Genomic DNA, 70160 nt, shown 5'->3' with positions numbered 1-70160 from the left:
CCACAATAACACAGATATCTGATAATCCTACACCAACACAACCCAAAGAAGGGAAACACACAAACACTACCACCAAAACATAACCGGAGTTAACAACCACTGGTCATAAATATCGCTTATTAACAATGGACTCAGTTCACCTATAAAAAGACAAAGGTTAAGAGAATAGATATGAAAATAAGATCCAGCATTCTGCTGTTCACAAGAAACATGCCTCAACCTCAAAGGCAAACATTACCTCAGAGTAAAGTGTTGAGAAAAGGTTTACCAATCAAATGGACCTAAGAAACAAGTGGATGTGGCTATCCTAATATCTAACAAAGTTGATTTCAAATAAAATCAATCAGAAGAGATGGAGAAGGACACTTTATACTCATAACAGGAACAATTCATCAAGATGAAGTCACAGTCCTGAATATCTATGCCCCTAATATAAGAGAACCCACATATGTAAAAGAAACATTACTAAAACTTAAATCTCACATCAAACCCCACACATTAATAGTAGGAGATTTCAACACTCCTCTCTTACCAATGGATAGGTCAACCAGATGGAAACTTAACAGACAAAAAAGTGAACTAACAGATGTAATAAATCAAATGGACTTAGAAATGGATCTATTGAACATTCCACCCAAACACAAAAGAATATACTTTCTTCTCAGCACCTCATGGAACCTTCTCTAAAACTGACCACCTACTCAGTAACAAAGCAAACCTCCACAGATACAAAACAAAATTGGAGTAACCAATTGGTGTCTTATCAGATCACCATGGATTAAATTTAGAATTTAACAAAAATACTACCCCCACAAAGCATACAAACTCATGGAAACTGAAGCCAACTACTGAACCACCCCTGAGTCAAGAAAGAAATAAAGAAGGAAATTAAAGATTTCCCTGAATTCAACAAAAATGAAGGCACAACATATTTAAACCTAAAGGACACTATGAAAGCAGTGCTAAGAGGAAAGTTCATAGCACTAAGTGCCCACATAAAGAAAACAGAAAAAGCTCACATCAGTGACTTAACAGCTCTAGAACAAAAAGAGGCAGATTCACCCAGGAGAAGTAGAAGACAAGAAATAATCAAATTGATGGCTGAAATCAACAAAATAGAAACAATTAAAACAATTCAAAGAATCAATGGAACAAAGAGCTGGTTCTTTGAGAAAATCAGTATGATTGACAAATCCTTATCCAAACTAATTGAAGACAGAGAGAGAACATCCAAATTAACAAAATCAGAAATGAAAAGGGGGGCATACAAACACTGAGGAAATTCAGAGAATCATTAGGTCTTATTACAAAAACCTGTACTCCACAAAATTGGAAAATGTAAGAAAAAAATAGACCATTTTTTAGATAGATACCCTATACTAAAAGTAAATCAAGACCAGGTGACCAAATTAAATAGATTTATAAGATGCAAGGAAATAGAAGTTGTCATCAAAAACCTCCCAACCAAAAAAGAAAAGCCCAGGGGCAAATGGTTTTCATGAAGAATTCTACCAAAGCTTCCAGAAAGAGCTAATACCTATATACCGTGAAGTGTTCCACTTAATAGAAACAGAAGGGACATTGCCAAACTCTTTTTATGAGGCTACAGTTACCCTGATACCAAAACCACACAAAGACGCAACCAGGAAAGAAAATTACAGGCCAATCTCACTCATGAACATGAATGCAAAAATGCTCAATAAATTACTGGCAGAACAAATCCATGAACACATCAAAAAGTCATCCATCATGATCAAGTAGGCTGTATCCCAGAGATGCAGAGCTTGTTCAACATATGAAAATCTATCAATGTAACCCATCTTATAAATAAACTGAAAGAAAAAAACATATGATAGCTTCATTGGATGCTTCAAAAGCATTTAACAAAGTTCAACACCCCTTTATGATAAAGGTTTTGGAGAGATGAGGGATACAAGTATCATATCTAAATACAATAAAAGCAATATACAGCAAGCCGACAGCTAACATCAAATTAAATGGAGAGAAACTCAAAGGGATTCCAATAAAATCAGGAACAAGACAAGGCTGTCCACTCTTTCCATATCTCTTCAACATAATTCTTGAAGTTTTAGCAATAGCAATAAGACAACAAAATGAGATCAAGTGAATTCAAATTGGAATGGAAGAAGTCAAACTTTCCTTATTTGCAGATGATATGATAGTATATATAAGTGACCCCAGAAAATCTACCAGAGAACTCCTACAGCTGATAAATAACTTTAGTGATGTGACAGGATACAAGATTAACTCAAAAAAAAATCAATAGCCCTCCTATACACAAAAGATAAAGAAGCTGGGAGGGAAATCAGAGAAATATCACCTTTCACAATAGCCACAAGTAACATAAAATATCTTGGAGTAACACTAACCCAGGAAGTGAAAGACCTATTCGACAAGAAATTTAAGTCTTTGAAGAAATAAATGAAAGAAGATACCATAAAATGGAGAGATCGCCCATGCTCTTGGATAGGAAGGATCAACATAGTAAAAATGACAGTCCTACCAAAAGCAATCTATAGATTCAATGTAATCCCCATTAAAATCCCAACACAATTCTTCAGAGACCTTGAAAGAACAATAATCAACTTCATATGGAAAAAAGCAACAAAAAAAAAAAACAGAATAGCCAAAACAATCCTATACAATAAAGGAACTTCCGGAGGCATTACCATCCCTGACATCAAGCTCTATTACAAAGCTACAGTAATGAAAACAGCTTGATATTGGCATAAAAACATAGAGGTTGGCCAATGGAATCGAATTGAAGACCTGAATATTAATCCACACACCTATGAACACCTGATTTTTTACAAAGAAGCTAAAATTATACAATGAAAAAAAGAAGGAATCTTCAACAAATGGTGCTGGCATAACTGGATGTCAACATGTAGAAGCATAAAAATAGATTCATATCTATCCCCAAGCACAAAACTCAAGTGCAAATGAATTAAAGACCTCAATATAAATCCGACCACACTGAACCTGATAGAAGAGAAAGTGGGAAGTAGCCTTCAATGCTTGGACACAGGAGATCACTTCTTAAATATAACCCCAGTAGCATAGACACTAAGAGCAAAAATAAATAAATGGGACCTCCTGAAACGGAGAAGCTTCTATAAAGCAAAGGACATAGTCAATAAGACAAAAAGGCAGCCTACTGAATGGGAAAAGATCTTCACCAACCCCACGTCAGACAAAGGTCCGATCTCCAAAATATACAAAGAACTCAAGAAACTAGGCACTAAAACTCTAATTAACCCAATTAAAAAATGGGGTACTGAACTTAACAGAGAATTCACAACAGATGAACTTCGAATGGCCAGAAGACACTTAAGGTCATGCTCAACCTCCCTAGCGATCAGGGAAATGCAAATCAAAACCACTTTGAGATACCATCTTACACCTGTCAGAATAGCTAAAGTCAAAAACACCAACGATAGCCTATGCTGGAGAGGATGTGGGGTGAGGGGAACACTCATCCATTGTTGGTGGGAATGCAAACTCGTGCAGCCACTGTGGAAATCAGTGTGGCGGTTTCTCAGGAAACTGGGAGTCAACCTCCCTCAGGACCCAGCAATACCACTCTTGGGAATATACCCTAAAGATTCCCTAACATACTACAAAAGCATTTGTTCAACTATGTTCATAGCTGCACTATTTGTAATAGCCAGATCATGGAAACAACCTAGGTGCCCCTCAATAGAAGAATGGTTAAAAAAGGTGTGGAACATATATACATTAGAGTTTTACTCGGCGGTAAAAAACAATGACATCTTGAATTTTGCATGCAAATGGATGGAAATAGAAAACGCTTTACTGAGTGAGGTAAGCCAGACCCAAAAAGAGGAACACGGTATGTATTCACTCATAAGTGGATTCTAACCATAATTAAAGGTCTTTGAGCCTATTATTCGTGATCCTAGAGAAGCTAAATAAGAAGATGAACCTGATGAAGATTATATAGCTACCCGCCAGGAGGTAGGAAATAGACAAGAGTCCCAGGTAACCTCGGGTGCATGGGGGGGTGGGAGGGTCGATGGAGGGGGAGAGGGCTAGAGAGAAGGGAGTAGGGGAGGAACGGGGAAAGCTTGGTGGCCGGGGAAGGGGGGGGAGTGAGGTAGGATGAATATGGGATCAGGGAACAATATATTTCAACTAAGGGAGCCATTTTAGGGTTTACAGGAGACTTGATTATATATGGGATCCCAGGTCCAAGGAGAAATCCCCCAGATTGCTCTCTGGACAGAGGAGAGGGTGCCTGAATCGGCCGTGGCCCATGACCATACTGATGTATATTTTGCTTATCACCATAGATCCTTCCTCTGGCGAAGGACGGCTATGCAGTCGGAGGCCCACATTGGAGGACCGGATTGAGCCCCCCGAGGTCCGGAGGGGGAGCGGAAGGAGGAGGAACATGAAAAACGAAATCAGTACTGCGAGGGATGCTATCACCCACTGATACAAGGGAACGGATCTGATGAGAGTTTACCAGGGCCAGCCGGACTGGGACTGAACGAGGACGTGATCTAGACAGATTCTCGGAATTTGGCCGGATTCTCTGACTGTGGCTGGCCCGGGGTCTTTCTGAAAAGCCATTGTCTATGACACTGGGACCTGTTTCCTCTGCATATGCTGGATTTTGGGGATCCAGTCTGTTTGGATGCTAGCCTTCCTGGACCTGGAGGGAGGGGGAGGGAGCTGGAGCTTCCCACAGGGCAGGAAACCCTGACTGCCCTGGGGGACGGAGGGGAAGGAGGGGGGGAGTGGGGGGAGTGGGAGGGTGTTGGGAGGGGGGGCGGAATTGGAAACTTTTATAATTTAATAAAATTTACTATAAAAAAAAAAAAAAAAAAAAAAAAAACTTCAAGTGCTCCTCAGTCTTAATTTCCCCGATCCCATCATCACACATGGCCATTCAACCACCTGATAACGCTGAGCGCCATCACCCCAGGTCAGAAACCAATCATTTCTACCTATGGTCTTGTCAGGCGCTCCATCCTCTCCCTGCCTCTTAGCATCCTCATGTGAATGTGACAGTGAAGTTTGGTGGGGAAGGGGGAAAGAATATTACTCTAGATCTGTCTGGGCACTTTAAAGAGCTCCCAAGCCCAGTGATGTGAGTTGGATGAACAGGTGATTCCTGACCTATTGCTCTGTTAAGAATAAGACTCTTAACAGAGTGTAAGCTGTCTCCTCCACATCTTCTCCCTCTGCACAGAAATCCCCACGCAAGTGCTCTTGGAATTGTGCTTGCCTCTGCTTCTGTCACATTGTGAGGTACATTCCTAGCTTCTCATCATGGAGGGGAACCACCACCTGTACAGTGTTGCCCACACTATGACCACATAAACCCTCAGATCAGCCTGGAACACTTCCCTGACTTGTGCTAACCCAGGAGGGATACAACCTGAATTTCTTGCTCACTGGCCAGTTGCAATATGAAGAAACTTGGAGGGGTTGGATACCAATTTTGACACTGAACAACTTGGACAAACACTCGTTACTATTGTGTTACCTGAAACCCCACACATCTAAGAAAGAATTATTTCTGACAGAGTGTGGCTATATGGGTGACTTCCTCACCTTTACAATTATAAAAACAATGAACATTTATTGGGTAAAATGTACCAATTCCTCTATTACCTTTAGTTTAAAATAACAATTCACTGGAGGAAGAATTTTCAGCACTGTGTTATAGGAAAACAGCTAAGGCTTGGAACAGGAAATTTGTTTTTGATTACAGGGCATGGACGAAGTGGAGGTTTAGATGGTGTCACATCAGAGTCTGCCTTCAATTACCTTCTCTGCTTCTCGCACACAGGTCCTGAAGTGGGGAGGTGAAGAAGGCAAAGTCTATCTAGTTGGGCTTATTGAACTCAGCACAGGTCAGAGCCCTCCTAGGACAGAGCGGATGACTAGCCACACACCAGGTCTCCTAATGAGATTTCTCCTCCTGTCAGACTTCGGGAAGACAAAGGCTGTACCTAATTGCACAAGGAAGAAATTGATGGCGATTTCAGAAATTTTGGGTATTCTGGAACTTAATAAACTTTAAAAATCTCTGTGTCACCTCTCTCTCCTCTTTCAAATACAGTTCCCATGGCATGGCATTTGACACCATTAAGCTGAAATGTTTTTCATTTTTATTACACCAATACCCTCTGTCTTCACTGAAAGTGTCCTGCCAAGTATCATGGTTCAGGAAAGAAATCCTAGTAATAAAGAGGTGAAGACAGCAGGATTGTAAATTCCAGGAGAAAGCATTCTACATGGCAATTCCGTGTATTGAACAAAAAGACACAACCATTGATGGTGACTTGTAGGTATTATCCCGGAGCTTAAAAAGCTGGGGGTTGGAACTTTTCATTTCTTTTTGTTTGTTTGTTTTCTTTGTTTATTTTTTGTAATTTTCCAAGATAGGATCTCACTAGGGAGGTCAGGCTGTCCTGGATCACACTTATAGCCCAGGTTGTCCTAAACTCACAGAGATCCACTTGCCTCTCCCAATTGCTGGAGTAAGGCATGCACCACCATGCTAGACCGAGGATCAGGATTTTAAGGACAGATTCAGCTACATAGCTGCTCAAGGGCAGATGAGGTTACAGCAGACCCTGTGTCTCACAAACCAAAGAGGAAAATTTCCATGACTCTGCCCCTCAGCACTTCAAATTGTCTCTCCGTGATGGACAAAAGTTCCTTTCAACCCTGGCCAGCACTGCTCATTCTCAGATGCAGTTCGCAACTTGAGATCTTTGAGTTCAGGACATTGTATTGTTTGTTCCCAATGTCTGTGGATAATGTGACTCAAAACAAAGAATAAGTTATTCTTTCATGGATAATGGGAGGAAGGAAAATTACTTAAAGGAATGAAGGGAATAAGACAGAGAGTGGGAGCAGGCAGTGAGGGAAAACTTTAGGATAACTTGGGAATGGATACACATAGGACTTACATATGGGTGGTCTGGCTTCTCCTAATCTCCATCTCCACATTGCCTGGTCCCCACCCACAAGCCAATGACCATCTTACCACTTCTGCCTCCAATAAAGTGTCAATGAGTTGCAATGTCTTGTTCTTATGGGAAAGAGACTAACCAGGAAGTCCTCATGGTAATTGAGTGTGAAAGTCCAGCTTCTCAGCAGCACAGTCTCCAGAAAATAAAGTTTCTGTGAGTTGAAAATGGCCTGTGTTGCTTGCCTTCTCCACAGAGAGGAGAACAGCTCCTGGCGATGTTGCCTATAAGTCCTGAGACACCAGTGCAGCTCCGTCATCTTGTACTCTTCCCAGTGGAATGAACTGGTTGGTTTTCATGGTTCTGCCTCCTATTTTGGCCCCTAGAGATATGGGAAAGGGCCATTTCTATTCCCATTAGAGATTCCCTGAATTCTGTAAACAAGAACATTTGCAAGGAAGAGATTCTTGGGGACACACTACAAGGAAGAGACTCTTGGGGACACACTACGAGGAAGAGACTCTTGGGGACACACTACAAGGAAGAGACTCTTGGGGACACACTACAAGGAAATGATGCACATGTGCATGAGTAGTGACCCTTTTGCTTTAACAGACTAACTGAAGAATATGAGCAACTCAGAGCAAAGGAAGTGAAACAGTCAAGAACTGAAATTCTCATTATTGCCAAAACCCTGAACACAACTTCCAGTGAGACAATAACTGAGTCAGATCTCTGTTCCTTCCTAAGCCATGTGTGCAGTATCTATGCCAGTACTGCACGAGGGGCTATTTAACTGTCAACCATGTTCCATTGTCATTGGAGGTCAGTAGAGCCATGCTGTGAGATCAAAACAGGAACTATATACCTCACTAGTTAAGGTTTCTGTTTGCAGTTAAGACAGTTAGGAGTAAGCTCCTGTTCATCCTATCTCAGCAGATTTCAGCTTGGATCACAGACACCATCTAGAAATCAACTGTGGACTACAAAGAGCTCCAAGGTGCTGTGAGTTCTGGACTTCTGAAAGCTGATGTGAACTGGTCCAGCTGATGGGATTGCTCCCTGTCTCTTTAGCTGGGTCACCTAAGCAGTTGCTTCTGAAGAAATTCCAGTGCCTGAATCCCTCCAGGCATTTTGCTATATTCCTGCTTTTCTGGGCCGTGATACTGATGTCCTGTTTATAACAGTGAATAGTTACAGAAGAGAATATTTGACCCTTTGTCTTCAACAAGCTGAATTATAAGGTCAAAATTGTATGTCCCTGATGGAGGGGACAAAATGTCTGCCTATAGTTTCAATTGGCATATAGAAAGATACATGATAAAACCAAATATAGCCAGATTTATCAATAGACAGATTTATTTTCTGAAGTAGTTCTACAAAATGATGGGGCATTCAACCTACTCTATATAGATAGAAAAAGGAGGTATTTGTGGAACTAAAATAAAAGTTTTTATATAAATATACTCATGAATCATTAGAGGTAATTTGGCTATATTCAAAATTGTTGCAGAAAAATGGGACCAAGATGAAAAATTACTAGTTCCCATTCTCTTGGTTACTCTGATTTCAGCTATCACAGGACTCTTCTGTTTCTGCTAATTACTATTAGTTCTTCCATTCTTAATACCTTAATTAGACACATAAATTCCAGTCTCAGTGTTAAGTGCATGGTTACTAGATCCCAATATAACCAAAACCACACTACAGAATCAAAAATTTCACACAGGATACAATGGAAGGGGGTGCGAAATCAAAACAGAAACAATGCATCTTGCAAGTTAATGTTTCTGTTTGCAGGTAAAACAGTTAAGAACATGTTCCTGAAATATACCCAAGAGATGCCCAATCATACTACAAAAGCATTTGTTCAACTATGTTCATAGCAGCACTATTTGTAATAGCCATAACTTGGAGACAACCTAGGTTCCCCTCAACAGAAGAATGGATAAAGAAGGTGTGGAACATATACAATTTAGAGTTCTACTCAGCAGTAAAAAAAAAAAAATGACATCTTGAATTTTGCATTCAAATGGATGGAAATAGAAAACACTTTACTGAGTGAGATAACCCAGACCCAAAAAGAGGAATATGGTATGTACTCACTCATAAGTGGATTCTAGCCATAAACAAAGGACATTGAGCCTATAGTTCATGATCCTAGAGAAGCTAAATAAGAAGGTGAACTCAAAGAAATACATATAGTTATCTTCCTGGATATTGGAAGTAGACAAGATCAGCGAGAAAAAGTTGGGAGCAGGGGGGTTGGGGTGGATTGGGAAGAAAGGGAGATGGGGAGAGAGAAGGGAAAATGGGGGATTGAGGGAGCTTGGAGGAATGGAATAATTGAGATGGAGGAAAGGTGGGTATGGGAGCAGGGAAGAATATATCTTAACTAAGGGAGCCATTTTAGGGTTAACTAGAGTCTTGGCTCTAGAGGGTTTCCCAGGTGTCCACAGGGATGTCCCCAGCTTGTTTCTTGGGCGCAGAGGAGAGGGTGCTTGAACTGGCCTTCTCCCATAGATACACTGATGACTATCTTGCATATCACCATAGAACCTTCATCTGTCAAGGGATGGAGATAGAGACAGAGACCCACATTGGAGCACTTGACTGAACTCCCAAAGCCCAGATGAAGAGCAGAAGGAGAAAGAACATAAGAAAGGAAGGCAGGACTGCGAGGGGTGCATCTACCCACGGAGACATTTTATCTCTCCTATAATAGAAACTTAAGGGCTGCTCTCTAAAATCCTGAATTAGGGAGACACAGACAAACTGGGTAGTCCTGGGTGTACCCTAAAATAAAGCCTGTATTACATTGACAATCTTAGATTCAGTATTACTCTTCACAATTCCAAGGTTTAGCAGAACCCTGCCAGTAGAGTAAGGGAACTCACCCAGGGACTATTTGGCTATTGGGTGCATAGTAAGTCCTGGTTTTCAGATATGCTGACCTCTCAAACATTCTCTCTTATACTCACTATGGTCTGACATAAGATCTCTCTTCTCTTAATTGCCAACAGTAACCTCTTCCCATCTGGTGTTGCTGGGAGAATTACGTGAGATTATACTGAGCACCTGGTGAAGAGATGGCCAACACTCCATGACCATAAATACTCATTCTACCTTCTGCCTGAGTCCTGGTTTCCTAAACATTCCAAAGTTGAAAATTTGACTCAGAGGTATTCTCTGGCCCTCCACAGACCACCAGAGCCATTGATATGTTTTTAGCAATACCATGAGCTTGTCCTGAAACGTAGTCAATATTAGAAGTTATTTAAAACTACAGTTAAAGACATTCTGCTGAGATCAAAGACAGTGTTCTGAAAGTGCATCTCAGATACATTACACCTGACTAGACAGTACGTGTGAGGCATATAATTTGATTCATAGCATTGAAAATTACCCCCCAAAATAAAGACAATGAATGCTTAAATCTCTTCAAATCCTGATTATGTGACCACACTATATTGTAGTCTGTGGCCTAAAGGTTTCATTTGGTGAAAGACCATAGAACAATATGTAAGCTCAGACCCTCTTTGGTGACATTTCATGACTATCATGACATTGAATGGCGTATTTATACCACAATTATTTAAATGAGATAGTTGATGCCTCAGCCCCTGGCCTGGCCACTGCAGTGCTGTTGCTAAGCATCAATTGCACACAACAGACCTAACTCTTCTCATTCAGGTAACTGACCCATTTGACAGCTCAGAAGAGACAGTACAGTCCAGAAAAACATTCACCTTCCCTTGGACAGATCTTGAAAATGAGGTTCAGAGACATGAAGTGACCTGCCTGAGGACAGATTAAAACATTAGCCACCCTGTCCTTTAGTGACAGAAGAGCTGACCAGATCCTGTCAATCATGATCCCACCTGCCTATATCATAGATAAACAATGATCATAGAGAGAGAAGGGATTTGGCAAAGGTCATACAGCTGTCGATGGTACAGCCAGCACCAGAACTTCACCATGCCTCTTGGGTGGAGGCTGGCTCTGCCATGTATGTCACATGCTTAATCATCTAAGCTCATAGCTGCACCTCAACTCTAACCAAGTTCTCTGCTGATGCTGAGAGCTGCTCCTGCTCCTGCAGGTCAAGGGACCATCCCAGAGGTCAGCAAGAGGTAGATGAGAAACCTCCACAATTTCCCTTTGATCCAGGTGGGCTCCTAGGACTCAATGAGAATATGGTGAGATCTGAATCGGGGGGGGGGGGGGCAAGCAGCTTTCCTAGTCCTAACAAACAAGGGACTCCCTAATTGGCCTCCAGCTGACAAGGCCTCATTGAGTTGACATAGGGGGATTGACTTTTTTAGTTAAGATGTGTACTTCAGAAAGTTGTCTGGGTTAATGTCTGGAGAAGGCAGCTGAGGGAATAGCAAAAGGTTGTATGATTTCAAAACACTGAGGGCTATGAAATGGGCCCTTGGGGCATCACACTGAAAGTCAGAGCTTATGAATCAGTTTCACATGTTTTCTCACCAAGTACTCACAGCAGACCAGCGACAAAAGGGTCCCTATTTCACAGACATGAAGGTTGATGATGGCACTGAACCTTTGTCATAGGTTGAGAGAGCCTGTCACAGCCTGAGAGAGTCAGTGATGCTGGTACAGGGTATTTTGCTGTTCTCTGTGGAAGAAAAGGCCTTTGAGGTCAACATCCATAATCCATTTTGGGGGACTATGGGCATAGTTTTCTAGGCTACTTCCTGCTAATTGGGGATACTGATTATCTTATGGGAACCTAAAGAAAATTTAGGATCAAATCCTGACTGGAATATTCTGTGAGGTTTGATCATCTCAGGCAGCAGTCGTGAGGCTGTTCTGGGTGTTCTTGATCTCAGAGGAAACTCCAACAGAGGTCCTCTGAAGTGTTGGATCATCTGGGACATTTGCTCCTTTTGGAGATTTTTCAGAGGGGTCTTCCTTGATCAAACCTGAGTTTTCTTAACCCAGAATGAATCCACAGCCCATCATTTCCTGTGGAAACAAAAGCAAAACCTCTTCTTCAAAGTAACATATCTTTTGACTTATATTTTAAAGTCAAGGCATTTTCAAAATATATTCATTGGATTAATCCAGTGGCATTTATAAACAAATGTCTTTTAGCAGCTGTTGCTCCTTCCTCAGCAGTCAAACAATTCAAAGACAATACAATAACACACAGTATCCAGATTCTCTGTGTATTTTCCATCTTTACATGGCTTTATTGTAAACCCTATTTCTTTTATTTTATTTTTAATTTTTGGTCTTTTGAGTCAGGGGTTTCTCTGTGTATCTTGGGCTGTCCTGGAACTCTCTGTAGACCAAGCTGTTCTTGAACTCACACAGATCTACCTGCTTCTGACTCCCATGTGCTGGGATTAAACGTGTGTGACACCACACCCAACTACTCTCTTTCTTTTTTAAAAAAGAACTTTATCCTTTTTCTTTTCTCTCCCAAGCCTACATATATTTTTGAACACATTGTAAACCATTTAGAAGGCTTTTTTGTCTGAATCTGTCTTTACTGTATATCTATCTTTGTCTGACCACATGAGTCTTTAATTTGCTAAGCCATATGGCTCAGATTAAAGCTTGGCTTTGACAACTGGATCCACCCCATTCCTTAGCTTTATGGCAGAGGTACTGGTGGGAACAATGTTTATTGTTACAACTCTATGGAGTTTCAAGGTCCCTTCCACCACCAAGAATCACCATCTAAGTGTTTGGTGGCAGAGTCTCTTAAAAGAACTGCAAGTTTTTGCAGCTGAAGCAGAGTCAAAAAGCCTCTCTTAAATGAGACGTGCTTACCTCTAGCAAACAGAGCCAACCTCAGAAAATGATGCTACCAAGAAGCTGTGCTTAACTTTTTATGTCTTTTTATGTCTAGAATTCCTTCCCAAACTCTCTCAGGTTTTAAGTGGGTTTAAACCTGAACCCACTTGTCCATGTTATCCATGTTGTCCATGTTGGCGCCATTTTGTTGACAGAAGTTTCTGTCCTGCCCAATCATACAGCTGTTCAGTCCTGAAGAAACACACAGAAGCCTACATTAATTATAAACTGATTGACCTATTAGTTCATGCTTATTATTAATTAATTCTTACATCTTACATTAACCCATAATTCTTGTTTGTTTAAGCCACGTGGCTTGGTACCTTTTATCAGTGAGGCAGTCTTTTTGCTTCCTTTTCATCTGGGTGACAACTGCAGACTGAGCCTTTCCTCTTCCCAGAATTCTCCTATTCTGGTCACCCCACCTATACTTCCTGCCTAGATACTGGCCAATCAGAGTTTTATTAAACCAATACAAATGACAAAACTTAAAGAGTACAAGACCATTGTCCCATAGCAAATAACAGTACAGAGCAGATCAAGAACAGTTCTCAGAGGCACAGTAGGCCACTGCAAGGAAAGGACCAAGAGGCACATACATTTAATACCAGCACTAGCACAGCAGAGGGAGGAAAATCTCCATGAATTCAAGTTCAGCCTGGACTCAAAGGGAGCTCCAGGACAACCGGGTTGTTACATGGAGAAATCCTGAATCAAAACTCAAAAAGGGGGGAAATATTTATCTGTAAGAGATAGATATGTGGGCAGGTAGGGAGGGAGGAAGAGGGAGAGAGAGAGGAGACAGAGACAGAGAGATGGAGGAGTGAGTTCACATGGTTACTTGTAGGCATGTGGCTCAGGTATCAGAAAACTATGTTCTAAAGATATCAGGGGCTGTCTCTGACTCTGTTACCTACTTTGGGAACCCTTTCTGCCTCCAGCCCCAGTAGAAAAGGAGGTGCCTAGTCTTACTGCAACCTGATATACCATGGCTGGCTGATACACATGGGAGGCCTGCCCTTTTCTGAAGAAAAATGAGCAGGAATGGATTGTGGGCTGGAAGTTGTGGGGAAGGACTGGGAGCAGAAGAGGGGGTGAGGAAACTGTAATTGGGATAAAAAAAATTAATTGCCTAAGTAATAAAAATTAAAATTTATAAAATAGTAATGAGTATTAACTATGAATGGAGGGTACACATTATCCAAAAATATGTGGCCACAGAATAAAACTAGAGGGACTGGGGCCTCAGTAGAGAAAAAATAGTTCAGAAACTAATTAGTCAGGTAAGAGCTACTTTGAAGCTGATAGGAAATCTACAGCCACGACCATCAGAGAGTAGAAAAGGAGCTAACAATCAGCAGTCAAGGGTGGAAAGTATCCTTTAGATGCTACCTGTAATTTGGAGTAGAAGTTGGGAGATTCTGATGAGAAATCAGCTCCCTTCAATTGCAGCATTGTATCATTTGACAGAAGAGCTCATCATTTTTCCCCACAGACCACACTGAATTTTTGTGTGAAGTTAGTTCTTTGAACTATACTGATTCTGTTCAACAGTCTATCAGCTTACTTCCGTCCTGACAACACATGAAGTGCTACTTAGCATATAGTATCTCAGTCTTCTGTTGTCTTTAGAGTCATGCTATCCATTTGGCAAATTTTGTGTTGGTTTATAGATATGCTGCTGTTTTCTGGGAACTACACCAGATTACATAATGCACATGGCTTCCTGCCTTCTAAGTAGAGGCACCGACATATCAGACCATGGTTATAGAAAATGTATTACTTCTTTATATACAAAAACTCCTGATCTTAGGTTGAACCATACTAATTTTTGACCAATAGAATGTGTGGACAGAGAATCAGGTCACTATTGAGAAGCTGAGTGATTGTAAGTTTGTCCACTGTTCCTTTCTTTTTGTTCAAGGATGGCATGTTGGATATAAGTTCCTCCTTCGTGATGGATGTGAGAGGACAGAAGGTCACTCCCAACCTACAGCTACAAACTTCACCAACAAATGACTATTTGCAGCTAAAACCCAGTAAAATTATTGAAGTGCTTGGAATTGTACCTTAGTGTAGGGTGTCATACAAGACACGGACTTTGGCTTCATAGTGGTTTGTTCCAATTACCAAGTACTATGTTGGTTCAAAAGCACATGTCAATTACATCAAGATACTGTCCCTTTCTTGAACAGTGAATCTCTGGCCCCAAGCTTCAGAGAAGTGGGTGACACTATGATAAACAAATAGGTGATGGAGATCCCAGCTTTCTGCCTGGAACCCATACCCTCCCCTCTCCTTTTTTCGGGGCTTAAATTCCTCCATCTCAGCCGGGGTGGGCACCGCGGGCCAGGTTTGGCGGTGAGTGCAAAGGGGCTGGAGTCCCTTTGTTCCAAAAGCCGGCCTGCAGCAAGCCAAGACTGCAGGCAGGGGCACCTCTGACCAGCGAGGGGCTCTGTTCCTGTGGAGGGGTAAGTGTATTGTTCCTGACCGCCACACAAGGCCGGTTAGGGAACACACAATACTCCCGCCACCCTTATCTCCCTGACTACTCCAAAGGGGCAGCTTCCCCAGCTAATCCCTCTCTCCTGCAACGCCATCCCAGCTTTCTGCCTGGAACCCATACCCTCCCCTCTCCTTTTTTCGGGGCTTAAATTCCTCCATCTCAGCCGGGGTGGGCACCGCGGGCCAGGTTAGGCGGTGAGTGCAAAGGGGCTGGAGTCCCTTTGTTCCAAAAGCCGGCCTGCAGCAAGCCAAGACTGCAGGCAGGGGCACCTCTGACCAGCGAGGGGCTCTGTTCCTGTGGAGGGGTAAGTGTATTGTTCCTGACCGCCACACAAGGCCGGTTAGGGAACACACAATACTCCCGCCACCCTTATCTCCCTGGCTACTCCAAAGGGGCAGCTTCCCCAGCTAATCCCTCTCTCCGGCAACGCCATCCCAGCTTTCTGCCTGGAACCCATACCCTCCCCTCTCCTTTTTTCGGGGCTTAAATTCCTCCATCTCAGCCGGGGTGGGCACCGCGGGCCAGGTTAGGCGGTGAGTGCAAAGGGGCTGGAGTCCCTTTGTTCCAAAAGCCGGCCTGCAGCAAGCCAAGACTGCAGGCAGGGGCACCTCTGACCAGCGAAGGGCTCTGTTCCTGTGGAGGGGTAAGTGTATTGTTCCTGACCGCCACACAAGGCCGGTTAGGGAACACACAATACTCCCGCCACCCTTATCTCCCTGACTACTCCAAAGGGGCAGCTTCCCCAGCTAATCCCTCTCTCCTGCAACGCCATCCCAGCTTTCTGCCTGGAACCCATACCCTCCCCTCTCCTTTTTTCGGGGCTTAAATTCCTCCATCTCAGCCGGGGTGGGCACCGCGGGCCAGGTTTGGCGGTGAGTGCAAAGGGGCTGGAGTCCCTTTGTTCCAAAAGCCGGCCTGCAGCAAGCCAAGACTGCAGGCAGGGGCACCTCTGACCAGCGAGGGGCTCTGTTCCTGTGGAGGGGTAAGTGTATTGTTCCTGACCGCCACACAAGGCCGGTTAGGGAACACACAATACTCCCGCCACCCTTATCTCCCTGACTACTCCAAAGGGGCAGCTTCCCCAGCTAATCCCTCTCTCCTGCAACGCCATCCCAGCTTTCTGCCTGGAACCCATACCCTCCCCTCTCCTTTTTTCGGGGCTTAAATTCCTCCATCTCAGCCGGGGTGGGCACCGCGGGCCAGGTTAGGCGGTGAGTGCAAAGGGGCTGGAGTCCCTTTGTTCCAAAAGCCGGCCTGCAGCAAGCCAAGACTGCAGGCAGGGGCACCTCTGACCAGCGAGGGGCTCTGTTCCTGTGGAGGGGTAAGTGTATTGTTCCTGACCGCCACACAAGGCCGGTTAGGGAACACACAATACTCCCGCCACCCTTATCTCCCTGGCTACTCCAAAGGGGCAGCTTCCCCAGCTAATCCCTCTCTCCGGCAACGCCATCCCAGCTTTCTGCCTGGAACCCATACCCTCCCCTCTCCTTTTTTCGGGGCTTAAATTCCTCCATCTCAGCCGGGGTGGGCACCGCGGGCCAGGTTAGGCGGTGAGTGCAAAGGGGCTGGAGTCCCTTTGTTCCAAAAGCCGGCCTGCAGCAAGCCAAGACTGCAGGCAGGGGCACCTCTGACCAGCGAAGGGCTCTGTTCCTGTGGAGGGGTAAGTGTATTGTTCCTGACCGCCACACAAGGCCGGTTAGGGAACACACAATACTCCCGCCACCCTTATCTCCCTGACTACTCCAAAGGGGCAGCTTCCCCAGCTAATCCCTCTCTCCTGCAACGCCATCCCAGCTTTCTGCCTGGAACCCATACCCTCCCCTCTCCTTTTTTCGGGGCTTAAATTCCTCCATCTCAGCCGGGGTGGGCACCGCGGGCCAGGTTTGGCGGTGAGTGCAAAGGGGCTGGAGTCCCTTTGTTCCAAAAGCCGGCCTGCAGCAAGCCAAGACTGCAGGCAGGGGCACCTCTGACCAGCGAGGGGCTCTGTTCCTGTGGAGGGGTAAGTGTATTGTTCCTGACCGCCACACAAGGCCGGTTAGGGAACACACAATACTCCCGCCACCCTTATCTCCCTGACTACTCCAAAGGGGCAGCTTCCCCAGCTAATCCCTCTCTCCTGCAACGCCATCCCAGCTTTCTGCCTGGAACCCATACCCTCCCCTCTCCTTTTTTCGGGGCTTAAATTCCTCCATCTCAGCCGGGGTGGGCACCGCGGGACGTACAGGCGGTGAGTGCAAAGGGACGGAAATCCCTTTGTTCTAAAGCCTGCCTGCAGCAACCTAAGGCTGCAGGCAAAGTGATTCCTGGATAGCAAGGGGCATTAATCCAGTAGCAAAAGACCCAGCGGAGGGAAGAGCCATTGGAGAGCATCTGAAGGAAGAGATGGGCAGGCGCCAAGGCAAGAATTCCTCCAACAATCTGAAAAACAACACGAAAACACCAGATCCCAGCGATCTTATGACAGAAGGACTTGAACACCCTATACCGGAAGAAGTGGAAAACAGTGTCATTATAAAAGCAATAGAGTCTCTTAAACAGGGTATGAATAACTCACTTAAAGAAATAGAAGAGAAATATAACAAAAAGATGGAAGAAATGAGTAAAGAAATGGAAGACAAATATAACAAAAAGTTTGAAGAAATAAGTAAATTCGTAAATGATACCCTGGGAAACCAAGAAAAAATAATCAAACAGGTAATGGAATCAGTTCAAGAATTGAAAACTGAAATGGAGGCAGTGAAGAAAACACAAACCGAGGACCGGCTGGATATGGAAAATCTAGGTAAACAAACAGAGACTTCAGGAACAAGCATAACCAATAGAATACAAGAGATAGAAGAACGAATCTCAGATTATGAAGACACCATAGAGAAAATAAATGCCCTGACCAAAGAAAACAGCAAATCCAACAAATTCTCATCACAAAACATTCAGGAAATATGGGACATAATAAAAAAACCAAATCTAAGAATAATAGGAGTAGAAGAAGGAGAAGAATTGCAGTCCAAAGGTCCAGAAAATATATTCAACAAAATTATAGAAGAAAACTTTCCCATCCTAAAGAGTGATATTCCTATGAAGGTGCAAGAAGCATACAGAACACCGAATAGACTGGATCAGAAAAAAACATCCCCTCGCCATATAATAATCAAAACACAAAGCATTCAGATTAAAGAAAGGATATTAAGAGCTGCAAAGGAAAAAGGTCAAGTAACCTATAAAGGTAAACCTATCAGACTTACACCAGACTTCTCTATAGAAACCATGAAAGCCAGAAGGTCCTGGATAGAGGTACTGCAGAAACTAAGGGACCATGGATGCAAGCCCAGATTAATATACCCAGCCAAGCTTTCATTCACTATCAACGGAGAAAACAAAATATTCCAGGATAAAAACAAATTTAAACAATACGTAACTACTAATCCAGCCTTACAGAGAATATTAGAAGGAAAATTACATCCCAAGGAATCCAACATTGCCAACACTGACTACAATAACTCAGACATCTAGCGACCCTTCACTAGCACAACCCAAAGAAGGAAAACACATACACTCTACTACCTAAAAAAAAAAAAAAAAATGACTCGAGTCAACAACCACTGGTCATTAATATCTCTTAATATCAATGGACTCAATTCACCTATAAAGAGGCACAGACTTAGAGATTGGATACGAAAACAGGATCCAACATTCTGCTGTTTACAAGAAACACACCTCAACCACAAAGACAGACACCTACTCAGAGTAAAGGGTTGGGAAAAGGTTTTCCAAGCAAATGGACCTAAGAAACAAGCGGGTGTGGCCATTCTAATATCTAACAAAATCGACTTCAAACTAAAATCAATCAGAAGAGATGGAGATGGACATTTCATACTCATAACAGGAACAACTCATCAGGAAGAAGTCTCAATCCTGAATATCTATGCCCCTAATATAAAGGCACCCACTTATATAAAACAAACTCTTCTAGAACTCAAGGCAGTCATCAAACCACACACACTAATAGTAGGAGACTTCAACACTCCTCTCTCACCAATGGACAGGTCAATCACACAGAAACCAAACAGAGAATTAAGAGATTTATTGGAGGTATTGAATCAAATGGACTTAACAGACATCTATAGAACACTCCACCCAAATAGGAAAGAATATACCTTCTTCTCTGCAGTTCATGGAACCTTCTCGAAGATTGACCACATACTCGGTAACAAAGCAAACTTCCACAGATACAAAAAAATATTAGTAACCACATGTGTCTTGTCAGATCACCATGGATTAAAATTAGAATTCAACAACAATGCTAACCCCAGGAAGTCAACAAACTCATGGAAGTTGAACAGTCAACTACTAAATCACCCCTGGGTCAAGGATGAAATTAAGAAAGAAATTAAAGACTTCCTTGAATTTAATGAAAACAAAGACACAACATACTCAAACCTATGGGACACTATGAAAGCAGTGCTAAGAGGAAAGTTCATAGCAATAGGTGCCCAAATAAAGAAAACGGAGAAAACACACATTGGAGACCTAACAGCACACTTGGAAGCTCTAGAAAAAAGAGAAGCTGATTCACCCAGGAGGAGTAGAAGACTGGAAATAATCAAACTGAGGGCTGAAATCAACAAAATAGAAACAGAGAAAACAATCCAAAGAATCAATGAATCAAAAAGCTGGTTCTTGGAGAAAATCAACAAGATTGACAAACCCCTATCCAAACTAATCAAACGGCAGAGAGAGAACGTGCAAATTAATAGGATCAGAAATGAAAAGGGGGACATAACCACAGACACAGAGGAAATTCAGAGAATCATTAGATCTTACTACGAAAGTTTATATGCCACAAAGTTGGAAAATGTAAAAGAAATGGACATTTTTTTAGATAAGTACCATATACCAAAGTTGATCCAAGAACAGGTGAACAATCTAAATAGACCTGTTAGTCGCGAAGAATTAGAAGCTGTTATCAAAAATCTCCCTACCAAAAAAAGCCCAGGACCAGATGGTTTCAATGCAGAATTCTACCAGAACTTCCAGGAAGAGCTAATACCTATACTCCTTGACGTATTCCACAATATAGAAACAGAAGAGTCATTGCCTAACTCCTTTTATGAAGCTACAGTTACTCTAATACAAAAACCACACAAAGACACAACCAAGAAAGAGAATTACAGGCCAATCTCACTCATGAACATTGACGCGAAAATTCTCAATAAAATACTGGCAAACCGTATCCAAGAGCACATTAGAAAAATTATCCATTATGATCAAGTCGGCTTCATTCCAGAGATGCAGGGCTGGTTCAACATTCGCAAATCTATCAATGTAATCCATCATATAAATAAACTGAAAGAAAAAAAACCATATGATCATCTCACTAGATGCTGAAAAAGCATTTGACAAAATTCAACACCCATTTATGATAAAGGTGTTGGAGAGACTGGGGATACAAGGATCATACCTAAATATAATAAAAGCAATATACAGCAAGCCGACAGCTAACATCAAACTGAATGGAGAGAAACTCAAAGCCTTTCCACTAAAATCAGGAACGCGACAAGGCTGTCCACTCTCTCCATACCTCTTCAATATAGTGCTTGAAGTTCTAGCAATAGCAATAAGACAACATAAGGAGATCAAGGGGATTCAAATTGGAAAGGATGAAGTCAAACTTTCGTTATTTGCTGACGATATGATAGTTTACATAAGTGACCCCAAAAACTCTATCAAAGAACTCCTACAGCTGATAAACACCTTTAGTAACGTGGCAGGATACAAGATCAACTCCAAAAAATCAGTGGCCTTCCTATACACAAAGGATAAAGAAGCAGAGAGGGAAATCAGAGAAACATCACCTTTCATGATAGCCACAAATAGCATAAAATATCTTGGGGTTACTCTAACCAAGGAAGTGAAAGACCTATTTGACAAAAACTTTAAGTCTTTGAAGAAAGAAATTGAGGAGGATACCAGAAAATGGAAAGACCTCCCCTGCTCTTGGATTGGGAGAATCAACATAGTAAAAATGGCAATTCTACCAAAAGCAATCTATAGATTCAATGCAATCCCCATCAAAATCCCATCAAACTTCTTCACAGACCTTGAGAGAACAATAATCAAGTTTATATGGCAAAACAAAAAACCCAGGATAGCCAAAACAATCTTATACAATAAAGGAACTTCAGGAGGCATTACCATCCCTGACTTCAAACTCTATTATAGAGCTACAGTATTGAAAACAGCTTGGTATTGGCATAAGAACAGAGAAATCGACCTTTGGAATCGAATAGAAGACCCGGATATTAACCCACAAACCTATGAGCACCTAATTTTTGACAAGGGAGCTAAAGGTATACAATGGAAGAAGGAAAGCATCTTTAACAAATGGTGCTGGCATAACTGGATGTCAACCTGTAAAAAAATGAAAGTAGATCCATATCTATCACCATGCACAAAAATCAAGTCCAAATGGATTAAAGACATCAACATTAATCCGTCCACTCTGAACCTGATAGAAGAGAAAGTGGGAAGTAGTCTACAAGATATAGGCACAGGAGTCCTCTTCCTAAGTAGGACCCCAGCAGCACAGACAATAAGAGAAACAATGAATAAATGGGATCTACTGAAACTGAGAAGCTTCTGTAAAGCAAAGGACACTGTCAGTAAGACAAAAAGGCTGCCTTCTGACTGGGAGAAGATCTTCACCAACCCCTCATCAGACAAAGGTCTGATCTCCAGAATATACAAAGAACTCAAGAAACTAGGCACTAAAACTCTAATTAACCCAATTAAAAAATGGGGTACTGATCTGAACAGAGAATTCACAACAGATGAACTTCGAATGGCCAGAAGACACTTAAGGTCATGCTCAACCTCCTTAGCGATCAGGGAAATGCAAATCAAAACCACTTTGAGATACCATCTTACACCTGTCAGAATAGCTAAAGTTAAAAACACCAATGATAGCCTATGCTGGAGGGGATGTGGAATGAGGGGAACACTCATCCATTGTTGGTGGGAATGCAAACTTGTGCAGCCACTTTGGAAATCAGTGTGGCGGTTTCTCAGGAAACTGGGAGTCAACCTCCCTCAGGACCCAGCAATTCCTCTCTTGGGAATATACCCTAGAGATGCCCAAACATACTACAAAAGCGTTTGTTCAACTATGTTCATAGCAGCACTATTTGTAATAGCCAGAACCTGGAAACAGCCTAGGTGCCCCTCAATAGAAGAATGGTTAAAAAAGGTGTGGAACATATACACATTAGAGTTTTACTCAGCGGTAAAAAATAATGACATCTTGAATTTTGCATGCAAATGGATGGACATAGAAAACGCTTTACTGAGTGAGGTAAGCCAGACCCAAAAAGAGGAACACGGTATGTATTCACTCATAAGTGGATTCTAACCATAATTAAAGGTCTTTGAGCCTATTATTCGTGATCCTAGAGAAGCTAAATAAGAAGACGAACCTGATGAAGATTATTTACCTATCCGCCAGGAGGTAGGAAATAGTCAAGAGTCCCAGGTAACCTTGGGTGCACGGGGGGGGGGTGGTGGGAGGGTTGTTGGAAGGGGAGAGGGTTAGAGAGAAGGGAGTAGGGGAGGAATGGAGAAAGCTCGGTTGACCGGGATGGGGGGAAGGGAGGAAGGATGAATGTGGGATCAGGGAAGAATATATTTCAACTAAGGGAGTCATATTAGAGTTTACAGGAAACTTGATTATATATGGGATCCCAGGTCCAAGGAGAGATCCCCAGATTGTTCTCTGGACAGAGGAGGGGGTGCCTGAACCAGCCTTGGCCCGTGACCATACTGATGAATATTTTGCTTATCACCATAGATCCCTCACCTGGCGTTGGATGACGATACAGATGGAGGCCCGCGTTGGAGCACCGAACTGAGCCCCCCAAGTTCCAAATGAGGAGCAAAAGGAGGAAGAAAATGACGAAGGACTGCGAGGGATACTATCACCCACTGATACAAGGGGTCGGATCTAATGAGAGTTTACCAAGGCCAGATGGACCGTGACTGAAAGAGCATGTGATCCAACCAGATTCTCTGAATGTGGTTGGATTTTCTGAATGTGGCTGGCCTGCAGTCTTTCCGAGAAGCCATTGACAATGACACTGGGACTGGTTTCCTCTGCATATACTGGATTTTTGGGATCCAGTCTGTTTGGATGCTCACCTTCCTGGACCTGGAGTGAGGGGGGAGGAACTTGGACTTCCCACAGGGCAGGAGACCCTGACTTCCCTTGGGGACAAAGAGGGAGGAGGAGAGGGAGGGGGGAGTGGGAGGGCGTTGGGAGGAGGGGCGTAAATGGAAACTTTTTATAATTTAATAAAATTACTAAAAGAAAAAAAAAGAAAAAAAAACAAATAGGTGATGGAATGATGAGAAAAAGAAGAATACGTCATGAAGAGATGGGAGTTAAAGAGAAGGGAGTCTGTTCATGTGCTGTGGAGAGAGGTGGAACTGGAGACACGTTAGCAGAAAGGAACGGACTGACAAGAAGAGCCTGTGCAGCTACCTGAGGCCATGATGCTGTTTGGCCCTGGCTGATGCCAAGGGTCATGTCTGGGTCTGAGGTCCAACAGCAAACAAGTTCTGATGTCTGAGGCCCACATTACCAGAAAGGATCATGCAGATGTCTGTTCTAGGCTGCCACCTAAAGTCATGTTGATATTTAGTGCCATGTTGATCTTGTCCCACCTTTACAGGCTACAGGAGAGTTGGTACTGCCCCTTGCCAGCCACCACATTTGGGAGAGCTGCCAGTATTAGACATTGAATACTCTAACTCAGTTTGTCTTGAATTCTGACTCAGCAATCTCCTCTATTCTGTCCCTTCACCTTGAGAAATGCCTTCTTTATGTCTTTGTTCCTCAGACAGTAAATCAAAAGGGTTGAGCAAGGTCATAAGGGCATTGTAAAAGAGAGATCTGCTTGTCTTGCTCAGGGGAGTAGTTGGAATTGGGCTTCATGCAGATATAAGTGAATGGAACATAGAAGAAAGTGACCACAGTCAGATGGGAAGCACATGTTAATTAAGAAAGCCTTGCAGTGTCCCTGCGTAGACTTGATATTCAGAATAGCCACGGCAATATGAATGAAGGAGGCCACGATGAGGAAAATGGAAGTAACGATCAGAAAAGAACTCAAGACCTGGTCCACCATCTCAGTGAGGTGGGTATTCATACAAGCCAGGCTATACACTGAAGGGCTTTCACAAAAGTAGTGGTTAACCCTTTAAGTCCCACAATATGGCAGATTCATGGTAAAGAAAGTATGTATTAGGGAAAGGAAGAAACCACAGATCCAAGTTCCAACTGCAAATGATATGCAGTCCCCAGTTGAGGATGACAGTATAACTAAGTGGGTGGCAAATGGCCACATATCTGTCATAAGCCATGACAACAAACAAGGCACACTCAATAGTAGCCAGGGCACCAAATACATACATCTGCAACCAGCAGTCAGCAAAGGAGACAGCCTGATATTTAGCAAGAAGATGAGCCAACATCTGGGCCATGGTGGTGCTGACATAGCCCATATCCAACTTGGCGAGTATACAGAGGAAAAAGTACATGGGAGTGTGCAGCTGTGTGTCCAGGCAGATCAGCAGGATGATGAGCCCTTTGCCGATGATTAAGCTCAGGTAGATGAGAAGAAACACAATGAAGAGGATGCTGTTGGTCATGGGGTCACTGAAGAAGCCAAGCAGAATAAACTCAGAAACCCAACTTTGGTTCTACCCTGGGATCATCCACATGGTGGGACCTGAACAAGAATCACATTCTTGTATTTATCACTTCATAATTTCCAGCTATAAAAGCAGACAGAGAAGATGCAGGAGAAATGGCTCAGAGATTAAGAGCACTAACTGCTTTTCCAGGAACCAGAGAGCTCATAGATGTCTGTGACTCTAGTTCCAGATGATCTGACGCCCTCTTCTCACTCCACAGGCCTGGATTAAACATTATGCACAGACATTACGATAGGCAAAAACCCATGTACATAAAATAAAAGACATTCAGATAGGCAAAAAACCCATGTACATAAAATAAATAAGACTTTTAATTTAAAAAGAAAGACATGTGTGTGGATTCCTAGCGCACTGTTCAGGTTCTGTGCACACTTCTCAAGCTACTGAACCTCCCAATGTCTTCGTCTCTTCATCTATTAAATGAGGCTGATGACACTCATGTCTCAGAATTATGATAGCTATCTAAAGCATCTCATGGTACTTCTGATATACCATATAACGTATGACTTAGAATATGCAGTCCTTCACTCTCATTCCAGCTCTGGGAAGGCAGAGACAGGGGCTCCCCACAGTAAGAAGGCTAGCTACACCAACTGAAATGAAGAGCACTGGGGTCAATGGAGAGACAGTGACTCAATGAATAAGGTGAGAGCAATTGAGGAAGAAAGCCATGTCAGTCTCTGAACACACACACACACACACACACACACACACACACACACACACCAAAGACATATGCAAAATAGATAGTAAATAAGTAGAGGAAGACAGAACAAATGTCAGTTAGACGCAGGCCCTGACACATGTAGCCCTATGAGAATTGATAGAAGGTCATGTGTGCAACACACTGGAGACACTGTAGCCTTCCCAGCGAATATTATGGACAGACCGTGTTGATATGGGAGCAGGAAAGTCATTCCTTTTTTTTGTACCCCTACCTCCCTCTGCACACCAACAATCCTTTTCACATGTACTATAGGTTTGAGTGGTAAACCTAAAGCAACCAGGTTTTGAACTCAGATCTGATAGACTACATCTATCATTTTAGGGAAGGCAGAGGTAAGATTGTAAGAGGATGGTCACTTGTTTTTCCTAGCTGCCCAAGAACTGTAATTCTTACTTGATATCTGTTTTGTTATATGTAATTTCACTATGTTAAAATCAAAACCTTCCTTTTTATTTAAACAGAATAGGGGAAATGGTGTGGGAAGTCCTTCTGAATATGTGTTACTTTCACTGGTTAATAAATGAAGAAGCTGGGTTGACCTGTGGAAGGGTAAAATAGAGCTAGGTGGGGAAGACTAAGCTGAATGCTGAAAGAAAGAAGGCAGAGTCAGGAGATGCCATTCAGCTGCCAGAGGGGAAAGACTGAGCTGCTAGCTGGAACCTTGCCAATAGGGAAGGATCCTCACGAGCCTCGGGGTAAAATATAAAATAATGGAAATGGGTTAATTATAAATGAAAGCACTAGCTAGCAATACACTTAAGTGATTGGCCAAGCAGTGATTTAAATAATATAGTTTCTGTGTGATTATTTTGGGGCCCAGCAGCTGGGAACAAGCAAGTGGCCACTCCTACAACAAGGATGGCTGTAACTAAGACCCCAAGCAATAGAGGTGAGGGTGGGTACTCAAACTGTCCTTGCCCTGTGGTCAGACTGATAAATATCTTAACTATCACCATAGAACCTTCATCCAGCAACTGAGAGAAACAGAGGCAGAGAACCACAGTGAAACACTGGGCCGAGCTCCCAAAGTCCAGTTAAAGAGTGGGAGAAATGAGAATATGAACAAAGATGTCAAGACCAACCATGATGAGGACACCCACTGAAACAGTTTACCTGAGGCAACAGGAGCTCACCAACTCCAACCAGACAGGTAAGTAACCAGCATAGTTCAAACTAGTGGGAGACAGTTGTATGGCTGGAGCAGACTGTGGGGTCACTGGCAGTGGCACCAGGATTTATACCTACTGCTTGTACTGACATTTTGGGAACCTGTTCTCTTGAATGGATACCTTGCTCATCCTAGATATAGTAGGGAGCGCCTTGTACCTTCCCCAAAGCAATGTGCCTTAACCTCTCTGAGGAATGGACTGGGGTGGGGTGGAGGAGTAAGTGGAGAAAATGGGAGAAGGAGAGGGTGTAGGAAATGGGCTTGGTATTTAAAATGGAAAAAAAAAGATAGTATGTTTTCTTTTTGAAAAGAAAAGGTGTAAAAAAGAAGAAAGGGGAGGAGGCAGAAGAAGAGAAGGAGGAAGAAAAGAAAACTCAAAGATTCTTACAAAGAATTATTTTTTAAAGACTCTTACGAGGAAGCAGACTGCTCAACAGAACATCACATGATATATAAAAGTGTAAACACCCACACCTGCTCCTCTCATCCCTGAGGCTCCCACCACCTCTCACCCGACAGAACGACTACTATAAACCTAAATGCTCTGTTCATGAAGACTTCAGACTCAGCACACAGCTGTCTCCTTAGTCTCCTGTCTCTCCATGCACAAATCTCCATGCAAGCATTCCAGGAATCCTGCATGCCTCTGCCTCTCTCATACATTAAGGTGAGTACGTAGTCCTTCATTATGAGGGGAGAAAACTACAAGCACCATGTCACCCACACAGTAGGACACAGTAGGATTCAGCTAAGCCAGGAACTTTTCTCTGTCCTTTGCCTATCACACCCCAACCCTAAACCAGGTAGGCTATATCCTGAATTCTTTGCTCCTTAGACAGTTACAATCTGAAGAATCCTAAAAGATTCTTCCTTCCTCCCTTGTTAACTGAGTTCCACACAGCTGAAAAAGAATTACCTACAATAGAGTACAGCTGAATGGGTGATTTCCCAATCTCCTTTGCAATAAAAATGGCATGTGATATTTAAAGGGTAATGGATCTCATTCCAGGTATTGTTTATTAATTTCAGCTGAAGGAAAGATATTTGATTGTGTTTCCAAGCTGAAAAACTAAGGCATAAATAAAGCAAACAATTTGTTTCAGATTGCAAGCTAGAAGTGGGAGTTTATGTGGTCAGACCTCAAAAGCTGGCTCTCAGTCATGTTCTCTGCTTCTGGCACACAGGCTCTGAAGTGGGGAGATGAAGCAGGTGAAGTCTTCACATTGTCCATCTAGTTGACCTTGTTGAACTCAGCACAGGCCAGAGCCCTCCTACCTAGGACTTATTTGGAAGGCTAGGCACAGATCAGCTCTACTAATGAGATTTCCCCTCCAGTCTGAATGTGGGAGGCCCAGGCAAATGTACTGAAAGGCATAAGGAACTCATGGAAGGGGATTTGGAAAATTATAAGCATTCTGAAATTTAGTGATAATCCTGCATCCACCTCCTTCAGCAAATCCTACTGGCATGTGCCACCACAACCAAGAGACATCTCAGTGATTAAGAACACTGCCTGCTCCTCCAAGGGTCCTGAGTTCAATTCCCAGCAACCACATGGTGGTTCACAACTATTTATAATATCTGGTGCCCTCTTGAGGAAGAGACCTGGTCAGTCATCCTCATCACCTTAGAAAATGAAACCCAACCTGGACAAGTTTAACAGAACCATCATATATGAGCAGCCCAAGCTTTCTTCAGCATCGTCAGGGTACAAATTTCATTTCAGTTTTCTGGAATTTAGTACATTTTTGTGAAAAATTTAGTTCAGGGGGAGCGGAAGGAGGAGGAACATGAAAGACGAAATCAGTACTGCGAGGGATGCTATCACCCACTGATACAAGGGAACGGATCTGATGAGAATTTACCAGGGCCAGTCGGACTGGGACTGAACGAGGACATGATCTAGCCAGATTCTCGGAATTTGGCCGGATTCTCTGACTGTGGCTGGCCCGGGGTCTTTCTGAAAAGCCATTGACTATGACACTGGGACCTGTTTCCTCTGCATATGCTGGATTTTGGGGATCCAGTCTGTTTGGACGCTCGCCTTCCTGGACCTGGAGGGAGGGGGAGGGAGCTGGAGCTTCCCACAGGGCAGGAAACCCTGACTGCCCTGGGGGACGGAGGGGAAGGAGGGGGGAAGTGGGGGGAGTGGGAGGGTGTTGGGAGGGGGGGCAGAAATGGAAAAAATTATTAATTTAAAGAAAAAAAAAAGAAAAAAAAAAAGAAAAATTTAGTTCATTTTGTGTCGGTATGTGAGGGGGGTTGTATGAAAGAGAGAGACAGAGATACAGACACAGACAGAAATAGAGAGAAAGAAGCAGAGCTAGAGACAGAAAAATAATTTACTTAACCTAAGTCTTACATGACTTGTCTGCCTAGCAATCTGTGTCTCCTTTAATAGTGTCATACTAAGCCTGGTGGACCAGATCAACAATCCCAGCATTATGGGGTTAAAGACAACCAGATTATGAGTTTAGGGAGAACATGAGCTACTTGGAAAATCTCAGTCTCAAAAAAAAAAAAATACATATCCAGCACCTTGATGTTAAATGACAGAATTTGAAGTACAACTTGAGCTACAAAGTAAATGGGAAGCCAGGCTAGGCTAAGGTGAGATGCACCTCAAAAAGCAAAACAACAAAATGCCATAAAGGCACACCCAGACTTATCTCTGTATGGTGAAAGGCTCTCTCTATTTTCATGGATATGAATTCAGCCTCAATTAAGATCTTTGAGTTCAGAACCATGTTGAATTGTTTGTTTCTAATACCGAGCAAGAATGTGTCATGAAACAAATTGGAAGTAAATATTTATTAAATACATAAAGAAAGGAAGAAGGATGAAGGCGATGGAATAAAGGTAGAAGCTGGAACATAAGAGCAGGCAATGAGGGACAGGGCCACAGGTCTACTGTAACTCATTGCTCTTAGGTATATGATAAAACCTGGATTCCAGGCATGCAAACCTCTCAAGCACTCACTCTTAAGTTCACTGTGGTCCTGCCTCGGGTGTGTTCTGTAAACTGACAACAGGAACTTCTTCCCATCTGTGATTGCTTAGAGTATTAAGTGTTCATGCTGAGCACCTGGTACAAGAACTGGCCAGCATTTCACAACTGTGAACGCCCATCTGTGCCTTCTGTTGAGCGTTGGCTTCCTAATACTCCAAAATGAGGATTGAACTAAGAGGTCTTTCCAGATCTGCCATAGGCAATAGAGTCATTGATATGATTTTAGAAATACCATGAGCTGGTCTTAAAACACAGTCAATATTAAAAGTTAATTAAAACTACAATTATACCTGATGGTGGAGCCTCATACTTTTACTCCCAAAAATGGCAAGGCAGAGGCAGAAGCCAGGGCAGATATCTGTGAATTTGAGGCAAGCCTAGTCTACAGAGCTAGTTCCAGGATAAACAGAGTGATACAAAGAAACCCTGTCTTGACTTTGTTGACTCTCCATGGGAGAACTTACCCTCTCTGAGGAGTGGATGTGGGTGGTGTAGGGGGAAGGTAGCAAAAGAGGGTGGAGGGAAAGGAGGGGTAATGGGATTGTTATGTAAAATTTTATAAGATTGCTTTTATAAAGAAAGAATAATAATAAAAAGAGATCCCGTCTCAAAAAAAAAAGCAAAACAAAATTTAAAAAAAAACAATTTGCTTGAACCACTTCTTAAAACTTTCTTCTGTTCTCAGGGACTGCTAGAGTTAACTCTGTGCACACTGGGTTTCTATGGTATGCATCTGCCTCGTACCAGCTCTGCAAACCTGTATGCTAAATAGCAATTAGTTAATGATGGGCAATGAAGTGTTGCAATGCTTTCTGATACTCTACCAGAAGACTTTCTATTATTAAGATGCTAAAACGTCCTAAAATGCCATACAGATTTCAGGTGCCTCTATCATAACTTTTTTTTTCTTTTTCTTTTTTCAGAGGAGGTGATTTTTGAGGCAGGGTTTCTCTGAAGCCTTGGAACCTGTCCTGGAACTTGCTCTATAGACTAGGTTGGCCTTGAACTCACAGAGATCTACCTGCATCTGCCTTCTGAGTGCTCAGCTCCCTATCACAGTCTTAGCTCCCACTTTTTAGATATGTCAAATTAATCCCAAGCTCAATGGAACAGATTCAGAAGAGGGAAAACAAACTTGACCAAAGAAGAAGGCTGGAGGGTTCGTGATTTCACATTTCAATGACTACCTCAAAGCCATCTCAACAAGAAGAGAACAACTTCAGCATGAGACAGCATGGAATTTAATAGAATGGGAATGACACTTCGGACATGTAAGTATTCACATGAGATAGTTATTGACAGCCATGTTGATTAAACCATTTAAGAGTTTTAAATCCTTTTTATTGATGGACAGACCAAGAGTGGGCTTGAGCCTCTGAAGTATCTCATGATGCCCAAATTCAGGGATACAACTTTGAAAAGCAAAACCCACAATCATACATCAGAGTTAGACAATGGTTAGAGCAACTGGAAGTGCTCACTCCTGGCAAAGCATAGTAGTTATTTTACACATAACTTGACAATGATTTTGGTTAACACATTAGGAGTAGAGTCAAGGCCATTAAGATCTCAAAGGTATTAGCAAGGCAGATGTGACTGTTGCAGGCAGGAACTATCTAAGCAAGTACATGGACTCAGAATAGGATAGTGTTCCATTAGTCATTTCAACATTAGCACTAAAATGTATTCTCAACCAATAGTAGTCAAGGACATAAATATCATCCAAAGAGAAAAGTACTGTTTTCCAAAGATAATAACGAGACAATGGACATCTATACACAAAGGAATATAATTGGACCCTTGCCACATGCCATACACAAACTAATACAAAATTGTTCAAAATACAAATGAATAATTTAAAAACTAGGAGAAATTTTTGTAACCTCACAACAGGAAATGATTTATCCAAGAAAATGAGATAAAAGTGAATGAGTTGGATTTTAACCAAAATAAAAATGCTAATAATACAAATGGCATCATCCAGAAACTGAAACTTCAGCAAGATGTTATGTCACATGCCTATAGTCACAGTACTTGGGAGGTAGTCAGGTACCATGCCAGTGCAGCCTGGATGCCGAGACTGGCGGGGAGTGCCAGGATTGAGACACGGAGACCTCTTTTCAGGTGGAAGAACAGCAACCTTTATTTTGTCTCAGCTAAAGCCTTTTATACCTCTACTGCTTCTGTGGAAAACCACCAGCCAGAAAGAACACAAACATCCTTGTCAATTACAGACCACAAGGAAATTCCACTGTTGGTCTGAGGGAGTGAGGGCAGCTAGATCACAACAATTCCCCCCCCCCGTTTTATTTTATAATATAAACAGTGCCTGTCTTGTTACTTTGGGTTGAATGCCTTGCCTGTCATGGGGAATAGCCCTCCAATATTGCCTATCTTAGGTGGCATCCTGTTCCCAAAGTATTGCCCATCCGTGGCTAGCCAGATACATAGCCCTAACCAAGTATCCCCAGAAATGACAGTGCCAACAAGGCAGACCAGCACTGCAACCATCTAGCATGCACTAACTGGGTGGTAAAATTAACAAAGCAGTATTCCAAACCCCTCTCATATGACGGTTGAGTTCCATAACAGTAGCAGAAGCATGCAATACAGTGCCATGAGTAATACACATAATATGATAAAAGCTAGAACATGTTAGCTATTGAAAAGTACAAAGATAATCCACTTGCTCCTGAACCAAAGTCACTTGTTGGTTCAAAGTAAATATTCCCAATTGAATATGTCCATTAAGATCATTTTAAATGTCCAAAGCATTGCTGACTCTTTCAGCCAGCTGATTGACAGTCTCAGCCCTCTGCACAGTCTGGGAAAGAACACTTCTGGCAGCAGTATCTGCGGTGGCAGAGACAGCAATAATGGCAATCACAACTGTGGTGATTTCAAGGTCTCTCTTCTGCCGATCTTCTGTGGTCCAGCACTTGTTGCCATATTTGCTGATACTCCTGACACCACCATAGTATCCTCCAGGCAGGACACCAACTGGGCCAGGGCAACATGTCTTTCACCGCAGCCACCTATCAAAGCTCTGCTCCAGCTGCCTTCTGGCCCCAGATGCACTCTCTCTGGGTCCAACCTGCTGCATGGAGTGGAGCAGAACTCAGGGAAGCAGGCTTGCTGCCTCTGCTCCATAACCATTGAAGGGGCCCCACTTTAACAATCTTTTAGGGAATTTGGGCATCATCAACTTATCTGGCTACTTCCTGCAGGGGTGCTGCATTCTTGAGGGTATTTTACATCAACATTTTAGAGGGTCTCGGTGAATCAAATCACATAAATTTACAATGAATCCACATGTTCTCATCCTCTGTGGAGACAAAAGCAGAACCTCTTTTCCAAAGTATCAAATCCTTAGGCCTGTATTTTAAAGTCAAAATACCTTTCTTACCAGTTCCCAGAATCAAATGACTTTCTCCCATCCAGAACACAAAAGACAGCACAATCAACACAATAACATACATCTGCACACATTCTATCTTTTGGATGCCCTCGATTTACTCTCCTGCCTCCTCTTTGATACTACGATACTGGTCAGTCTTCCAGAGGGCATCCCTCAGAGCATCTCTGGGGATGAAGAAACACATACTCCTTTTAATCTGACTTGACTTGTTCCCAGTCTGGAACATTTAAACCCCCTCCCATAATAAACTAGGGGCTAACTTGAACTATTGTTTGTACAAAATCTTCTGCTGTCTTCCTTGTTACTTCCGTGCCTTATTGCTTTAAGAGTTTCAGTTACTTTTTGAAGCCTTCAATTCACCCTCCCACCTCTTCTTTATACTTGCTAGTCTTTTGGATGGTGTCCCTCAGAGTATGTCTGGGGATGAAAAAAAAAAGAACACATTACCTTCCCCAACATGCTCCTCAGGAGACGGAGCAACCCCATTCATGTATCCCCACTTTCCAGATCTCTGTGGAACCTCCACTTGCCACACAGTGCAGCCTGGATGGCTAGACTGGTGGGGGGGTGCCAGGATTGAGACAAGGAGGCTTATTTTCAGGTGGAAGAACAGCAACCGTTATTTTGTCTCAGCTAAAGCCTTTTATACCTCTTCTGCTTCTGTGAAACCCACCGGCCAGAAAGAACACAAACATCCTTGTCAATTACAGACCACAAGGAAATTCCGCTATCGGTCTGGGAACAGCTAAATCACAACAGTCAGGAAGATCAGAAGTTCAAGATAGTTTTGGGGTTCATTAAACATTCCAAGCCAGCATGAAATATGTAAAACCTTCACTTAAAAGAAACCCTCAAATAAACAACATAAGAAGACCAATTTTAATTACTTAGGCAATTAATTATTTCCAGCCCAATTACAGTTCCCTCACCCCCAGTCCTTCCCCACAACTCCCAATCTTTCCCAAGCCCACAATCCATTCCTGCTGAAAGTACTGGATACAGGAATCCTCCTTCAGGATGGATCTGGGGGTAACTACACAAGGTCACCTCCAATCTACAATTAACAAATGTGAGCAATAGCACGTCTTTATACTTATAACCACAACCACAAAGATTATTGAGACATTTTCAGTTAAAGTGTATTGTAATCTGTTCATTAAGACTGTCATCTCTGTTGCAAGAATATTTCCCCTGGTTATTAAGAAGTTACGTTGATCAAATACTCAATGTTGTTTACATACCACAAAGACACTGTCTTTATCTTAAACATTGAACAATTATCCAATGTTCACCTAAGATTCAACAGTCCACTTACCATATCCATCATCTTGAGAAATGCTCTTTTGATATCTTTGTTCCTCAGGCTGTAGACTATTGGGTTGAGCAAGATGGTAAAGACATTATAAAAGAGCGAGATCTGTTTGTCATGCTCAGGGGAGTAGCTGGAGTTGGGCCTTAAGTAGATGTACGTGGCTGGACCATAAAAGAGTGTGACCACAGTCAAGTGGGAGGCACAGGTAGAGAAAGCCTTGCAGCGGCCCTGGGTGGATTTGATCTTGAGAATAGCCATGGCAATATAAATATAAGAGACCACAATGAGGGAGATTGGGACAAGAATTATGAAGACACTCATGACTAAATCCACTATTTCAATAAGATGAGTGTCCATGCAGGCCAAACTACGTACTGAGGGTCCTTCACAAAAGTAATGGTTGACCATGTTAGGGCCACAGTATGGAAGCCTCATGGTTAAGAAGGTGTGTATCAGAGAGAAGAAGAAACCACAGACCCAGGTTCCAGATGCCAACCGTATGCACAAGTCCCAGGTGAGGATGACAGTATAATTCAGTGGGTGGCAAATTGCCACATACCGGTCATAAGCCATGACCACAAAGAGGATACACTCTGTAAGTGCCAATGCACCAAACATATACATCTGAAGCCAACATCCAGCAAAGGAGATGGTCTGGGATTTAGCAAGAAGATGCACCAACATCTGGGGAATAGTGGTGGTAACATAGCCCATATCCAACAGGGCAAGATTACAGAGGAAGAAGTACATGGGTGTGTGCAGATGAGTGTCCAGGCAGATCAGCAGGATGATGAGCCCATTGCCCAGAACTGAGCTCAGATAGATGAGAAGGAACACAATGAAGAGGGTGCTGTTTGTCATAGGGTCCCTGGAGAAGCCAAGCAGGATAAACTCAGAAATCCAGCTTTGGTTCTGCCTTGGAATCATCCAAACCACTGGGCCTGTAAGAGAATCACATTTAACAACATGTTACTAGATAGATGGTGGACCAGCAAGATGGCATCTATAGAGGTAGGAAGGCTGGAGTATTGATTCTGAGCACACTGCTCAGTTTCTGTGCACTCTTTCCAAGTTTCCCAAGTTATGTGACCTCTTGATGCCTCAGTCTCTTCATCTATAAAATGAGACTGATGAGACTCATGTCTTGGCATTATTGTGAATATCTAAAGTAGTTCACAAAGCTTCTAGAAACACCAAGTAACACATTAGATGCTGTATGAGCATTTACTCTCTCATACCAGGGATCCCCATAGTGAGAAGCTACTGACACCAATTAAAATGATGAAGACTGGGTTCAACTGAGAGACCCTGCCTTGATGAATAAGATGGAGCGAAACTGAGGAAAAAATCCATACCAGTCTCTGACCCCCGAACACACACAGACATGCATGCACACAGATAAATGCAAAAGAGAGATAGTAAACAAATGGGTGAAGGTAACAGAACACAGCAGACACAGACCCATGCACACATTGCCTTCTGACTGATGACATAGGTTCACACTACAATGCACCTGGGACTTGATAGCCTTTCCAAGAAATGCAGATGAGCTGCTATTCATGTGATAAATCTTTGTCTTTTTACTCCTACTTACTGCTGCACTCACACAAACTCAATTCAAAGCATACCATAAATTTAACTACCAAGTGTAAAACAACCAGATTTTTTTAAGTCAAACCATGTAATTATTTTTATCCTTTTTGGGGATAAAAAAAATTCTTTAAAAAGTTATGGAAAAGTACTTACCATAGAGAGAAGAATGGCATAAGAGAATGAATTAAAAAGATGTATATCATGAATTAAAAAATTAAACTTGTACATAACATAAAAGCAGCCCTACCAACAGAATAATGAAAAGAAGTTAGAGCATTTCACAAAGGAGTCTATCTAAATGAGCACTGCCTAAGCATGAAAGCACTCAGCACTATTACTCACAATGTCAATGCCCACTCCTCCTATCCTAATCTCTGTAGCTCCCACCACCGCCTGCCTGCTGGGGAATTGTTGATAACACTGTGAATCCCAAGTTTGTGTTTGAGTTAATTACATAAAATTAATGCTGGGTCAAGAGATTGAGTCGTCAACTACTTGATGGAAAGTAATCATAGAGCATCAGAGGGTATCTGGAAGAAACGGAGAGATGCACAGAAGGTAGTAGCGAGGGATTTAGAGTGGTGAAGGTTTTTTGTTTGGCAGAGCAGAAGAATGCTCCTTACAGAGAATCAAGTAAGGAGAGAAGTTAGTAAACTAGGTGCTACTCAACCTCTCTGAGTGATCAGGCTTTCAGCCCAGTCTTTGAATCCTGAGTCTTATTTATAAATAGAACCATAGAGATTTAAAGCTAACTTTAGGGACAACAGCAGAGCCAGTGACTGCAAGAAGAGAATTCCCACCAGGCTGTGGCATGAGTGTCCAGGCCTCTGCCACAGATATGCAGGAAAGTAACTGTGGAATCACAGTTGCTAGCTAAAATAGCAGTAGGTTAAAGTGCAATCACTGTGCCAAGGATAAAACAATGCTTTCGCCCAATGTGGGTCACAACCACGTAGATACAGAAGTCAAGACCGCCAGATCTGCCACAGTTGCTGCCTGGCATTCTCTACAGGAGCATTCACAGCAGGTGGCAGCTGCTTGCTGGAACTCTGAAAACAGGTTCCAGCTTGGAAATCACAGAAAGGGCTTGAATTCACCACAGACACCATGGAAAAACTGAGAAGTCAAAAGATTTGGTGAGATTCCTGAGAAGTCTTTTAGGAGGGGAAGCATCACACTGCAGGGTGATAGAACCCACAATGCATAGTTCAAATATGGGTCGTTTGAAAATTTTAAATGATGGGATAAATGACTTTTCTGAGATTGACTTAATGTTGATGGTAGTTACTATCAGTTTAGTAATTACTATTTGATCCTTTAAAAGTGGTTTGATAAGTATATCAAATATAATTTGACTGATAGTATACAAGCCTTAGAAAGACTTATCATTGATAAGATATGAGCTTTAGAAAGACTTATTTACTGCTGATGAGATCTAAACCTTAGAAAGGATCATCACTGAAAATAAAAAAATTTCATTGATAACATAAAAGCTTTAGAAAGACCTACTAATGAAAATAAGAAAAATACTCAGACTCAGCAGAGAAATTTATAACAGAACCTAATGCCCCATTATATTATGAAACTGAAAAGGAGCAGCCTCAAATTGTTAAAAAACCAACCATAATTTATCCATTTACTATACAAGAATGAATATCAGATGATAGGCAGACACAGGGCTATGCAGACGCTAATTGGAATCCAGTAGAGATGCTATATTTGAAGAGATGAAAGGAAACAGTCATTTCATATGGTACACATCCATCTTTAGTGAAGCACATGTTAAATTCATGAGCAACAAGGAACATAACTATTCCACAAGACTGGAAATATTTAGTTACAGAAATATTAGAAGGGGCTTCAGTTACAATGGAATATATGGTGGAGAGAGGAAACTAGGATCATTAAACAATAAAGCAGGGCTAGAGGTAATGAGATTTAACAAGACCAGTTTGAAGACAGATTTTTGTATCACTTGGCAATGACCCAAAGAAATTATAAAGAAATGTTCTACTTGTTCTTTGCATAAAAAGATTCCATTACCTGAAGAAAGTAGCCAAAAAGATACTCAAAGAAATGAACTTGTTGAATGGATGTGTTTCATTATGCAGAGGTTGAAAATTAAAATGCAGGCATCATACAGTAGATGCATAACCAGGATTTCAATGAACTACTTTAAATTCTGAAAAGGCTGATTCTATAAGTATGCATTTATTTGAAGTCATGGCCATTATGTGAATACTTATAATGATATTTTATTTACATTTTAATAAATAATGCTTGCCTAAATATCAGAAGGACAAATCTAATTCACTAGAGGTCAGGCATTGTTGACAAATGCCTTTAATCCCAGGATTTGGAAGACAGAGACAGATGAATTTCTATGAGTACAAGGTCACCCTGGCCTACATAAGATCAATGCAGAAACAAATCCAGGTGGTGGTAGCTCACACCTTTAATCCCAGTACTCGGGAGTCATGCCTTTAATCCCAGCACTAGAAAGAATTTAAAAAGAAAGGAGAGATGCTTAGACTGTATAGTCTACAGTCATCACGCCTTGGTACATATATGACTTCTCTAGTGCCTGGGCTGCTTTGATTTTCTGGTTTTCGGATTGAACTCCAATATCTATCTCTGGGTTTTTATTATTCATGCTACATTTGGTGCCCAATGTTTGGGGTACAAATTCTCCAAAAAATTGTTTGTCTGGGGCTTTTCAGTCACCAACACAGGCCGTGGCTGCACATGGGGCTCCAGTCCCACGCTGCTAGGCGCTCTCTCTCTCTCTCTCTCTCTCTCTCTCTCTCTCTCTCTCTCTCTCTCTCTGTCTCTTTCTCTCTTTCCCTTTCCCTCTCTCCATCTCAAGGGTAACAGGCTCTTGTTAAAGCTCCTCCTCTCTCCACCATGAACTTCAGACTTTCCCTGAACCTCTGTCTCAGACTGCTGTCAAACTAGGTAGCTGCCTTGAAATCCAGGATTTTACTGTTCTATGCAGCATAATTCAGCCTCACATTTACATCAACATTGTTGGTAGGTTTGACATATGATCGAGAATTTTTCAAGGGAGTAATCAGTTAAAAGGGAGTTTTTCCCATGTTTAAAAAAAAAACATTGTAATGGTGGGCCTTGGGTGTCTATATGACAGTTTGAAAATTGAGTGATTTAAAGAGAGGATAACTAATTTAGATATGATTCGTGTAATGTTACCTATAAATATTGTCAGCATAGTACTGTTAGTCATATCACTAAAAAGCATTGATTAATCTGTGTGCTAAGATACAGACCTTAGACAAATCTAGTAAAATAGATCACCAAGAGATTCAAGCTCAACAAAACAATTTAATGAACAGATAATTTCATCCTTGCATTATAAGAATAGAGAGGAACAGCCTAAGGTTTTCAGACAATCAAGCTTAATAAGTAAGTAAGTAACCTTACAGGAATTGCCAAGAAGGTCAGTTCCAGCTAACTAAACTTCTGTGCCATTGTTAGATTTAAAGAGATTGAAGGAAGTGATAGTCTCACATAGCATACATTCACATTTTGTGACTCCAATATTAAACTCATGGTCATTTTGTAATAAAATTATCCCCAATGACTAGAAAGACTTGGTTAATGCAGTTTTAGAAAGTGGGCCCCAATTACAATGGAGTACCTGATTCAGAGAAGAGGCTAAGATTATTGAACAGACTAAAGCTAGAAGAAGGGAAATCTCCCAAGATCAAATACTTGAAAGAGACTATGCTACTATAGAAAGGCAGGTTGTATATGAAGACCACACCTTAGATTTATGCCATGCAGTGGTTTTGAATGCTTGGGACAGAATTGGAGAAATAGGATAGAAAATTGAGTCATTTACTAAATTTTGCAGGGGCCAAAAGAAGCCTTTACAGATTTCTTACAAAGACTGACTTCAGTGGTAAATAGAAAGATAACAAGTTCAGAAGCTAGAGAAATAATAAACAAATCTCTGGATTTTGAGAATGCCAGTTCTCTATGCAAAAGAATAATTAGGCTGTTAAAGGCAAGGTCAGCACCTTTGGAGGAATGGATCTGAGATATAATTAATATAGAATATCGTGAACATGATGATACATGGATAGGAGAAGTGGTTTCCAGAGGTTTGAGGAAAAATCAAAATGTCAAATGTTATAATTGTGAGAAGCAAGGTCAATTTAAAAGGTATTGTAGACAGGGGCATTCCTAGAAACAATGTTTTTTCCTAAGAATAATCCATTGAGAATGCACCACACTTCTGGATTATGTGGAAGGTATGGAAAAACCAGGCATTGTACTAATGAATGTAGGTCCACAAGGAATATTCATGATTATCCTTCACCATTGGGAAACTCTGTGAGGGGACTCTCACAGGCTCCTATGCCAAATTTGTCCCTTATGCCAAATCTGGTTCAGTCGTTTCCTGCCATCAGAGAGGAAAATCCTTCCCAGAGCAATTAAAGAACCTAATGCCTACTAGTAAGAAACAATACTGCTCTGGATAATAGAACAGCTAAAGAAGAGACAACAAAAATACAGGAGAAACTGGAAAGCAAGTATCTTTGCAAACATCTACAAAGGCACAAAGACCAAAACTGAAAATATGAATAAATAATGTTGTCATTGAAGATATGGTAGACATAACTGCAGATGTAACAATAACTTCATCAGAATCTTGATTCCAATTGGCCTCTCCAGTATGTAAATATTCACTTTTTAGGGATCAGAATTTTATCTCAGGGAAATCAGAGCATGAAATGGATTGAATGTATAGGGCTAGAAGGATAGAGAGGAATATTAAAACCAAATTTGGCTAACATAGCAATGAAGTTTTGGGAATACGATTTGTTACAACTGCTCAGATTAAAGTCCCCAATCTGAGAAGCAAGCCATAAATTAACGTATGTTTCTGGGGAAAATATAAGAAGATTTTATAAAGAACAGTCACTGAAAATTTAGGTTGGAGAAAAACAGGGCACAATAGCTGTTGATAGTTAAAAGGCACCAACAGACCTAACTTTAAAATGGTTTGAAGACAAATCTGTATGGGTTGCTCAATGGTATTTAACAATAGGGAAACTTCAGGCTTTAACACTGCTGGCACACAAGCAAGTAGATGCTCAGCATAGTGAAGAATCAATCGGCCCTCGGAATTTGTTTGTATTTATTGATAATTAGAAATCTGGAAAATGAAGAAAGGTCACAGATTTAAGAGCTGTTAATCAAGTGATTCAGTCAATGGCCTCTCTACAATTTGGAATTCCTTTGCCTTCTCTATTGACTGAGGATGGCCTCTTATAGTTATTGATTTAAAAGATTGTTTTTTCACTACACCTTTATAAGAAAATGGCAGAGTAAAAGTTGCCTTCATGGTGCCTACTTATGAAAATTCTCAGTCTGGTAAAATATATCAATGGAAAATTATCCCACAGAGAATGTTAAATTGCCTTATACCGGGCCAATATTTTGTAAGTCAGCCATTGGAAATGATACAAAAGCAATTTCCTGAATCTATACCTGACCATTGCATGGATGATATTTTAGTATTTGACTCAAACTAGATACTTTAGAAAGAATATTTAAAGAAGTTTAAAAAAATTGCCTTATTGGAGATTACAAACTGCTCCTGAAAAAAGACAAAGAGGAAATTCTATTAATTATTGAGTTAGGCTTGATGTGGGATCCCCTCTGTATGCTGTGATTAACATTGGTTAATAAAGAACTGCTTTGAGTCTATGGCAGGACAGCACAAAACTAGGCAGGGAAAGCTAGGCTGTATGCTGGGAGAAAAAAAAATGGAGTCAGAAAGAAGCCATGCAACCCCACTGGAGACAGACGCCAGAATTTTACCCAGTAAGCCACTGCCACATGGTGATACACAGATTAATGGAGATGGGTTAAATTTGTATGTAAGAGTTAGCCAATAAAAATCTACTGCTAGTGGGCCAAACCGTTGCTTAAATAATATAGTTTCTGTGTGATTATTTCAGGTCTGAGCTGTCAAGCATCCAGGAACCAACAAGCAGCCTCCTTCCAACATAAGCTATAAAAGAGGTTTATAAAAAAATTTAACCTCAAAATGTGCAAATTTGAAGGGATTGATTGCAGACTCTTGGTGACTTCCAAAGATTCCTAGAAAACATTCCCCAGTTATGGTCCACTCCTGTAATTAAACCTGATGAACCAATTAATTTAAACAAAACCTTAGATGATGACAAGCAGTTAAATAATCTCAGGGAATTATCAGCAGAATCTGAGAGATAACTTACTTTGATTGGAGAAAAATTACAGAACACATGTGCATTATGTGGATCCTAATCTTAACTGCATCCCGGTGATATTACTCACCACACATTCCCCTAGAGAACTTTTAATGCAGAGGTATGATATTATCTTTGAATAGATATTTTTACCGCATGAACTGGGCAAAAAAATAAAAGTTATGTAGAAAATGTTTCTGAGTTAATTATAAAAGGAAAGTTGAGGCTTCTCCAATTAGTAGAAATAGACCCAGCAGAAATTAAAATACCTCTTAACAATGATGAAATTGACAAATTATTGGAAAAGGGTGAACCCTGGCAAAGAGTTTATAGTAATTTTTTGGGAAAGATTAACAGGAACTATCCCCAAAAAGAGAATTTGATTTATAAAAAGAACTAACTGGAATCTCGCTGGCATTGTATGGGACACACCAATAATTGGACCCCTGCTACATCCACGGCTGTCACGCCAGTGTAGCAGAAACGCTGACTGGACGGGCTGTTGCCGTAGGATTGGGGCTCGCGCTTCACAGAGCTATGTCCCTGGTTGTCCCTTGGCAATCAGTTGTGGTCATAATGCCACCTGAGTCGCCATTTGTACTGACTCGACCTTGCTGTCCTTGGCGCCATATGTGTGTCTTTTTCCTTGTCTTTGTGATCCTTGCATATTGCTAACAGATCAGACTATTCTAGGCAGTTACAAATACAAACAAAACTGCTGGGGACATTTTGAGCTCTGCCCCACCATTCATTAAAGCCTTAAAAGAAGTAGCCAGTTCTGGGAATTAGCAGGGTCATCATTAGGATAATTCCTTGATGATGTGGAACAAAAGGAGTTAATTTTACTAGGAAAAACCTTAAAAGCCTTCTGCAGGAAAAACAGTATTAGGCATTTGCCTGGGAAGTATGTGCAGTTGCAAACAGAAGGCCTATGAAACCTTTCTTATGGGCAGAAAAAGATCTAATCTAAGCTGACAACATCTGAGCCTGAGAATTGTGAAGGGAGGAGAGTTGAGGTCAGTGATATGGAGTGAGTTTCAGAGAGGTTCGAGACTATGTCTTTGAAATTTCCTAGCAGAAAGTTTTCCCAGGGAGATAGTAGCCTTCTTCTTTCCCACCCAGGAGCACAAGGTCACTTAGCTCAAACCAGCCAGCCACCTGGTACAAACTGATAAAGATAGTCTAGCTCAAGGGCAATGGTTTCTCTAAAGGCAAGAAAAAAGAGCTTATTTTACAAAATATGAGAAAGCAGAAGTCCTTGTACCCAAGTCAAAGCATCTTCAAAGATTCTTTTTGTAAACTGTTTTATGCTGTTCTTTTCTGTTCTATGATTTGATGATGTAAACCTTTGCCAAGTTCTTTGATTGTAAAAAAATATATAATCTTGCACTGAAAAAAGTAAAATTGCAGCAGCATTTTTCAGTCACATTGAGGGTGTCTGTCTGTCATTCATCGCCGGATTTCTGAATTCTCCTGAGCCTTCGCCCTGATTCTCCCACGATCTGAGTGGCTCACCTGAGCCGGTCCATGGCAGACCCCTACATTTTATACTGATGCAAATAAATAAGGAAAGTCAGGTTGCAAATCCAAAAATTTAAGTAAAGTGGAATAAACCCTTATGATTCCATCTAAAAGTAATAATTATATGCTATTCTCTTGGTACTAGGGCATATTAAAGAAGTTCTCAACATAGTTACTGATTTGCACTGTGTAAAAGGAGTTGTTTTGCATATTGAAACTGCTGAATTTACACCAGATGATACAGAATTAATTTATTATATATTTAGGTACAAGATATAATCAGGACTAGGCATCATCCCATATTTATAGCACATATCTGACCCCATATAGAGCTTCCAGGTCCTATAGCACAAGGTAATAGAGAAATTGATCAATTATTGATTGAAAATGTGCTGAAGGCCTCAGAATTTCATTTAAAAAAATGTCATGTCAATAGCAAAGGTTTAAAAAAAAGGACTTTTTATCACATGGAACAAGCCAAGGAAATTGTAAGATTCCTACTTGTTCTTTGCAAAAGCAAACACCACTGTCTGAAGAAAATAACCCAAAGAGTACTCAAAGGAATAAAATCTTGCAGATGGATGTGTACCATTTTGTAGAATTTGGAAAATTAAAATGTGCACACAATATCATTAATACTTACTCAGGTTTTCAATGGGCAACTGCTTTGAGTTCAGAAAAGGCTGATTCAGTAATTACACATTTGCTAGAAGTTATGACCATCATGGGTATATATGCACAAATAAAGACAGACAGTGCTCCAGCATATGTCTCTAGGAAAATGAAACTTTTCTCTTATTATAATATAAATTATATTTCAGGTATACCACACAATCCTATAGGACAGGTAGTTAGAGAAAGATCAATCAAACTCTAAAGGATATGTTAAATAAACAGAAAGGGATAAAAATACCCCCAGAAATAGATTTCATGATGCTTTATTACCTTTGAATTTTCGAAATGCTAATGAGAAAGGAACAACAGCTGCAGAGAAACATTATCTAGTAGAAAAAACTACGGAATTAAATCATCTGCTATACTTTAAAGATGTACTGAACTCAAAACAGAAACCAGGACATGTATTATGATTGGGAAAATGTTTTTCTTTGTTTCCACAGGAGAAGAAAAGCTAAGAATATCATCAAAATAGATAAACACTTGATTTGAACAAGAAACATCTCTTAATTTTTAAATTTTAACTGAAACATAAGCTGTTATAAATATGAGCATATGTTAAAAATAAACAAACTTCAAAATTAAAAAAAGAAAGTGAATTAAGTACAAAATTTGGACTCACCAGGATAGGCTAGGTAGTAGTTTCACTGAATTTACCCAAAGAAATGGACTAGACAATATGAATGTAAGCCTTACTTGATAATTGTATATAGTTTTATTGTGCTAGAGATAAAACATTTCCTTTTGAATTAGACAATGGGTGCAGGGGATGTTGTGAAATATTTAGTTATACTGTGAATCTAAATTGTGCATTTGAGTTAAACAAAAATAACTCTGGGTCAAGAGACTGAGTTAGCAACAGTTGGCAAAAAAAGTAATCATAGAGCATCAGAAGGAATCTGGAAGAGATAGAAAGACACATGAGAAGAAGTAGAGAGGGATTTAGAGTGGTGAGGTTTTTGTTTGTTTGTTTGGCAAAGGTAGGATGCTTTCTTTCAGAGATCAATGAGAGAGGGTGAGCTTGATGCTATGTAACCTCTCTATGCAGCAAGTTTTCACCCCAGCCTTTGAATCTCGAGTCTTATTTATAAATAAAACAGCAGCAGCAGCAGAACCAGTACCTGAAGGAACAGTATTCCCACCAGGGTGTGACCTGAGCAGCTGAGCTGCTGCCAGAGAACCAAACTAATATAATACAACACACACCTACCAAAATGACTACAATAAAATATGCTTACTGATGATGAGAGCAGCTGGAATCAGTGGGAGAAAGATGCACATTCCCTGCAACTGAACACAGAGTGCATTATCCAGCAAGTCTGTTATGAACAGGATCTCCACACACATACTTATGCATGTCTATGAAATGACCCACAAAGGATACACAACAGGGATTGAAAACCACTAATAAACACGGCCTATTGAAATGGTCAAAGAGGAAAGCGCCAATCGCCAATACAAAGGAGAACACAGAGATTTGTCCCTGGGTCAGGGCAGAAATATCAAAGAGACATAAAGTGCTCCTCAGTCTTCATTTCCCCGATCCCATCATCTCACATGGCCATTCAGCCACCTGATAATGCTGAGCGTCATCACCCCAGGTCAGAAACCAATCATTTCTACCTACAGTCTTGTCAGGCGCTCCCTCCTCTCCCTGCCTCTTAGCATCCTCATGTGACTGCTACAGCGAGGTTTGGAAGGGAAGGGGAAAGAATATTACTCTGGATCTGTCTGGGCCTTTAAAGAGCTCCCAAGCCCAGTGATGTGAGTTACATAAACAGGTGATTCCTGACCTATTGCTCTGTTAAGAATAAGACTCTTAACAGAGTGTAAGCTGTCTCCTCCACATCTTCTCCCTCTGCACAGAGATCCCCATGCAAGTGCTTTTGCAATCATGATTGTCTCTGCTTCTGTCACATCGTGAGATACATTCCTAGCTTCTCATCATGGAGGGGAGCCACCACCTGTACTGTGTTGCCCACACTGTGACCACATAAACCCTCAGATCAGCCTGGAACACTTCCCTGACTTGTGCTAACCCAGGAGGGATACAACCTGAATTTCTTGCTCACTGGCCAGTTGCAATATGAAGAAACTTGGAGGGGTTGGATACCAATTTTGACACTGAACAACTTGGACAAACACTCGTTACTATTGTGTTACCTGAAACCCCACACATCTAAGAAAGAATTATCTCTGACAGAGTGCGGCTATATGGGTGACTTCCTCACCTTTACAATTATAAAAACAATGAACATTTATTGGGTAAATTGTACCAATTCCTCTATTACCTTTAGTTTAAAATAACAATTCTCTGAAGGAAGAATTTTCAGCACTGTGTTATAGGAAAACAGCTAAGGCTTGAAACAGGAAGTTTGTTTCAGATTACAGGGCATGGAAGAAGTGGAGGTTTAGATGGTGTCACCTCAGAGTCTGCCTTCAATTACCTTCTCTGCTTCTCGCACACAGGTCCTGAAGTGGGGAGGGGAAGAAGGCAAAGTCTATCTAGTAGGGCGAATTGAGACTCAGCACAGGTCAGAGCCCTCCTAGGACAGAGCGGATGACTAGCCACACACCAGGTCTCCTAATGAGATTTCTCCTCCTGTCTGAACGTGGGAAGCCACAGGCTGCACTTAAATGCACAAGAAAGCAATTGGTGGAGATTTCAGAAATTTTGGGTTTTCGGGAACTTAATAAACTTTAAAGATTCCTGCTTCACCTCTCTCCCTCCTCTTTGAAATACAGTTCCCAAGGCATGGCATTTGACACTGTTAAAGTGATTAAAGTCTTTTATGGTTTATCACACCAATACCCTCTGTCTTCACTGACAGTGTTCTTCCAAGTATCATGGTTCAGGTAAGAAATCCTAGTACTAAAGAGGTGAAGACATCAGATTGTAAATTCCAGGAGAAAGCAGTCTACAGGGCAATTCCGTGTTTTGAACAAAAAGACACAGCCATTGATGGTGACATGAAGGTATTATCCCGGAGTTTGAAAGCTGGGGGTCGGGATTTTTCTTTTCTTTTTGTTTGTTTGTTTGTTTTCTTTACTTTTCTTTTTTTTTAATTTTTCAAGACAGGATCTCACTAGGTAGGTGAGGCTGTTCCAGATCACACTATATAGCCCAGGCTGTCCTAAACTCACAGAGATCTACCTGCCTCTCCCAATTGCTGGAGTAAGGCATGCACCACCATGCTAGAAAGAGGATCAGGATTTAAAGGACAGACTAAGCTACATAGCTGTTCAAGGCCAGATAAGGTTACAGCAGACCCTGTGTCTCACAAACCAAAGAGGAAAATTTCCATGACTCTGCCCCTAAGCACTTCAAACACTGGCCAGCACTGCTCATTCTCAGATGTAGTTTTCAACTTGAGATCTTTGAGTTCAGGACATTGTATTGTTTGTACCCAATGTCTGTGGATAATGTGACTCAAAACAAAGAATAAGTTATTCTTTCATGGATAATGGGAGGAAGGAAAATTACTTAAAGGAATGAAGGGAATAAGACAGAGAGTGGGAGCAGGCAGTGAGGGAAAACTTTAGGAGAACTTGGGAATGGATACACATAGGACTTACATATGGGTGGTCTGGCTACTTCTGATCTCCAGCTCCACAGATGCCTGATCCCCACCCACAAGCCAATGACCATCTTACCACTCCTGCCTCCAATAAGGTGTCACTGAGTTGCAATGTCTTGTTCTTATGGGAAAGAGACTAACCAGGAAGTCCTCGTGAGGTAATTGAGTGTGAAAGTCCAGCTTCTCAGCAGCTCAGTCTCCAGAAAATAAAGTTTCTGTGAGTTTAAAATGGCCTGTGTTGCTTGCCTTCTCCACAGAGAGGAGAACAGCTCCTGGCGATGTTGCCTATAAGATCCTGAGACACCAATGCAGCCCCATCATCTTGTACTCTTTCCAGTGGAATGAACTGGTTGGTTTTCATGGCTCTGCCTCCTATTTTGGCCCCTGGAGAGATGGGAAAGAGCCATTTCTATTCCCATTAGAGATTCCCTGAATTCTGTAAACAAGAACATTTGCAAGGAAGAGACTCTTGGGGACACACTACGAGGAAGAGACTCTTTGGGACACACTACAAGGAAATGATGCACATGTGCATGAGTAGTGACCTTTTTGCTTTAACAGACTAACTGAAGAATATGAGCAACTCAGAGCAAAGGAAGTGAAACAGTCAACAACTGAAATTCTCATTATTGCCAAAACCCTGAACCCAACTTCCAGTGAGACCATAACTGAGTCAGATCTCTGTTCCTTCCTAAGCCATGTGTCCAGTATCTATGCCAGTACTGCACGAGGGGCTATTTAACAGTCAACCATGTTCCATTGTCATTGGAGGTCAGTAGATTCATTATGTGAGACCAAAACAGGAACTATATAACTCACTAGTTAAGGTTTCTGTTTGCAGTTAAGACAGTTAGAAGTAAGTCCTGTTCATCCTATCTCAGCAGATTTCAGCTTGGATCATAGACGCCATCTAGAAATCAACTGTGGATTACAAATTGCTCCAAGGTGCTGTGAGCTCTGGACTTCTGAAAGCTGATGTGAACCGGTCCAGCTGATGGGATTGCTCCCTGTCTCTTTAGCTGGGTCACCCAAGCAGTTGCTTCTGAAGAAATTCCAGTGCCTGAGTCCCTCCAGGCATTTTGCTAGTATTCCTGCCTTTCTGGGCCCTGATACTTATGTCCTGTTTATAACAGGAAATAGTTACAGAAGAGAATAATTGACCCTTTGTCTTCAACAGGCTGGATTATTGGGTGAAAAATGTATGTCCTGGATGGAGGGGACAAAATGTCTGCCTATAGTTTCAATTGGCATACATGGTAAAATCAAACATGCCCAGATTTATCAGTAGACAGATTTTCTGAAGTAGTTCTACAATATGATGGGGCATTCAACCTACTCTATATAGAAAAATGAGGTATTTTGTGGAATTAAAAGATTTTATATAAATATACTCAAGAATCATTAGAGATAATTTGGCTATATTCAAAATTGTTGCAGAAAAATGGGACCAAGATGAGAAATGACTAGTTCCCATTCTCTTGGTTACTCTGATTTCAGCTATCACAGGACTCTTCTGTTTCTGCTAATTACTATTAGTTCTTCCATTCTTAATACTTTAATTAGACACATAAATTCCAGTCTCAGTGTTAAGTCCCTGGTTACTAGATCCCAAATTAACCAAAACCCCACTACAGAATCAAAAATTTCACACAGGATACAATGGAAGGGGTTTCAAAATCAAAACAGAAACAACGCATCTTGTAAGTTAATGTTTCTGTTTGCAGGTAAAACAGTTAAGAACATGTTCCTGAGCCAAGCTGCCCACGCCTTTAATCTCAGCACTCAGAAGGCAGAGGCAGACAGATCGCTATGAGTTTGAGGCCAGCCTAGTCAATAAGAGCTAGTGCCACAGGAGACCACTTCCTAAGTAGAACCCCAGTAGCACAGACAATAAGAGAATCAATGAATAAATGGGACCTCCTGAAACTGAGAAGCTTCTGTAAAGCAAAGGACACTGTCAGTAAGACAAAAAGGCTACCTTCCAACTGAGAGAAGATCTTCACCAACCCCTCAACAGACAAAGGTCTGATGTCCAAAATATACAAAGAACTCAAGAAGCTAGATACTAAAACTCTAATTAACCCAATTAAAAAATGGGGTACTGAACTGAACAGAGAATTCACAACAGATGAACTTCGAATAGCCAAAAAACACTTAAGGTCATGCTCAACCTCCTTAACGATCAGGGAAACGCAAATTAAAACAACTTTGAGATACCATCTTACACCTGTCAGAATAGCTAAACTTAAAAACACCAATGATAACCTATGCTGGAGAGGATGTGGAGTGAGGGTAACACTCATCCATTGCTAGTGGGAATGCAAACTTGTGCAGCCACTGTGGAAATCAGTGTGGCGGTTTCTCAGGAAACTGGGAGTCAACCTCCCTCAGGACCTAGCAATTCCACTCTTGGGAATATACCCAAGAGATGCCCTATCATACTACAAAAGCATTTGTTCAACTATGTTCATAGCAGCACTATTTGTAATAGCCAGAACATGGAAACAACCTAGGTGCCCCTCAATAGAAGAATGGTTAAAGAAGGTGTGGAACATATACACATTAGAGTTTTACTCAGCGGTAAAAAACAATGACATCTTGAATTTCACATGTAAATGGTTGGAAATAGAAAACGCTTTACTGAGTGAGGTAACCCAGACCCAAAAAGAGGGGTATGGTATGTAGTCACTCATAAGTGGATTCTAGCCATAGTTAAAGGTCTTTGAGCCTATAATTTGTGATCCTAGAGAAGCTAAATAAGAAGGTGAATCTGAAGAAAATCATATAGTTATCCTCCTGGATATAAGTAGTCAAGATTGCAAGGCAAACTTGGGTGCACGGTGGTGGGGGTGGGGGTGGAAGTAAGGGGAGATGGTTAGGGAGAGGGGAGAGGGGGAGGATTGGGGATGGCGTGGGGGAATGGGAGGGGGAGGGAGGAAGGATGGTTATGGGAACAGGGAAGTATATATCTCAACTAAGGGAGCCATTTTAGGGTTGGAAAGAGACTTGTTTCTGGAGGGGTTCTCAGGCCCAAGGAGAGGTCCCCAGATTGTTTCCTGGGCAGCAGAGGAGAGGGTACCTGAACTGGCCTTGGCCCATAACCATACTGATGAATATTTTGCATATTACCATAGAACCTTCATCTGGCGATGGATGGAGATAGAGATAGAGACACATACTGGAACACTGGACTTAACTCCCTAGATCCAAATGAGAAGCAGAAGGAGGGAAAACGTGAACAAGATAGGCAGGACCAGAGGGAACCTTTATCCGACGATGGATGGCGATACAGACGGAGACCCACATTGGAGAACCGGACTGAGCCCCACAAGGTCCAAATGAGGAGCAGAAGGAGGAAGAACATGAAAAGGGAAATCAGGACCGCGAGGGGTGCGTTCACCCACTGATACAAGGGGACTGGTCGAATGAGAGCTCACCAAGGCTAGCTGGACTGGGACTGAATGAGCATGTGATCAAACCGGAGTCTCTGAATGTGGCTGACATGGGGGCTGACTGAGAAGCCATTGACAATGGCACTGGGTCTTATTTCGTCTGTATGTACTGGCTGTTTGGGATCCTAGTCTGTTTGGATGCTCACCTTCCTAGGCCTGGAGGGAGGGGGGAGGAACTTGAACTTCCCACAGGGCAGGAAACCCTGACTGCTCTTTGGACTGGAGAGGGAGGAGAAGAGGGTGTGGGGGGGGGGGGAGGAGAGGGAGTAGGGGGAATGGGAGGGTATGGGGAGGAGGGGAGGAAGTGGAAATTTTTATAAACAAACAAATTAAAGAAAGAAAGAAAGAAAGAAAGAAAGAAAGAAAGAAAGAAAGAAAGAAAGAAAGAAAGAGCGAGCTAGTGCCAGGATAGGCTCCAAGGCTACATAGAGAAGCCCTGTCTTGAAAAACCAAAAGAAGGAGGAGGAGGAGGAGGAGGAGGAGGAGGAGGAGGAGGAGGAGGAGGAGGAGGAGGAGGAGGAGAAGGAGGAGAAGGAGAAGGAGAAGGAGAAGGAGAAGGAGAAGGAGAAGGAGAAGGAGAAGGAGAAGGAGAAGAAGAAGAAGAAGAAGAAGAAGAAGAAGAAGAAGAAGAAGAAGAAGAAGAAGAAGAAGAAGAAGAAGAAGAAGAAGAAGTTGTTCCTATTTGTCCTGTGCAGGTTAATGTTTCTATTGGTAATTAAGAATAAGTTCCTCTTTCTTAAATCTGATGTAAATGGCAAAATATGTTTTTAACCTACACTAAACCTGCAACCCCAAAACCATGATGTGTATCTTCACCCTTGTTCCTTCCTGATCATTGTACTCCTCAAACAATGCATAACAGCCAACTCTCCTGCCCCTATAAACATTTTACCTCTCCTATAATAGAAATTTAAGGAGGCCAATAAGGGCTGCTCTCTAAAATCCTGACATAGGGAGAGACAGAAAAACTGGCCAGTCCTAGGTGTACCCCAAAATAATGCCTGTATTACCTAGAAAATCTTAGATTCAGTATTACTCCTCACATTTCCAAGGTTTCGCAGAACCCTGCCAGTAGAGCAAGGGAACTCACCCAGGGACTATTAGGCTCTTGGGTGCATAGTAAGTCTTGGTTTTCAGATATGCTGATCTCTCAAGCATTCTCTTATACTCACTGTAGTCTGGCCTAAGCTCTCTCTTCTCTTAATTGCCAACAGTAACCTCTTCCCATCTGGTGTTGCTGGGAGAATTACGTGAGATTATACTGAGCACCTGGTAAAGAGATGGCCAATACTCCATGACCATAAATACTCATTCTACCTTCTGCCTGAGTCCTGGTTTCCTAAACATTCCAAAGTTGAAAATTTGACTCAGATATATCCTCCACAGACCACCAGAGCCATTGATATGTTTTTCGCAATACCGTGAACTTGTCCTGAAACGTAGTCAATATTAGAAGTTATTTAAAACTACAGTTAAAGACATTCTGTTGAGATCAAAGACAGTGTGTCTGGGAATGCATCTCAGATACAATGCACCTGACTAGACAGTACTGTGAGGCATAGAATTTGATTTATAGCATTGAAAATTACCCCCCAAAATAAAGACAATGAATGTTCAAATCGCTTCAAATCCTGATTATGTGACCACACTATATTGTAGTCTGTGGCCTAAAGGTTTCATTTGGTGAAAGACCATAGAACAATATGTAAGCTCAGACCCTCTTTGGTGACATTTCATGACTATCATGACATTGAATGGCGTATTTATACCACAATTATTTAAATGAGATAGTTGATGCCTCAGCCCCTGGCCTGGCCACTGCAGTGCTGTTGCTAAGCATCAATTGCACACAACAGACCTAACTCTTCTCATTCAGGTAACTGACCCATTTGACAGCTCAGAAGAGACAGTACAGTCCAGAAAAACATTCACCTTCCCTTGGACAGAAAAGGAAAATGAGGTTCAGAGACATGAAGGGACCTGCCTGAGGACAGATTAAAACATTAGCCACCCTGTCCTTTAGTGACAGAAGAGCTGACCAGATCCTGTCAATCATGATCCTACCTGCCTATATCATAGATAAACAATGATCATAGAGAAAGAAAGGATTTGGCAAAGGTCATACAGCTGTCGATGGTACAGCCAGCACCAGAACTTCACCATGCCTCTTGGGTGGAGGCTGGCTCTGCCATGTATGTCACATGCTTAATCATCTAAGCTCATAGCTGCACCTCAACTCTAACCAAGTTCTCTGCTGATGCTGAGAGCTGCTCCTGCTCCTGCAGGTCAAGGGACCATCCCAGAGGTCAGCAAGAAGTAGATGAGAAACCTCCACAATTGCCCTTTGATCCAGGTGGGCTCCTAGGACTCAAAGAGAATATGGTGAGATCTGAATCAGGGGGAGCAAGCAGCTTTCCTAATCCTAACAAAACAGGGACTCCTTAATTGGTCTCCAGCTGACAAGGCCTCATTGAGTTGACATATGGGAATTGACTCTTTTAGTAGGATGTGTACTTCAGAAAGTTGTCTGGGTTAATGTCTGGAGAAGGCAGCTGAGGGAATAGCATAAGTTTGTATGATTATGAAACACTGAGGGCTATGAAATGGGCCCTTGGGGCATCACACTGAAAGTCAGAGCTCACGAATCAGTTTCACATGTTTCCTCACCATGTACTCACAGCAGACCAGTGACAAAAGGGTCCCTATTTCACAGACATGAAGGTTGATAACGGCCCTGAACCTTTGTCATAGGTTGAGAGAGCATGTCACAGCCTGAGAGAGTCAGTGATTCCGGTACAGGGTATTTTGCTGTTCTCTGTGGAAGAAAATGCCTTTGAGGTCAACATCCATAATCCATTTTTTGGGACTATGGGCACAGTTTTCTAGGCTACTTCCTGCTAATTGGGGCCATTGATTATCTTATGGGAAGAAAATTAAGGGTTATGGTTAAGTCCTGACTGGAATATTCTGCGAGGCTTGATCATCTCAGGCAGTAGTCCTGAGGCTGTTCTGGATGTTCTTGATCTCAGAGGAAACTCCAACAGAGGTCCTCTGAAGTGTTGGATCATCTGGTCCATTTGCTCCTATTGGAGATTTTTCAGGGGGACTTCCTTGATCAAACCTGATTTTTCTTAACCCAGAATGAATCCACAACACCTCATTTTCTGTGGAAATAAAAGCAAAACCTCTTCTTCAAAGTAACAAATCTTTTGACTTATATTTTAAAGTCAAGGTAATATATATATATATATATAGAGAGAGAGAGAGAGGGGGGGGGATTAATCCAGTGGCATTTATAATCAAATGTCTTTTAGCAGCTGTTGCTCCTTCCTCAGCAATTCAAAGACAAAACAATAACACACAGTATCCAGATTCTCTGTGTTATTTTTTTGGTCTGGTCCCTTTAAGGGACAAGCCATGCCCACTCCCAGTCACTTCTGACCTCTCCTTGCCTGCCACCCTGGGGATCTTGCAGGGACCCACAGCTGTCCTTGTCGAACTAGCAGCTGCTCCGTGAGCCTGCCGGGGCATGCCAGCATTATATTTTTAAAAGAACAAAATTGGTGCCATGGACTCGAGAGATTCACCCACCCCAGGGCCGGGGTCCCGGCTTCAGGTTCCATCATCCAGGACTCTGAGCTCCAACTTCCGGGACTGAATCGGGACCGAGGACCTTCTCAACAATGACCCACATGTTTCATCTGCCTGGCCATGGCTCCTACAAACAACACCAGCTTCTAATCATGAGTTTCCCCCATTCCGGCCAACTTATCCGAGTCTTTTAACCTGGAAATTGACCAGTACTCCCGGTGTTTCTCAAGTCGGGGGGGGGGGGGGGGGGGGGGACTTCCCGTCCCTTCGCTGGCATTCAATTACGGCTTGCATCCTCTGTTAAGCCCGTGCCTGGGACGGCTTGGCTAATGGCCAGCTCCCAGCATTCCCGCACCTGGGGGCCCGGGGCCTCCAGTTCTTTCTCTTTCTCTTTATTTCATTCTCACAGTCGACTGATACAGTTCAGCCCTCGGCAGCTGCTTTCTGAGCAATTTGTCCAGAATCAGCTAGGCCCATAGCACCCCACTCGTTAACACGGACACCCGTTTTCAAGTCCTGGGTGGTCGAGCCATCTGCATCTGCATCTCGCCTTAATGGCTTGAGGTGCCACAGTTTTCCACAGGTGTTTTCACAGCCTTAACTATGAGGGGCAAGTCGTCCAAAACTATCTCTCAAAACTCCCTGCTAGAGCGTCTTTTGGATGCCCTGCAGCCTCATGCTTTGATGCCTTACTTAAAATCCTCCACACTTATCCATCTTTTTTCAAAAAACAGCCTCAATATAACTTAAGGAATTGTCTGTTTGTGCGGGTTTTCACAATTCAGGCTTTGGATAGCAACTGCCCATGGCAGGCTGCCCCCGACTTTTAAAATTCCTGCCGGCTTTTCCATTCCAGCTGTGGCATGGTGCAGTTTTTTTCCGTTTCAGTCTTTTGCTCTCCCCTGCAGCTTGTGGTACGGCACGGCGGTTCAACAACAGGGCAGATAACGCCTTCAGGTCCCTCTCATTAAGCTTAAAATCCTTACAACTCAAAAATTGTAACTTTTTCCCCACAACATGTGGTCGCCGCCATATTCACTGGGGTCAGGTGACTTTATCGCTATCTTGGCCGAGAGCCAGGTCATGTGACCAAGCTCTCCCATTTTTATGTATGCCCTTCCTTCCCTCTCCCCCGGTGTTCACTGAAATCCTCTCATTAACTCTGATTACAGGTGTTTTGTATAGTGATATGCTTTTGATAGGGCCCATCGAAAGCGTGCACACTGCCCAATTCCTGTTCATTCTTTCTATACATAATAATTATTCATTACATCTCATTTCAGACAACAAAATCCTAAGTCTCATATTTTAAACTGGTATGTACTTTTAACTCTCTTATATTTAATATTAAGCTGTTCTCTACCATTGTCAGTTCTGCCACTAATCTTATATTACGAACAGTTTTTTCTTTCTGTCTGTCTTTTTACGAGTGTGGATCTTACCTGTTAAGAGCCAGTACAGTCAAGCTCAGATCCAACCTTCCAGACAGATTCTATACTACAGCTATACCTAATAAACAGCCTCGACTGCTCAGAGATCTGGGTAATGTGATATTTAATTATTTAATTATTTTTTTAAAAAAAAAAAAACTTTTCATAACAAAAAGAGACAGGTTGGCTCCTAGCAGCAACACTCTGTTTCCTCCAAGAAGACAGGCAAATGGATACAGAGCAGCATCCATCTGCAGTTCGCTTCGACTGTCAAACACTGACCATTGGACAAAACTGCCTTTCATCTAAACTGAAGACCTCCAGACGTGGACAGAATCACTGGAATCAACAGCCTAGCTGCCCAGAGTCAAGGTAGGCCTGTCTTCCTACAGATTTCTTAGTCCACAGGGCCTTCTGGAGCCTGACAGGCCCTGCACTAAACAGAAAAGGTCAAGTGCAACCTTCAGCGACCATGGAGGACCCAAAAGAGTGGCTCTGCATGCCAACCAAATAAGTTCTCTGTCATTTCTTAATCAGTAACTCAAGTAAAATCTTATCCTTCTCAAAGATCTCTGACAGTCTGATGGCTGAGAGGTTTTACCAGGTTGACCCACCAAATAAAAAATACTTTTCATTGTACAAAAATATGTCACAGCCATTATACAATGCATATGTCTAAAACTTCTGTTTTTACAAACTCAAGGAGTTCTTGTGAGTTCCAGGGAGCCGAATTAAAGAACCCACCTTAAACAGGTCAGATACATACCCCTCAATTCCCTGGTCCGAAAAAATTTTTTTTTCTTAATTTAAGTTTGTCCTCTGTTCTGCCAATACCTTAACCATGTACAAGGGACACCAGACATTTCCATGCCACAGACACCTGTCGGGAGCAGAGACCAACTATGCCAGGATGTGACCAGCACCCAGCCTTCTCTTGGATCCCCCCCTCAAAGACGACGCCCACAAATCAGCTGGAAGTAGTCTTGAGAATTTGCTGTCCCAATTCCTTCAAACTGTGGTGTCTAATCTTCTGCTTTTTATTATGAAAAGGATCCGGGAAAGTTATTCTTTTGGTCTGGTCCCTTTAAGGGACAAGCCACGCCCACTCCCAGCCACTTTTGACCTCTCGTCACCATCTTAACTCTCCTTCTGTTCCCTCTCTTGGCATGTGCACACATGTTTCCCCCCCCTTTCTATTTCTGCCTTTCTTTATCTCCCTCTTCTTTAAGTAATAAATGTTCATCATTATGTTTAGCCTTATGTCTACTTACTATGTCTAGGAAGCCTTTTATTGGCTGCACCTGCTCAGCTGCCTGCCTGCTCTCCGGGCCACATGGCAGGACCAGCCTGCCACCCTGGGGATCTTGCAGGGACACACAGTTGTCCTTGTCGAACTAGCAGCTGCTCTGCGAGCCTGCCGGGGCATGCCTGCATTATATTTTTAAAAGAACAAAACCGTGTATTTTCCATCTTTACATGGCTTTATTTTAAACCCTATTTCTTTTCTTTTCTTTTCTTTTTAATATTTGGTCTTTTGAGTCAGGGTTTCTCTGTGCTTCTTTGGCTGTCCTGGAACTCACTCTGTAGACCAGGCTGTACTTGAACTCACACAGTTCTACCTGCTTCTGACTCTCAAGTGCTGGAATTAAAGGTATGTGACACCACACCCAACGACTCTCTTTCTTTTTTAAGGACTTTATCCTTTTTCTTTTCTCTCCAAATCCTACATATATTTTTGAACACACTGTAAACCATTTAGAAGGCTTTTGTGTCTGAATCTGTCTTTACTGTTTATCTATCTTTGTCTGACCACGTGAGTCCTTAATTATCTAAGCCTTAGGGCTCAGATTAAAGCTTGGCTTTGACAACTGGATCCACCCCATTCCTTAGCTTTCTGAGAGTCTAGCTTTATGGCAGAGGTACTGGTGGAAGCAATGTTTATTGCTACAACTCTATAAAGTTTCAAGGTCCTTCCACTACCAAGAAACACACTGTCAGCTATTCATAAACACCATTTAAGTGTTTGATGGGAGAGTCCCTTAAAAGAGCTGCAAGGTTTTTGCAGCTGAAGCAGAGTCAGGAAGCCTCTCTTAAATGAGACATGCTTGAATCTAGCAAATAGAACCCACCTCAGAAAATGCTGCCACCAAAAAACTGTGCTTAACTCTGTTCTTTTTATGTCAAGAATTCCTTCCCAAACTCTCTCAGGTTTTAAGTGGGTTTAGTTGTCCATGTTGGTGCCATTTTGTGGACAAAAGTTTCTGTCCTGCCCAATCCTACAGCAGTTCAGTCCTGAAGAAACACGCAGAAGCCTACATTAATTATAAACTGATTGGCCTATTAGCTCATGCTTATTATTAATTAATTCTTACATCTTGCATTAACCCATAATTCTTGTCTGGTTTAGCCACGTGACTTGGTACCTTTTATCAGTGAGGGAGTCTCATTTTGCTTCCTTTGGGTGACAACTGCAGACTGAGCCTTTCCTCTTCTCAGAATTCTCCTATTCTGATCACCCCACCTAGACTTCCTGCCTAGATACTGGCCAATCAGAGTTTTAGAGTTTTATTAAACCAATACAAGTGACAAAACTTAACAGAGTACAAGACCATTGTCTTACAGCAAGTGACAGTACAGAGGAGACCAAGAAGAGTTCTCAGAGGCACAGTAAGCCACTGCAAGGATTGGACCAAGAGACACACACATTTAATACCAGCACTAGCACAGCAGAGGGAGGAAAATCTCCATAAATTCAAGTCCAGCCTGGACTACAAAGAGAGCAACCAGGTTGTTCCATGGAGAAACTCTGTATTAAAACTCAAAAAAAGGGGGAAATATTTATCTGTAACAGATAGATAGGAAGGCAGGTAGGTAGGGAGAAAAATGGAGAGAGACATACACACACACAGAGAGAGAGAGAGAGAGAGAGAGAGAGAGAGAGAGAGAGAGAAAAGAGAGAAGAGAGAAAGATGGGGGACTGAGTTCACATGGCTACTTGAAGGAATGTGGCTCAAATATCAGAGAACTATGTTCTATTGATATCAGGGACTGTCCCTTTGGGGACCCTTTATGCCACCAGCCCCAGTAGAAAAGGAGGTGCCTAGTCTTACTGCAACCTGATATACCATGGCTGGCTGATACACATGGGAGGCCTGCCCTTTTCTGAAGAAAAATGAGCAGGAATGGATTGTGGGCTTGGGAAAGATTGGGAGTTGTGGGGAAGGACTGGGGGCGAGGAAACTGTAATTGGGCTGGAAATAATTAATTGCCTAAGTAATTAAAATTAAAATTTAAAAAATAGTAATGAGTATTAACTATGAATGGAGGGTACACATTATCCAAAAATATGTGGCCACAGAATAAAACTAGAGGGACTGGGGCCTCAGTAGAGAAAAAAAATAGTTCAGAAACTAATTAGTCAGGTAAGAGCTACTTTGAAGCTGACAGGAAATCTACAGCCACGACCATCAGAGTGTAGAAAAGGAGCTAACAATCAGCAGTCAAGGGTGGAAAGTATCCTTTAGATGCTACCTGCAATTTGGAGTAGAAGTTGGGAGATTCTGATGAGAAATCAGCTCCCTTCAATTGCAGCATTGTATCATTTGACAGAAGAAGTCATCATGTTTCCCCACAGACCACACTGAATTTTTGTGTGAAGTTAGTTCTTTGAACTATACTGATTCTGTTCAACAGTCTATCAGCTTACTTCCGTCCTGACAACACATGAAGTGCTACTTAGCATATAGTATCTCAGTCTTCTGCTGTCTTTAGAGTCATGCTATCCATTTGGCATGTTTTGTGTTCATGTAGAGATATGCTGTTGTTTTCTGGAAACTACACCAGATTACATAATGCACATGGCTTGCTGCCTTCTAAGTAGAGGCACCGACATATCAGATCATGGCTATAGAAAACGTATTACTTCTTGATATATAAAAACTCCTGCTCTTAGGTTGAATCATACTAATTTTTGACCAATAGAATGTGTGGACAGAGAATCAGGTCACTATTGAGGAGCTGAGTGATTGTAAGTTTGTACACCGTTCGTTTCTTTTTGTTCAAGGATGGCATGTTGGATATAAATTCCTCCTTCGTGATGGATGTGAGAGGACAGAAGGTCACTCCCAACCTACAGCTACAAACTTGATCTTGTCCCACCTTTACTGGCTACAGGAGAGTTGGTACTGCCCCTTGCCAGCCACCACATTTGGGAGAGCTACCAGTATTAGACACTGAATACTCTAACTCAGCTTGTCTTGAATTCTGACTCAGCAATCTCCTCTACTCTGTCCCTTCACCTTGAGAAATGCCTTCTTTATGTCTTTGTTCCTCAGACAGTAAACCAAAGGGTTGAGCAAGGCCATAAGGGCATTGTAAAAGAGAGATCTGCTTGTCTTGCTCAGGGGAGTAGTTGGAATTGGGCTTCATGCAGATATAAGTGAATGGAACATAGAAGAAAGTGACCACAGTCAGATGGGAAGCACATGTTAATTAAGAAAGCCTTGCAGTGTCCCTGGGTAGACTTGATATTCAGAATAGCCACGGCAATATGAATGAAGGAGGCCACGATGAGGAAAATGGAAGTAACGATCAGAAAAGAACTCAAGACCTGGTCCACCATCTCAATGAGGTGGGTATTCATACAAGCCAGGCTATACACTGAAGGGCTTTCACAAAAGTAGTGGTTAACCCTTTAAGTCCCACAATATGGCAGATTCATGGTAAAGAAAGTATGTATTAGGGAAAGGAAGAAACCACAGATCCAAGTTCCAACTGCAAATGATATGTAGTCCCCAGTTGAGGATGACAGTATAACTAAGTGGGTGGCAAATGGCCACATATCTGTCATAAGCCATGACAACAAACAAGGCACACTCAATAGTAGCCAGGGCACCAAACACATACATCTGCAACCAGCAGTCAGCAAAGGAGACAGCCTGATATTTAGCAAGAAGATGAGCCAACATCTGGGCCGTGGTGGTGACATAGCCCATATCCAACTTGGCGAGTATACAGAGGAAGAAGTACATGGGAGTGTGCAGCTGTGTGTCCAGGCAGATCAGCAGGGTGATGAGCCCATTGCCGATGATTAAGCTCAGGTAGATGAGAAGAAACACAATGAAGAGGATGCTGTTGATCATGGGGTCACTGAAGAAGCCAAGCAGAATAAACTCAGAAACCTAACTTTGGTTCTACCCTGGGATCATCCACATGGTGGGACCTGAACAAGAATCACATTCTTGTATTTATCACTTCATGATTTCCAGCTATAAAAGCAGACAGAGAAGATGCAGGAGAAATGGCTCAGAGATTAAGAGTACTAACTGCTTTTCCAGGAACCAGAGAGCTCATAGATGTCTGTGACTCTAGTTCCAGATGATCTGATGCCCTCTTCTCACTCCACAGGCCTGGATTAAACATTATGCACAGACATTCAGATAGGCAAAAACCCATGTACATAAAATAAATAAGACTTTTAATTTAAAAAGAAAGACATGGGTGTGGATTCCTAGCACACTGTTCAGGTTTTATGCACACTTCTCAAGTTACTGAACCTCCCAATGTCTTCGTCTCTTCATCTATTAAATGAGGCTGATGACACTCACGTCTCAGAATTATGATAGCTATCTAAAGCATCTCATGGTACTTCTGATATACCATATAACGTATGACTTAGAATATGCAGTCCTTCACTCTCATTCCAGCTCTGGGAAGGCAGAGACAGGGGCTCCCCACAGTAAGAAGGCTAGCTACACCAACTGAAATGAAGAGCACTGGGGTCAATGGAGAGACAGTGACTCAATGAATAAGGTGAGAGCAATTGAGGATGAAAGCCATGTCAGTCTCTAAACACACACACACACACACACACACACCAAAGACATATGCAAAATAGATAGTAAATAAGTAGAGGAAGACAGAACAAATGTCAGTTAGACACAGGCCCTGACACATGTAGTCCTATGAGAATTGATAGAAGGTCATGTGTGCAACACACTGGAGACACTGTAGCCTTCCCAGCGAATATTATGGACAGACCATGTTGATATGGGAGCAGGAAAGTCATTCTTTTTTTTTGTACCCCTAACTCCCTCTGCACACCAACAATCCTTTTCACATGTACTATAGGTTTGAGTGGTAAATCTAAAGCAACCAGGTTTTGAACTCAGATCTGATAGACTACATCTATCATTTTAGGGAAGGCAGAGGTAAGATTGTAAGAGGATGGTCACTTGTTTTTCCTAGCTGCCCAAGAACTGTAATTCTTACTTGATATCTGTTTTGTTATATGTAATTTCACTATGTTAAAATCAAAACCTTCCTTTTTATTTAAACAGAATAGGGGAAATGGTGTGGGAAGTCCTTCTGAATATGTGTTACTTTCACTGGTTAATAAATGAAGAAGCTGGGTTGACCTGTGGAAGGGTAAAATAGAGCTAGGTGGGGAAGACTAAGCTGAATGCTGAAAGAAAGAAGGTAGAGTCAGGAGATGCCATTCAGCTGCCAGAGGGGAAAGACTGAGCTGCTAGCTGGAACCTTGCCAATAGGGAAGGATCCTCACGAGCCTCGGGGTAAAATATAAAATAATGGAAATGGGTTAATTATAAATGTAAGCACTAGCTAGCAATACACTTAAGTGATTGGCCAAGCAGTGATTTAAATAATATAGTTTCTGTGTGATTATTTTGGGGCCCAGCAGCTGGGAACAAGCAAGTGGCCACCCCTACAACCAGGATGGCTGTAACTAAGACCTCAAGCAATAGAGGTGAGGGTGGGTACTCAAACTGTCCTTGCCCTGTGGTCAGACTGATAAATATCTTAACTATCACCATAGAACCTTCATCCAGCAACTGATAGAAACAGAGGCAGAGAACCACAGTGAAACACTGGGCCGAGCTCCCAAAGTCCAGTTACAGAGTGGGAGAAATGAGAATATGAACAAAGATGTCAAGACCAACCATGATGAGAACACCCACTGAAACAGTTTACCTGAGACAACAGGAGCTCACCAACTCCAACCAGACAGGTAAGTAACCAGCATAGTTCAAACTAGTGGGAGACAGTTGTATGGCTGGAGCAGACTGTGGAGCCACTGGCAGTGGCACCAGGATTTATCCCTACTGCTTGTACTTTCTTTTTGGGAACCTGTTCTCTTTGGATGGATACCTTGCTCATCCTAGATATAGTAGGGAGTGCCTTGAACCTTCCCCAAAGCAATGTGCCTTAACCTCTCTGAGGAATGGACTGGGGTGGGGTGGAGGAGTAAGTGGAGAAAATGGGAGAAGGAGAGGGTGTAGGAACTGGGCTTGGTATTTAAAATGGAAAAAAAGATAGTATGTTTTCTTTTTGAAAAGAAAAGGTGTAAAAAAGAAGAAAGGGGAGGAGGCAGGAGAAGGAGGAAGAAAAGAAAACTCAAAGATTCTTACAAAGAATTATTTTTTAAAGACTCTTACGAGGAAACAGACTGCTCAACAGAACATCACATGATATATAAAAGTGTAAACACCCACACCTGCTCCTCTCATCCCTGAGGCTCCCACCACCTCTCACCCGACAGAACGACTACTATAAACCTAAATGCTCTGTTCATGAAGACTTCAGACTCAGCACACAGCTGTCTCCTTAGTCTCCTGTCTCTCCATGCACAAATCTCCATGCAAGCATTCCAGGGATCCTGCATGCCTCTGCCTCTCTCATACATTAAGGTGAGTACGTAGTTCTTCATTATGAGGGGAGAAAACTACAAGCACCATGTCACCCACACAGTAGGACACAGTAGGATTCAGCTAAACCAGGAACTTTTCTCTGTCCTTTGCCTATCACACCCCAACCCTAAACCAGGTAGGCTATATCCTGAATTCTTTGCTCCTTAGACAGTTACAATCTGAAGAATCCTAAAAGATTCTTCCTTCCTCCCTTGTTAACTGAGTTCCAGACAGCTGAAAAGAATTACCTACAATAGAGTACAGCTGAATGGGTGACTTCCCAATCTCCTTTGCAATAAAAATAGCATGTGATATTTAAAGGGTAATGGATCTCATTCCAGGTATTGTTTATTAATTTCAGCTGAAGGAAAGATATTTGATTGTGTTTCCAAACTGAAAAACTAAGGCATAAATAAAGCAAACAATTTGTTTCAGATTGCAAGCTAGAAGTGGGAGTTTATGTGGTCAGACCTCAAAAGCTGGCTCTCAGTCATGTTCTCTGCTTCTGGCACACAGGCTCTGAAGTGGGGAGGTGAGGCAGGTGAAGTCTTCACATTGTCCATCTAGTTGACCTTGTTGAACTCAGAACAGGCCAGAGCTCTCCTACCTAGGACTTATTTGGAAGGCTAGGCACAGATCAGCTCTCCTAATGAGATTTCCTCTCCAGTCTGAATGTGGGAGGCCCAGACAAATGTACTGAAAGGCATAAGGAACCCATGGAAGGGGATTTGGAAAATTATAAGCATTCTGAAATTTAGTGAAAATCCTGCATCCACCTCATACAGCAAATCCTACTGGCATGTGCCACCACAACCAAGAGACGGCTCAGTGGTTAAGAACACTGCTTGCTCCTCCAAGGGTCCTGAGTTCAATTCCCAGCAACCACATGGTGGTTCACAACTATTTGTAATATCTGGTGCCCTCTTGAGGAAGAGACCTGGTCAGTCATCCTCATCACCTTAGAAAATGAAACCCAACCTGGACAAGTTTAACAGAACCATCGTATATGAGCGGCCCAAGCATTCTTCAGCATCGTCAGAGCACAAATTTCATTTCAGTTTTCTGGAATTTAGTACAGTTTAGGGAAAATACAGTTCATTTTGTGTCGGTATGTGAGGGGGGTTGTATGAAAGAGAGAGACAGAGATACAGACACAGACAGAAATAGAGAGAAAGAAGCAGAGCTAGAGACAGAAAAATAATTTACTTAACCTAAGTCTTACATGACTTGTCTGCCTAGCAATCTGTGTCTTCTTTAATAGTGTCATACTAAGCCTTGTGGACCAGATCATCAATCCCAGCATTACAGGGTTAAAGACAACCAGATTATGAGTTTAGGGAGAAAATGGGCTACTTGGCAAATCTTAGTCTCCAAAAAAAAAAAAAAACTACACACCCAGCACCTGGAGTGTTAAAAGTCAGAATATGAAGTACAACTCGAGCTATAAAATGAATGGGAAGAGAGGCTAGGCTAGATGAGATCCATATCAAAAAACAAAACAACAAAATGCCATAAGGGCACACCCAGACTTATCTCTGTGTGGTGAAAGGCTCTCTCTATTTTCATGGATATGAATTCAGCCTCAATTAAGATCTTTGAGTTCAGAACCATGTTGAATTGTTTGTTTCTAATACCGAGCAAGAATGCGTCATGAAACAAATTGAAAGTAAGTATTTATTAAATACATAAAGGAAGGAAGAAGGATGAAGTCAAAGGAATAGAGGTAGAAGCTGGTACACAAGAGCAGGCAATGAGGGACAGGCCCACAGGTCCACTGTAACTCATTGCTCTTAGGTACATGATAAAACCTGGATTCCAGGCATACAAACCTCTCAAGCACTCACTCTTAAGTTCACTGTGGTCCTGCCTCAGGTGTGTTCTGTAAACTGACAACAGGAACTTCTTCCCATCTGTGATTGCTTAGAGTATTAAGTGAGATCATGTACCATGAACACCTGGTACAAGAACTGGCCAACATTCCACAACCGTTAACACCCATCTGTGCCTTCTGTTGAGCCTTGGCTTCCTAATACTCCAAAATGAAGATTGAACTAAGAGGTCTTTCCAGATCTGCCATAGGCAATAGAGTCATTGATATGATTTTAGAAATACCATGAGCTGGTCTTAAAACACAGTCAATATTAAAAGTTAATTAAAACTACAATTATACCTGATGGTGGAGCCTCATACTTTTACTCCCAAAAATGGCAAGGCAGAGGCAGAAGCCAGGGCAGATATCTGTGAATTTGAGGCAAGCCTAGTCTACAGAGCTAGTTCCAGAATAAATAGAGTGATACAAAGAAACCCTGTCTTGACTTTGTTGACTCTCCATGGGAGAACTTACCCTCTCTGAGGAGTGGATGTGGATGGTGTAGGGGGAAGGTAGCAAAAGAGGGTGGAGGGAAAGGAGGGGTAATGGGATTGTTACGTAAAATTTTAAAAAGATTGCTTTTATAAAGAAAGAATAATAATAAAAAGAGATTCTGTCTCAAAAAAAAGCAAAACAAAATTTAAAAAACAATTAGCTTGAACCAATTCTTAAAACTTTCTTCTGTTCTCAGGGACTGCTAGAGTTAACTCAGTGTGTGCACTGGGTTTCTATGGTATGCATCTGCCTCGTACCAGATCTGCAGACCTGTATGCTAAATAACAACTAGTTAATGATGGGCAATGAAGTGTTGCAATGCTTTCTAATACTCTACCAGAAGACTTTCTATTATTAAGATGCCAAAACATCCTAAAATGCCATACAGATTCCAGGTGCCTCTATCATAATCTTTTTTTATTTTTTGTTTTTTTTTAGGGGGTGTATTTTGAGGCTTGATTTCTCTGAAGCCTTGGAACCTGTCCTGGAACTTGCTCTATAGACTAGGCTGGCCTTGAACTCACAGAGATCTACCTGCATCTGCCTTCTGAGTGCTCAGCTCCCTATCACAGTCTTAGCTCCCACTTTTTAGAATTGTCAAATTAATCCCAAGCTCAATGGAACAGATTCAGAAGAAAGAAGACTGGAGGGTTCGTGATTTCACATTTCAATGACTACCTCAAAGCCGTCTCAACGAGAAGAGAACAACTTCAGCATGAGACAGCATGGAATTTAATAGAATGGGAATGACACTTCGGACATGTAAGTATTCACATGAGATAGTTATTGACAGCCATGTTGATTAAACCATTTAAGAGTTTTAAGTCCTTTTTATTGATGGACAGACCAAGAGTGGGCTTGAGCCTCTGAAGTATCTCATGATGCCCAAGTTCGGGGATACAATTTTGAAAAGCAAAACCCACAATCATACATCAGAGTTAGACGATGGTTAGAGTAACTGGAAATGCTCACTCCTTGCAGAGCATAGTAGTTACTTTACACATAACTTGACAATGATTTTGGTTAACACATTAGGAGTAGAGTCAAGGCCATTAAGATCTCAAAGGTATTAGCAAGGCAGATGTGACTGTTGCAGACAGGAACTATCTAAGCAAGTACATGGACTCAGAACAGGATAGTGTTCCATTAGTCATTTCAACATTAGCACTAAAATGTATTCTCAACCAATAGTAGTCAAGGACATAAATATCATCCAAAGAGAAAAGTACTGTTTTCCAAAGATAATAATGAGATAATGGACATCTATATACAAAGGAATATAATTGGATCCTTGCCACATGCCATAAACAAAACCAATACAAGATTGTTCAAAACACAAATGAATAATTTAAAAATTAGGAGAAATTTTTGTAACCTCACAACAGGAAATGATTTATCCAAGAAAATGAGATAAAAGTGAATGAGTTGGATTTTACCGAAATAAAAATGATAATAATACAAATGGCATCATCCAGAAACTGAAACCTCAGCAAGGTGTTATGCCACATGCCTATAGTCACAGTACTCAGGAGGTAGTCAGGTGCCTCGACAGCGCAGCCTAGATGCTGAGGCTGGGGGGGGGGGGGTGCTGGGATTGAGACAAGGAGGCTTCTTTCCAGGTGAAAGAACAGCAACCGTTATTTTGTCTCAGCTAAAGCCTTTTATACCTCTACTGCTTCTGTGGAAAACCACCAGCCAGAAAGAACACAAACATCCTTGTCAATGACAGACCACAAGGAAGTTCCACTGTCGGTCTTGGGGAGTGAGGGCAGCTAGATCACAACAACTCCCCATGTTTTATTTATAAAATAAATGGTGCCTCTCTTGTTACTTTTGGTGGAATACCTTTATTGTCATGGGGATTAGCCCTCTAATATTCCCTGTCTTAGGTGGCATCCTGCCCCCAAAGTATTGCCCATCCGTGACTACCCAGATACATAGCCCTAAACCAAGTATCCCCAGGACTGACAGCACCAATGAGCCAGACCAATGCTGCAACCATCTAGCAAGCACTAACTGGGTGGTAAAATTAACAAAAGCAGTATTCCAAACCCCTCTCATATGATGGTTGAGTTCCATAACAGTAGCAGAAGCATGCAATACATGAGTAACACACATAACATGATAAAACCTAGAACATGTTAGCCATTGAAAAGTCCAAAGATAACCCACTTGTTCCTGGTTCAGGAGCCACTTGTTGGTTCAAAGTCAATATGCCCAATTGAACATGTACATTAAGATCATTTTAAATGTCCAAAGCATTGCTGACTCTTTCAGCCAGCTGATTGACAGTCTCAGCCCTCTGAACAGTCCAGGAGAGAGCAACTCTGGCAGCAGTATCTGCAGTGGCAGAGATAACAATAATGGTAATCACAGCTGTGGTGATTCCAAGGTCTCTCTTCTGCTGATCTTCTATGGTCCAGTACCTGTTTCCATATTAGCTGATACTCCTGACACTGCCATGGTGTCCCCCAGGCCGGGCACTGACTAGGCCAGGGCAACGTGCCTTTCGCCGCAGTCACCTATCAAAGCTCTGCTCCAGCTGCCTTCTGGCCTCAGATGCACTCTCTCTGGGTCCAAACTGCTGCATGGAGTGGAGCAGAACTCAGGGAAGCAGGCTTGCTGCTCCTACTCCATAACCATTGAAGGGGCCCCACTTTAACAATCTTTTAGGGAATTTGGGCATTGTCAACCTGTCTGGCTACTTCCTGATGAATGGTGGTGCTGCATTCTTGTGGGTATTTTACATCAACATTTTAGAGGGTCTCGGTGAATCAAATCACATAAATTTACAATGAATCCACACGTTCTCATCCTCTGTGGAGACGAAAGCAGAACCTCTTTTCCAAAGTATCAAATCCTTAGGCCTGTATTTTAAAGTCCAAATACCTTTCTTACCAGTTCCCAGAATCAAATGACTTTCTCCAGTCCAGAACACAAAAGACAACACAATCAACACAATAACAAACATCTGCACACATTCTATCTTTTGGATGCCCTCAATTTACCCTTCTGTCTCCTCTTTATTACTTCCCTACTGGCCAGTCTTCCAGAGGGCACTCCTCAGAGTGTCTCTGGGGATAAAGAAACGCATACTCCCTTTAATCTGACTTGGCTTGTTCCCAGTCTGGAACATTTAAACCCCCTCCAGTAATAAACCAAGGGCTAACTGGAGTTATTGTTTGTACAAAATTTTCAGCTGTCTTCCTTGTTACTTCTGTGCCCTGTTGCTTTAAGAGTTTCATTTACTTTTTGAGGCCTTCAATTCACCCTCCCTTCTCTTCTTTAA

At 42.0% G+C, this 70160-nt stretch overlaps 1 protein-coding gene and 2 pseudogenes across 1 annotated transcript; all 3 read right to left on the bottom strand.

Moving 5' to 3' along the window:
• Positions 1 to 24125: 24125 nt before the first annotated feature.
• Positions 24126 to 25074, bottom strand: LOC146895158 (olfactory receptor 2A12-like; annotated as a pseudogene).
• Positions 25075 to 33069: 7995 nt separating this feature from the next.
• Positions 33070 to 35663, bottom strand: LOC148122692 (olfactory receptor 2A12-like). Its single transcript, XM_087904667.1, has one exon. It carries the CDS (start codon positions 35628 to 35630, stop codon positions 34680 to 34682), a length of 951 nt encoding a protein of 316 aa, XP_087760793.1. The 5' UTR covers positions 35631 to 35663; the 3' UTR covers positions 33070 to 34679.
• Positions 35664 to 61068: 25405 nt separating this feature from the next.
• On the bottom strand, positions 61069 to 62013 carry LOC148122691 (olfactory receptor 2A12-like; annotated as a pseudogene).
• Positions 62014 to 70160: the final 8147 nt, after the last annotated feature.

Source organism: Myodes glareolus, chromosome 3 (assembly GCF_982192425.1).
Source record: "Myodes glareolus chromosome 3, mMyoGla1.1, whole genome shotgun sequence".
Taxonomy (NCBI): Eukaryota; Metazoa; Chordata; class Mammalia; order Rodentia; family Cricetidae; genus Myodes; species Myodes glareolus.
The sequence above is the reverse complement of the archived record's forward strand: the minus strand, read 5'-3'. Positions and strand labels throughout refer to the sequence as shown.

What these genes read in the sequence shown, in the direction of transcription:
- LOC148122692 (XM_087904667.1), bottom strand. Translation starts at nt 35,630, where the DNA reads ATGATTCCAAGGCAGAACCAAAGCTGGATTTCTGAGTTTATCCTGCTT.